The 72,089-nt window shown below is 34.4% G+C and overlaps 1 protein-coding gene across 2 annotated transcripts; it reads right to left on the reverse strand.

Moving 5' to 3' along the window:
• Positions 1 to 10,227: 10,227 nt before the first annotated feature.
• On the reverse strand, positions 10,228 to 58,119 carry LOC144445495 (CYFIP-related Rac1 interactor B-like). Of its 2 annotated transcripts, none has more exons than XM_078135058.1 (10): positions 57,931 to 58,119; positions 19,655 to 19,741; positions 17,312 to 17,433; positions 16,279 to 16,384; positions 14,946 to 15,082; positions 13,785 to 13,859; positions 13,030 to 13,152; positions 11,840 to 11,919; positions 11,194 to 11,320; positions 10,228 to 10,670 (listed from the first exon to the last, which is right to left on the reverse strand). In XM_078135058.1, exons 2-10 carry the CDS (start codon positions 19,725 to 19,727, stop codon positions 10,536 to 10,538), a joined length of 978 nt encoding a protein of 325 aa, XP_077991184.1. In that variant the 5' UTR covers positions 19,728 to 19,741; positions 57,931 to 58,119; the 3' UTR covers positions 10,228 to 10,535. The 2 variants fall into 2 exon arrangements, with proteins under 2 accessions (XP_077991184.1, XP_077991185.1); XM_078135059.1 differs by lacking the exon at positions 57,931 to 58,119 and adding an exon at positions 20,117 to 20,192.
• Positions 58,120 to 72,089: the final 13,970 nt, after the last annotated feature.

The raw sequence follows: 72,089 nt of genomic DNA on the forward strand, positions 1-72,089 counted from the left end.
GTTAGAATCTCTACGAAGTGCTAGCAGGTTACCGTTCTGTTGATTTTTATTGGATCTGATGAAGACAGTGATCGATTATGCCGGAGGCGTGATTTATATATCTACCAGTCTCACTTTACTCCTTGCTAACTCTTGCTTTCTTTGTCTGTTTATATTAACCTGTCTCTGAGAGGGTCTGACTGTCAATCAATTTACACACACACACACACACACACACACAGACAGACACACACACACACACAAACTAACACACACACACACACACACACACACACACACAGTGACACGCCCACACACATCCAATCTCGATCTCGTCTGATTCCCATGATTGGTGTTTGTGTGTTTCCGTCTCTCTCTGCGTTCTCTGTCTGTCTGTCTGTCTGTCTGTCTGTCTGTCTGTCTGTCTGTCTGTCTGTCTGTCTGTCTGTCTGTCTGTCTGTCTGTCTGTCTGTCTGTCTGTCTGTCTCTCTTTCCATGGCAGTAAACACTCAAACAATCACAATTCGTCATAAGTCAAAGTGTACTCATTTATTTGAACCCAAGTCTTCTTAGAAACCATTTACCGTAATAAAATAACCCTCGATATGTTCATTCCTAAATCATGAATACATTAGCATAACCACGGACAGTTGATTTTATAATGCGACGATGTCTGGCGCTTAGTAATGGCTGTATTATCATAAATAAATACATAATATATCTGGTATCTTGTGGCCTAGTTCAAATTAAGGAAACACGCTATTTTCAATACGTATTTATTCTACAAGTAATCTTTCCCGTTACGAAAGCATCTCAAATTATTAAATAAATAATGTTCATGACATAATTAAGCGCAATCATAAAATTTATTTGACTTCCGGGTAATTCTCCCTCGTCGTAATTATCACTTTTACAGAACACCCACACACTGATCTCGACTATTTTTGTGACAATTAATAAGCTTGAAAACCCCTGTTTTTTGTTGTTGTTTTTATTCTGCTGGTTATCTTTGTTTTAAAAGACCATATTTGAAGGGAGATTTAAAATAAGACTTGCTAAAAACCGACAAATGGTGACCATACAATAGGCTATAACGGGTTACAGTTAACCCCTCTAATCGCAGCAATTGTCATGAACGGTGAAAGCAGTCATTGTCAACGGAATTACCGATTTAATTCCAAAATACAATTATTCTTCGAACATTTTGAAGACTTGAAGTGGAATTATTAAGATACTTAGGCAATCAATAGCGTATGTCAATTATGACGGCACAGTGGGCGTTAGGCGACGCTCAATCTTAGAAGCGGTTGTTACATCGGCTTATAATGTAAGTGACGCAGTCGTCCTTGCCAATATAATTCCACCTTCGTTAGGACGCGTGTCGCACAATGGAAAGGCACTTTGCAAAAATTATTGCTAAGAATAGAAATGGGGAGAGGGTTATATTACGAGAGAGAGAGAGAGAGAGAGAGAGAGAGAGAGAGAGAGAGAGAGAGAGAGAGAGAGAGAGAGAGAGAGAGAGAGAGAGAGAGAGAGAGAGAGAGAGAGAGAGAGAGAGAGAGAGAGAGAGAGAGAGAGAGAGAGAGAGAGAGAGAGAGAGTCGGTCAAATAAGGTGGGATTGGGGGCGAATATGAACATAGATTCGATTACATCGTGAGGTCAAATATATATATATAACGTACTTTCATGTGAACTAGATCTTTGGTATTTAAAAAAATTGATGTCCACACATTTACCTTGAAGTAGTAATCTGCGGAGAAGGCTTAACGACAGGTGTTAAAAAATCGAACACCAGCTAATCGTTTCGAATCTTACAATAATCAGTTTAAAATCACTACAGAATGCATCTGTCTATGTGTGTAGTTTCTCAATAATTTGCACGTACTTTCCAAAGTATTTCACCTTTGCTCTGGAAATAAAATAGAATAAAAACGTGGCTAGGGATACAACATAATAGAATGTTTTGGTTTTTTAAAGAAAATAAAACGTGACATCGCAGATGACAGGACGGACGTTATATGCAAATGAATGACACAGACCCTGACATCGACGTCTGATGGTTTTTTTTTCTCGGCCGGATGTTATGACACGGATCACTGAAGCCCCAATGTTCTCCCCTTTTACATTACGATGTTCACTAGACCATCACTCATGCTTTTAGCTACTTTTTATTTTTCAACAGACGTTTGTTTTGGCGCAAAGCAAATTCGCAGTCTGTCCTTAAAATAACAGTTCTGCATTGCCATGGTTTTGTTGATAAACATTGCACAGGGTCCTTTTGTTCTCGACGGACCTTTAAACTACTATGCTTTGAATACGTGGCTTTGTTTTGGATTATTTTGGATTCACTTTTATTTTGACACGAGAAACTGTCACCCATTTCGCATAACATCTGTGAACGAGTAATATAACATTTTCACAAAAAGTGGAAATCAGTTGCATTTGAACCAGCTTTTGGCTGAACGGTTAATTTCAAGTTTTTCGCTGGATGGACAAAATTTGCACAACATTGACAGATGGTACACATTGCAGCTAAGCTTCTCAACCGGATATCAACGGGGTAATTGTTCCCCGCAATTTCCATTCCGAATCAATAGGAAAAATGCGATCAAACGAGCTGGGCTTGGCTCCGCACAAAGCCCGACGAGTATTTAGCTAAACCCGAAACAAAGGCAAGGCTGATTGAAGAAAGACACTTACGCGGGGGACAATTGTTGCACTGTTTCGCAAGACGAGCGATCAATACATCGTATTTGCATACAGGTGCATCAGCGTGGTTCATATCTTAGCCCTATTGTGTACTTGGGGTTGATCACCAGTTTCGTCGCGTGCGGAGAATTATGACACGCGACAGCGTCACGACGTTGCACCCAGGAATTTGAAGATTGCTCCGATAATCACCAAAGCATGATAGGTGAAGTTCATCTCTGCTGACAGAACTAAAAGTTACTCAAAAATTGCCACTGTTAAAATTTTACTGTATTTGTACCAAAACGGATGTGTCCTACTTTCCGTTATAAGAGTTACAACAACCGGAACCGCACACCTCAGTGCATTGTAAATTATTTTATTATAGGGTTGTAGAGTTAGGCAATTTCAAACTTGACCCCGTAGAGGGCGCCATCGCCGAAAAACAGTACGTGGTCTAAAAATCACTCGAAACGAACGGTAGGCTTGAATTTGCCGAACTGTACTTTACGTCAAAGGAATGCCTCATACTAGTATTTTAATATCACATCACAAAAGTGACGCTAAAACAGTTTATTGGTAGAACGCGACTCTATTCCTATAATAATATTTAAATTGTCAACAACGAACGACTTTTACGTTATATTCGTTTTACGAGCCTTTGCTTTCGCACGATACAAAATTTCTAGTTCACAACATTTTGGCATAATTATGGTATCCGACATTCTAGTTTCACCACTTCGAGAATGATTTTTGAAAAACTAGTTTGAAAGCGCCCCCCCCCCCAAAAGACATGTAAGAATTAACAGTACAATGTATTTGAAATGCCTATGTATCCATGGCAACACATGAGAATTAACACAGTGAACTAAAATGGGGAGAAGTGCAATACACTGTTTGTATTTTGTTTCGTTTTTTAAGCTCAAAAACAAAGAGACATGTATCTTCTGAAAAAAATGCTTAAAAACAGAGAGACATGTATCTCCTGTACTTTACAGAAAGACTGAGTCGTGAAGCACTGGGTATAATGTTCATGCAGTAGTTTTATTTTCCTAGCATACCTCCAGTCCAAGTACATATCTCACATTACACTCATACTTAAAGTCCAGAAAACGACTCTTACACCAGTATGTGTACTCCAAAAAGATTCCAATTCATAAGACTGTATCTCATTGGTTTACATTCCCTAAATCTAAAATACAATTGTTTATTAACCAATCACCAGTCTGCTTTTGAAGCCCTGGAGATCTACATTGATGGTATGTACATACCATAGATTTATAGGAAAACACTTTTTTTTAAAATTCTGTAACTTTTGTAAAATGTCATGCATATAGTCACCATTTTTAAAAATAATTCAGGACAGATGATTACATTTTACAAGACTCATGCCCATTGGTTGAATTATCCCTGAATCTGAAGGTAATAGCATCTATCAGCCAATCAGAAATATGAACTGATAACTTAAAGCACAATTGTCATCAGGAGTCCAGTAGTGGGTGAGATAGTAGGGTGGGAGGTGGGGGTGGGGTGGGGGTGAAAATGGAGGGGGGTGAAAATGGAGGGGGAGGGGCATATAAGAGGATTCATCAGCAGGCTCTACACTTGACCACCTGACGACTTACTACTTTACATGTAATACAGTTTACTGCCATTTACTATTTTATGACAAAATGATATTTTTTTTCTAATTTTATAATATATAATTTTATTAAATATTTTCCACTATAACAATTATGGTCTCTTTTTTAAAAAAGAAAAAAAAGAATTCAGAATCTGATTATTAATATTTTCTGAAAAAACTATAACCAAAGCTTCTGACCTTTGACATGATAACAATACACTTTGACCTTTGACACTACCTTGCCAGGAATGCGATACAGAGTGACCGCGAATTTTTGCGAGTTTTTGCAAATTAAGTGAATTGATCAGAACAATACATTTAGGTTTTAATAATTTTCTTGTTCTTGTGTCGAGAGGAAAAAAATGTCAAACTGAAACCATTTTGGAGATATCTATAAAGGCACTAGAAACTATGACTAAATAATTGTTCCTTTTTGTTCAATAAAATCAAAATTTAGTAAAATAAGTCCATTTTTCTGAGAAGAGAAATCTATAAATTGGTTCATCTAAATGGCAGCAAACTAGATTTATCTTGTTTATAAACCTTTTCTGATTGGCTATGCATCTAGCTATCAACCAATTAGCAACACTAGCAGCAAACCTACGTCCAATAAGATTGTGTCTACCATGTACAGCTTATTACTACTGGAAGCCTTCTACAAGAAATTTTCAAAATTTTGGCAAGAAATGAGGAAGATTGAAAGAAGTATTTACAGGTCAATAATTTCATTAATTAATATTAATTAATATCACACAAAAATAAACATTTTACAAAGAGAGAGAGTGTATTTACTTCAGTTTTAAAATATCTTTTCAAAAATTAATTATCTACGAGAACATTAGACTGTTAGATACGTTGTGTTGCGCTACCCTCACTGGCACCGGCCTTCTCTATCCGTGAAAGAGGTTGACCGATGTGAGAGGGCGCCCTGTCATGGCGTACCTAACAGACTAGGAGAACACAAGACTGATTTTATACTTTATACGAATTGAACAGAATTGAACAGTTTCACAAATGAAAAAAAATGGTATTTGGAATTTAAATACTGGCGTTTCATACCAAATGATCAAATACTGTAGTGCGACACCGTACTGGCTACATTTACTGTGTTACATACACACCAACTAATGATAAGATGATTTTTGAAGAGCAAAGTCAAAAAATTCTGCTAACAGTTTTTTTCGACATTCTAAGACAGACACCAACTAAAACCATTTTTAAAAGTGACATGTTGACATTGATCTAACAATGAACATTGATAATTACACTCACAGGGTTGCATCTTTGACGGTTCATCTCATATATTTAAACATGTACGTAGAATTTCTAATTTTGCATGTATATATGCGCCATTACTAATGAATGGTTCATTCTTTCCTAAGATTGTGATGATACATCCAGTGTACATATCTACTGACTTCTATCTCAATTATGTTGTGATTATATAAAATTGTACACAGCAACCTAACATGGTGTAATAACGAATTAGCTGCAAATTTTCCAGTTACTACATAAATCCTGAGGTAAAATATTCAGAACCATTGCTGGCGTCACACCACAGAAAACGAGTGTAAATGTTGTAACATATTCACCGTTGAGGGCGCCCATTTTAGTTCGACTGTCGTGTACCTTGTTTGTACAATACTTTCTAACACTGAATGCCCAGATTGATTTTCAGTGAATTTCAAGGTCAAGTCCAGTTATAACCATGAAAAACTGCACTTAGTTACCCATATGTAAGATTGTAAGTTGCCAAAGTGTTATTTGGCTCCCTTAGGACATGGGAAATACTAGTAAACAAAATAGGGTGATGTGAAGCCATTACAAGGTTGTCACTGATTGGAAAATATACATATACTTTATCACTCATACAGCTAACACATGTCCTTGTTGCCTTTGTGTTCTAACCAATCAGAATGAACTTTATAAAGAGCTTCACATTATCTGAACGAAATTGGCAATATTTCTGCTTCTGTTAGTACACAGCTCCCCCCCCCCCCCCCCCCCGCCTCCATCCCCCACTTTTAGCAAAAACACTGACACTGTTCTGTCAGTGTGACTTTTCACTGTGGTGTCATTAGAAACGGAGCAAAGAAGCCATTTGCATGGTTATGACATCCTTCACAAAAAACCACTTCTAAATCTTTTTACCCTTGAACATCTGATTACTGCTATCAATGACTCTGGCACAACCTTGATGTAAACACAAATATGAATTGTATTTACTGATTCATCTTTGTTGCTGAGTGAAAACAACATGTCACCATTTCAATTGACAGTACAAGTCATGGCCTAGTCTTTAAAAGATAAGATGTGTCCTGTCAACCTATTACCCATCACTCACTGATTTGAGAGGACTGGTCAGGGGCTGAATGACACGACAGTCCAGTCATGGCCATGACAGTTATACATGCATATATACACAAGAAGAACGAATGACAACTTTCATCCTTTTCATTACTAGTCTAATCCTATACACACCATGATCATCGCCACCGTATAGTCAAATGGATTTCTCTAGCACAGAATTCTGTTCTTGCCACCAACAGCGATAGTTTATGCTATTGGAGTGTTGATATAAACATGGCGACATTATCGTGTCCTCACATGACTTACTTTCCAACTGGATGTTGAGTTTGTAGTAAACTGAATGAAGTGACCAATTACAATCACCTGTCAGTGCGTGATAGATTATTACTGACATGCACTGTTCATTCCTTCCCCAGCAGGAGATTTAGCTAGATTTTTGATAGAATTTGTCTATTTGACTATATGTTAGACAGTGATGATAGAAAAGGACTACACATACATGTATAGTAACTCGACTACCTAATGGTGGAACCCAATAGAGATGGGCAACTTGGCTTTTTGGTTGAGTCAGAACTTTTCCCATTTTAGACTTTCTCCTCTTTTTTAAGACAACTTGATGACTGAAACAACAACTTTTATGGTTAAAATATTTTACAATTGAAAGAAAGTTGTTGTACCTAGCTCACCTATCACAAATTAACTGAATTACATATGGAGCCTTGTGAACTTCATAATCCTGAGGGAAAAGTTTAATTTAAACTACTTGAGGGGTACTTGTTAAGCCACAGAATTGATTATGTAAGCACACATTTGTGTGATGTAGAACCACAAAAATGATGATGCAATTGTATATAATGATGAAATAGAATCTCCTATGTATGTAATCCTGTGTTTTTGGTTGAAGTACGGTAACCTGTTTGGAGCAAGTTGCATGGAATGCCCTGTAAATTGTCAAGAAACTTGTACAGATGTATCTTTTTAGTAACTATTGTGTGAGAAATGAAAGCGCAAACAAACAGATAGCACACAAGAAATGAAAGTCCATACAAACATCTTTATATGAGAAAAGAGACAAAAATCTCCAGCGCTTACACAAGAACAGAAAGTGCAAACAAATAAACAATTTTACATGCAAAAAGATAGTGCAGACAAAAAAATCATGAATAATGAAAGTGCAAACAATTTGTTTTCATGGAAAAAAATATAAACAAATATATGCCACAGGTATACTTGGACAATAATCAAAATACTATCAATTAAAAATCTTTATTTTTTTCGAATGAAAAACAAAATAAAACAAAACATGACAAAATTAAATGTCTAATAAATGAACTCACAACCTAAAAAAATGCTTTATTACAAAAAACCAAAATGGCAAACTTATACAAACCTGTCAAGTTCAGAAACTATCAAATAAAATTTACATATTTTGAAACTCTTTATATACAGAGCTAGTTCAAAGAATTAGGGAGCAACTAAAAGCGCTAAGTTCTAGTTACGGGTCTAAATATCTACCAAGGGAAAGTTTAGGAACATCTTATCTGACTTCAAAGTTATCAAGTTGTGTTGAAAGTTTAGAACACAGCACAATGACATACAGAGGGATAAATTCCGGAGTGATATCATTTCGCTATTAAAGATGGGTGTACATACTTGATGACAACATCATCAATTACGGTTATGACATCATCAACCAAACTGATGACATCATCATTCAATGAGATGACATCATAACTTGTTGTGATGAAATCATCAATCAAATGTGATGGTATCATTTTGTGGTGACATCCTAAATCATTGTGATGACATCATCAGTCGATGTGGTGACATTATAAATCACTGTGATGACATCATTACTGAATGTGGTGACATCATAAATCACTGTGATGACATCATTTCTGAATGTGGTAACATCATAAATTAATGTGATGACATCATTTCTGAATGTTGTGACATCATAAATTAATGTGATGACATCATTATTGAATGTGGTGACATCATAAACCAGTGATGACATCATTACTGAATGTGGTGACATAAACCATTGTGATGACATCATTTCTGAATGTTGTGACATGATAAATCATTGTAATGACATCATTTCTGAATGTGGTGACATCATAAATCATCATAATGACATCATTTCTGAATGTGGTGACATCATAAATCATCATAATGACATCATTTCTGAATGTGGTGACATCATAAATCATTGTGATGACATCATTTCTGTGACATCATAAATTAATGTGATGACATCATCACTGAATGTGGTGGCATTTTGAAATAATTTATCATACAATTCTCTGAGCATCTGTGAACACAAATTTTTTTCCTCTGATTTTTACAATCATATATTTCCTGGGTATCCATTTTTGGGTAAAATCAAAACGAACATTTGATTTAAAAATGACATCATTTAATAATCATACAATTATAGAGATAAATGGGCACTCAAATGTAGAATCTTTATGATGAACATTCTGTACTGAAATCAACCAAACATTAAAAATGATTGTAGATTCTTGAATTTGTTCAAAGCTGCTATACAATACACTACACAAATTGTACGTCACTTACCACCCCCTTAATCTCATACCACTAGATCTACAGGAGTATTTACTAAGGAAGGTAGGTGGCAGCCGTTCTACAGAAAAGTCTTGTTTACAGCCACTCTACACTCACATAATCAGACTATTACCGCACTCACTTATACATGATGTTGTACACTTTAAAACGAGAAATATCAACTTAGTTGTTGATCATGATGAATTTGGCACTTTGAAGTGTTCTCAAAATTAGTCTTAGAAGATAAATTTGTCCAGTATCATGGCAAGGTCAGAGGTCAAACAGTGACCTTTGACCAACTAAAATAAAACAGATATGTTAAAAATACAAAACTTTTTGGCTGGATGGCCATTCATTTGATCACGATTCTGAAAAGAATTAGTTTTTTAGTCTCTTTGTATGAGAACTTCCATTATTTGATAAATGCAGATAAATAAAACTTTGAATTGAACGACAAATGATTTCTGTTGGGCTCACTTCGTTTCCCTCCAAAAAAAGATAAATTTTCGAATGATAGTAGCAAATGACAGCATAGTTTGACAAGCTGCATTGTGGGCTTCTCAGTTATCACCATTAAGATTAGCTAAAAATAATGTGTGGACATTAGAGCTATGCAATTAATACGAGCTGCCTTACCCAATCACTTATTCACTGATCTTAAATACTATTTGGAAGAAATAAGACAAAAATCTCTGGAAAATTTTCCCAGAGTTTCTAGTTTGCTGTATCCACTGCCATGCAATCTAACAATATTCAAATTACTCCTTTGAGTTTGATCTGAGAAGAAATACTAAATATCACTTTTAGGTGATGAACTTGTAAAAACAAAATAATTTTCACAACATACATTGAGGGCGCTGTGCATTCTCAACGAAGTCAGTCATTGGTCAAAGAGGTGAATATATAGTGTCGTCATGACAACATTTGAATTTATCTCAATCAGCCTGGATATGTTAGGACATATTTAAAAAAGAATGGAAAATAATGTATACAGTCTGTTTATATCTTGAGCCCTCCCGCTGACCCCCCCCACCCCCACCCCCACAACTGACTGATTTGTCACAACCTTAATTTCAAAGATTTCAAACACATCCCAAACATGATTGATCTCTTTAAAAGTGACGTTAAAACTTCCCAAATCATACAAAAGAATAAAAGACGAACTACCTATGGCAATCGTCGCCTAAAAAATACGGTTATCTACGTACGTTTGAAGAAATTCTCTCTGGTAATATCAGGAAAAGTTGTTGTGACTTTAACATCACAATTGAATCACTATGTACATTAAAAATCTAGTCATGCTACTAGGTACTCTAAAAAGATTGGTTACCATGGTAACATCGGGATCACCTAGAGATGAGGTTTCTATGACAACATGGCCCTTATGTTCTTTGGTGTGCTTTCATCGTTGAAGTGTTTGGATGTGTATCTGAGTGCATTCAGGAGTCCTTCCACTTTGACTGGCGGCTGGTCCTTCAGTACCTTTATACATCCTTTAATCTGGTATGAAAAATGTAAAAAATGGAGCAAATTTTTTTTTTAAATGTTGATTGCTTTAAACATTACACTACAAGACATGAGAATATCAATGAATGATATATCTTGATAATTATTTCATTTACTCAAAACTAACAAAAATGATAAAATTTCTACACAAGATAGTGTAAAGTAACACAATTGTGGCCAACAAGAAAACTAAACTGCCTACATTAAGACTTTTAAACTTATTTCAGTCTTTGGCTTACCACATGGATCAAGACTGAACACTGAGGGCGCACTACATAAAGTGAAACTCCGGCAAAATAATGGAAAACAACATTCATTTAGAGGAGGAGGTTCCGACCTAAACAAACAAACAAACAAACAAACAAACAAAAGTTTGTTTATTGAGCTAGACATTGTGTGACTATCCCCCCCTAGGAGTAATTTCTGCAGAAGAAACTTCTGCACGTATTGAACTAAAAATAAACCAGCACTGAAAAACATACAACTTACGGTACCTTACACATTTGTTCATACTTACATCAATGCTAGATTTTTTATCAAAGGCTCCAAGTGGATGTACATGGTCGTACAGTATGATTACACCAACCATAACTCGCAGACAGAACAGTATTGTGTCGTCATTTTCAAAACGAGAACGATGTACACTGAAAAGAAATAAATTTCAATTAATTTTCTTCATAATATGTTTGATTTCAGATCAATGGTGTCACCATTAAAGGGGCACAAGCTGAGTTTATACATGTTTAGGTGTAGTTTTTACTGCATATTTAAAAGGTACTCATAGTATTGTCCTTACTGAAGTAAACTTAACCAACACTTGCAATTGACTAAATTGAATCTGACCCGATCACATTAACATGAAATTAGAATTTGAAGAGCATTAAACGTCCATCATCTTGTGCCTACTTTACTTTCTTCTGATTACTAAGAACATTATGCATGTATCAATGTGTTTTCTGTGTGCTGGGGTATCCTATTATTTGCCAACATGGGTGTCCCAAACTGTAGATGCAGGGGCATTGACCTACAGTAGACACATGTCCCAAACAGTGCCTATTTGAAGCAAGCACAGCGTGGCAACAATAGAAAACATTTTATGATCAAAATGACGCTTCTAAACAGTAAGATAACGATATGTCAGAAAATATATAACTAATACTTACTCGTGTTCTAACATGGTCTTACATACAGCTGCCATAGTACTCAACAAATCTGTCGTATTCTCTATCGGAAGATTTTTATTCTGAGCGAAAAAAGAGAGAAAAGAGTCATTTCCCGTGTTTTCCACCACAAAAAATAGTCTAGAGACCGTTGGGTGTAGATTCTAAATTCTATTCAGAGAGATCTTCAGATTCAACCCTAATAGTCGATTTCCAATTCCAAGATGTATTGCGCTAGCGGACATCGCTTATGTTGTTACATTTAGTCTTGTTTTGTCTTTATTATGTTTGAAATAGCATTTTTATCAGGAAATGATGCGGCATGTTGACCTCTTTGATTATGAGTGATTTTATAGAACCAGGACTAAATGTCATCAATGATAGCGAGGGATTTTACGGGTGAACCCAGGGTACGGCCAGGTGACATTCCCTGGGTAGAGCATGCAAACCCCTCAGCAGGTACACAATACATGGCACTGTATGGAGAGGCATGCAATGCATCTTGGAACGGGCCACAGGTCTATCTATGGCTAGTCTCTAGACTACACCAATAATACCTTGGTTATCACTTCATTTCTCAGAAAACTTACGCTGAATATTTCAAACTAAACAAAACTATGATAAGAAATATGTTTACTCTCAAATTGCATAAATTGAGATGATACTCAGAAATTGGACAACTGGATTTGATCATGAACTTAGATGAATATTAACACAGCTTTATACGTTGCATTTACTCAACTTATAACACCATTGTAAATGTTTCTTTGATGGTTTTCTTTATCTCAAAGGCAAAACACATGAAAGAGATATCATAACACTCTTAATGCAGCCATCGGTTCACTATAAGTTAGATGCAAACTAAATCTATTCTTCTTCAATGTGGTAGATTACACAAGTGGGTGATAGCAGTTCCTCTGTTGTGTGATTCTAATCACCTGTGATCAAGATAGTGTAAACATTGGAAGTCCCAAAACAGCATTGCAAGTTTATGGAACTCTAGATAAATAATAGCCGCCTCCCTACTACTAGAAACTATAATCATACCAATGTCCATTCAATAGCTTATCACTTGTTTCAACATTTTGCGACAATAGGTTAAGTTTGTGTCTATCTTAGTAAACCTGAAGGCGCAATATTACCAGAGTAAATAACAACAATAAATAACAACAAAAATGTGGTATTTATCTTACCTCTGCAACAAATTTTGTAGTAGCATCACTTAACATTTTTAACATCGGTGTTGCTTGGGCGTAAAAGAGAGACATACGATTGGCCATTTCGTTGTTAACGTCGAATGGATCTGGTTGTAAATCCTAACATAGAAGGAATGACGTAAAATTTACAAATGGGAAGGTTTTCTGTCAGTTTTACCACAGACGCTTGAGGAATAATATTTTATTTATTACATATGTACCACAGATTACTTGCACTGGTGTGCGCGCATGCAGTGGTATTTTCCCCACCGTGCAAGATCGAAAACATTATTGCATACCTGCATGCGGATGATATGCAAATGAGGACACAGTTGTTCACTACACATGAAATGATGTCATCGCGTTTAACGATATCTGCGATTTTTTATGGAACTTTCTCGTTTCAGATAATTGATACACTCATGAATGTACGACTGCAGAAAACACTGCAGGCACTTGTGCAAATACACTGAGTACACCACACTTGCACTCACGTGTTATGGGGTTCTGTCATAATCTTTGACGGTTTTAAATAAATACAATTTCTGTTCATCATAAATGACTTTGAAAACTATTAATAATAACTGAATGACAAGTTTGATGCAAAGATGGGGGTGGGGTGGGATTGACGGGGGAGCGGGTGAATGTTAGTGTCTTGAGTGAGACTGGAAAGAGCACGAGATACTTACATATATAGAGAGACATAGGGAGAATGGGGGGGGGGGAGAGGAGGAAGTTATTTATTTACTAACCTTATTAGCCATTTTCATTCTACTAAGTGTTCGCCTGTAGTAACTAAAGTCGTTCTGTATAGCAGGATTTATCATCTGTCAACACAAGAAAAGTTATCCAAATATTGTCAATTACCTTTATGTACATATTGATATTCTTACCCTGTTATCTGTACTGTACATAACATGTATGTATTTTGGCACTTAAAAAAATTGGTAGAATGCCAATTTAGAAGGTGTCTGGCACACGTTATTTTGGTGGACAATGTAAGGGGAAGGTAGAGACTACTTGTAAATAACTCAATGACATCAGTCCCATTGTATTCAGTGCATTGTTGTTGACATCTTTCACAACGGCTGAATTCAGAAATATGACAACTTGTAAAGTTAAGTGGGACTGATGCAAAAGCTTTTGCACATATTGCACATAAATAAATCCCGCCCCAAAAAACATACGACTGCGAAACTTTATTGCAATCATACAGATATATTTAGTACAGAGACTTTGAGAAGATTATTGCACTGATGATGTGCTTGGCATGTTATCATGGCAATTATAATTAATTAATTAATCAATTAATTAATTAATATAGCACTTGCTTGCTACAAAAGTGAGGTTGAAGATGAATACCATTTTCTACTTGTTTGTTCCTTTTTTTGACCACTTCAGAACCAAGTATATTCCAAGAATCATTTTTTGAGTCGCCTAGTGAATGTCAATTCCTAAATCTATTGATATCTGATGACATTGTTATTATACAAAGGTTTGCGGTTTATTTATTTCACACAATGAAATAAGGAAGTGTACGAACATATTTGATTATTGTACATTTTAATATATTTTCCTGTCAATATGTTTAAACTTTTTTTGTACATCATATTAAGGGCTGATGGCCTAGAATTATACAAAATAAAGACCTCTCTATATATACAAAAGTAGCAGTGTCCAAACATGCTGAACTGTCAATTGGGAAATTCAAAGATTTTTTATCAAAATTTGACTGCTTCAGCACCACTTGAAAAACAATACCTGTTTATTGTTGTAGTCATAGAAAATATGAAACTGAGAGAGAAAAGCTAAGTACTGGAACAAAATTATGGGACATAACTGTAACTGTAATTTACTGCACAATGACTTGGCAATTGGTTGACAGCCTGTAATGTTGTTGTTGTTCAACTTACCTTAAGTTCATCAAATTTCAATGTGAAATGTAAGATTTCTGCAAACTGTTTGGCTAGGGCTTGTTGTGTTTCCAAGTGTTGTGTTGGGGTCATTTGAGGACTACACAGTGCATGGAGTAACTGTGGTACCACTGCCTCTGTAATGAACAACCAATGAACAACAATTGTAGTTTATTATCGCTTGTGCATATATTGAGTTCACTGGGGAAAACCTTTTGGTATACCATTCCCAGGGGTGGTTTATCGCTATTATATTATACCAATATATTGAAAATATCGGAAACAAGATAAGACGCAATGTTTTCTGGTTTCATTTGTGCCCCATCCCTGCACGGACTGCAACGTTCGTAGACGAACAGTGAACATCAAAATTTGGATGCGTGCCAACTGTGCATTATCGCTCATTTTAGACGCGCTAGTTCGATGTCTAGACCAATCAGATCTCTCGATTTGCGCCATCAATATACTGGTATAATATAATTCTAGATTTACAATTGGTTTCCATGGTAACTGGCTGGCATGTCACTCACCCATCATGAAATTTCCATAGTGTAACACTGATTGAATCCATCGATTATATAACATTTCTATCATACACCTGTGAGGGCGCTATCAAAGTACTTCATTCCTTGCTTGATACATAATATATTTTAATTTTTTTGAAACCTATAGAAACAGTTATGACTTTGGTGGTAACAATATGAGTATGATCTTGTGGGGTAAAGGCCAAGATAAGTTTGTATCTACCGTACTTCATAGTTTGGTTTTTTCTCTTTCTATACGTTGAATAAATAGAATTTATTATCGCACACAAAAACAATCAAACCAAATGACAAAATAGTTCATTTGAAATACAACATAATACACATTAGGTGTTTTTCCAGGAGTTTTTGACTCAAAGTTGTTCACATACACAGACAGACACAGACATACACACATACAGACAGACACTTCACTATGCCTATACCACTACTGAACTCATTCAGAAGTGCTATAAACAGTAGATATGAAAAACAGTAAACAAAGCAAAGAGTCCTTTTCCCCATCAAATTACAGACGGATCACATTTCTCTATAAAATAGATTCTAAAATAAAATTCTTCCCAAATCTAAAATTCCCAAATACGGCAAATTCAAAGATCTCCACAGAGCAATACCAAATAACTTACAACGTGAGGAACAGTATACCAAACTTCGTTAAATGGGGACACATTGAAAAACAAAAGAAAATACATTACATGCAATTGAGGGCGCTATTCATAATTCTATGGTACAGCCTAACACAAAGTAGCCACTATATATATATGTATGACAGCATAATAAATAAAACTTACCTAAACTAAACGAATAATCATAATATTTTTTAAGTCTGGCAACTAATGGTCCAACTGCATTCCATGCTATTTGCTGTAGTTCATCGTTACTTGGATTTGATATTGCCTGTGAGAGGAAAGAACAGAAAATAACTATTCAGCTATACACTTGCATTAATCAAAATGGAATCCCCAAAACATGTTACCATGGTTACAAACACAATGAAGCTCACTAAAATGTGAATCCTTCAATATCAACTTTCTAGTTGTAGGTGGAATTTTTCTACTTTGCCCTTTGTATAACACTTGGCAACTGCAAATGTTGGGGAAAATTCTTCCATTTCAACTTTGGTGGCGATTATTTCAGAGTTGCTCTCCAGGGTAATGTAACATGGAAGCTGAGTTCCCTTGCAAGTTGTGAGTACTATTGTAATAACTGACAAGTGTATATGCATGTCAAGCTATCTGTCGTAAAGACGTCAAATTTATCAACAGACATCATTTTATGTCAGTTTTGTTCCTCTTATGTCAAAAGTTCCGCCTACAGGAGATGATGACAAGTCCTTCCTGGCCTAAAAATCAGAGACTGTTGAAATTCTGACGTGGTACTTGCAGAAAAATTCCACTGAGATCTCTGTCACATAGAATGTTTGAATAGTTCAGTTCCTTCACTATATGTAGTTATAGATACATTTATACAGTTTTTAGCAACCAAACGCAAAAACTTTGAAGACTTCAACTTATGTGTTATTTGATTGTTAGTTTGCTGTCTGTCCAATTCAAAATAAATTAACAAACCATCAAAAATTCATTATATGTACACAATTTTGAAAGAAAACGTTTTGGTGGGAACTGTTCATGCACTTTTCTGTCTGTTTGTCTGAAGTAAATTGATAAATCAATCAGTTGTACAAATTTTGTAACTAGAATATTTAGTGGAAACAGTTTACTATCATTCTGTTTACTGCATCCAAAATGAGTTGATAAATCTACAAGAATTTATCAATTTCACAAATTTTTGAAGTGTAAATTTTGGCGGGAAAAGTTGACTCACATCTCGTATTTCTTCCCCTGCTCCAGTATAGTGTTGTAAATCATCTAATATTCTAACAGAGTACACCAAGACACTATTTACAACCTGCCATACTTCAAACTCTGGATGTGTCGGTTGTGCATCTACAAAAAACAAACAAACAAATCAAATATGTTAGGAACATGTAGTAAGAACAATGTGAGGCATCACAAAAACATCATCAAGTTTGACTATCTTCAGCTCGTAAGTAACGCTGCAAATTCTTTAGCTTAGGTAGCTAAACACATCTGTTTTACATTTTAGATAATCTATATTTTATTCACCAACTGAGTGACTTTTTGTAAGGGCACTACAGAAAATAAATGTTCTTCAGAATCCAGTCTAACAGTATTGCACTAAAAGTGTTTCAATTCTACCATTACAATGGGGATCTTGCTTTCATACTTGCTAAGTGGTACTACAAAACAGGATTAGATTTTCTAAATTCTGTTCAGGAATTGTAACAATTATAAGGTACTGAATGTACACCAGTTTCCAATTCTGATAATTGGTCACGACGGTACCCATAGAACTAAAAATACCTACATATAACTCAATTATACAGAGGTCGTGTGTTGCAGAGTTAGTGAAAATTACTTTTCTAGGCTTCCCCCAATCTGTTCTTGGCAAAATTAATGAATGTATACCAATGACACAGACTATATGAGATTGTTACATTTATTTTTCAAGTTCCTGTACTAAATATTAGCACACATTCATAGACAAATTTCAAGTCCCCCTGACATTTCATGTGATGTAAAGACTCCATAATACTGTTCACATCAAACTATGAAATGATATGAAATACAATTCTCTGTACTTCCAACATGCTGTGCTAAGTATTATTAATCCAATTCATTAATTTACTTTCCCTGTTTGTAACAAGTTCTGCTTGTAAATGCCTGCATGTGACTGGTTGTACACTGAATACTATAAACTATATGTTTACTTGACAAACAATACACTTCCTAGATTTCCCTCTGCCATGTAGTTTCCATATTATTTCAAACATACCACTGGAACTAACCAAATGATTACCAAACTACAGTTTCTACTAATCAATCCCTGGGTGAAGTAGAAACTAAAGTTCTCTACGACCTTTGAACTCAACCAATAATGCAATATTAGTTTTGTGATCATGTGACTTTTTATTGGTTGTAAATTCTTCCCAAGTGATCTGACCTCTGATGACCCCTGTCAGTGCCTCTTAAGTAACCCGTCAACAAAGCGTTCATTTTATACCTCACAGGATTTGACGACATGTGTGTTTTACTTGTATTTCTGCAGGGTAAAATAGACAGCCTGTTAGCGGTGTACTAACAAGCTCTTAAGGCATATCACAGTATTGCAGACTTGTCAGGTACCTTTAAGTTTACAGACAGATTTTATAACTTTTGGATGTAAAGTATAAAAACATGACAGATAAAAAATGGGTATGCATATGAATGTTAGAAATGTGACATCAAAGATAAAAACGGTAGACAGGTTAAGTAGAGAGGTTACAGCTATGAGTTGCAACACAGCTCAGAGTTAAAGCTTTTCTAGTACTAATGAGAAAAACATTGTACACTATATATATGCAAAATCTGAAGGTGAAACATCCACAAGCTTCTAACCAGTTTGAAGGGGTGTTTAATGATTAAAACAACTTTACTGTGGTTTTTTCAATCTGAAAAATAGCACCAATGGCATTGTAGCACAACATGTCAATCCACCCTTGTGCAATATACACCATCATTTTAGTGTGCTATGTGTAGTTTCTTCATTCTGGGTGATTTTGTCATCCCCATTTTCATCTTTGCAGTACTCAACATCATTTGACAGTTGCTATGGGCAAGGTCTTGTTGCTAGGCTTATTTGAATACATTTTTTGAATGTTTATTTATTGCTTCCCCATTCCTATTTTTATCTTTGCAATATACACTATCCTTTGGCTGTTGCTATGGACAAGGTCTTGTTGCCAAATAAATTTGCACTTTGTTTGAATGTTTATCCACTTGCCCACCCTTTCCTGTTTTTATCTTTGCAATATATACCATATGACTGTTGCTACTGGCATGGTCTTGTTGCTAGGTGTATTTACAAACACATTTTGTATGTTTAGTTATTTGCCCATCCATCCCTGTTGTTACCTCTGCAATATACACCACATGACTATTGCTATGAGTGTGGCCTTGTTGCTAGGCATATTTGTATACATTTTAAAATGTTTATTCACTTGCCTTCTCATTCCTACTCTTATCTTTGCAATATACATCATCATTTTAGGGGTCAACTTAAATAAAGAAACTACAGAAAATACTTTGAGTAAATGCTGTTACTTACTTTCAAAATCTAAAAATACATCGATTCTGGAAGCACTGTCATCTTTGGAGAGAATCTTTAACAGGTTGCCCATGGCAACAGGCTAGTCTGTAAACAACAACAGAAATATGTATATTACGTTGACATGTCAGTAAAATTACGTCATAAATAACAAACATAAACATACAAACAAATACACATCAACAACAAGCAAAATAAATAAATAAATAAATACAAAAAACAAATACAGAAATAAATAAATAAATAAATAAATACAAACTTGTAGTTGTACATACGACACACAGACAGACACAAACACGAATGAACATACCAATATAGAGAAACAATAACAACTACACAAACAAACAAACATACATGTACACAAACAAACAAACAAACACGCACTGTATTGCTAAATGTTGGATCACAAGAAGTGCAATTGTGGTTTATCTTTCGAGTGATACATAATTAAACCTATCTCACTTAAATACCACAAAACCTCTGGTACTAGTCAGTACGTTTTTACCATCGCATAATACATAGAATTTCACAATACACATCAACTCTTGTGAGAGTCAGTGGACAACAAGGTCTAAATATATACCTACGTCAACTATAATGATGTCATCAAGTCTAATTCGATTTCATGGCCTGAGAATGAGTCATTAGGGTCAACCCCAATTCATTTTTCATATCCTTAGGGACAATGTCGGGAAGGAAACCCCCTAACCTGGTGTTTTGTGATGAGTCATCACATTTTTGAACAATGTCATCTAGGGTCCAATATCTAAAGCCAAGTTGAACACATTCAAACAAGAAATATGGCATTTATACCCTTGTCGTTTTACATCATTTAAAAACGCACATCTATGACATTGGTTCTGTAATTCTGTAGTCAAAAGCATTCAAAATAAACATTTTTGTTTTTCATAGTTTTTTATATAGTAAAGTGTATGCTTGAATCCCAGTAACCTGCTCAGGACTGAAGAACACGCCGTATATGCTAAAACCATGAAATTTTTGCCAAATATTTCGTTTAGCTTATTTCACTGGAAAACAACACTGTAAATATAAATAGTGACTACTATGTCTTAGAACTACATGTAGCTGAAGACTGTGAAATCGCAAAATGCTGTACGAGTGAAAAGATCTACATTAACAGTATTACAGTTAAGCCAAATCAAAGTCTTACTTTGTTTAGGTACGAACGTTTTTATTTACGTCAAAATCTAACATTTGATCATCTAAAACAACTATAAACAAGATATTCTGAAGAGATTTGTATGTTTATTTCCAATTAGGAACCAGTGTGCATGCTGTGCACCGGTACTCCTGTTTTTGAAATCTACCTACACTGAACAAAATTAATGCGTATTTATAAAGCGCATGGTGCATCCGAGTATTTCAAGCCTTGATACTGCAGTACAATCCAAGCCTATCAACTTGCAACATTCTGATTTTATAATCGTGGTAAAATACAAAAATTGTCGGAGTTTTTGGTAAAAGAGGAACTACGACAAAAAGTTGTCATGAAATATTATCACATGAACGTATGTACACATGGTCATGTGACAGTCACTGTTGACAATTCATGACCTAAAAACAATGTACACATACCCTAGGATTTAACCTTTAGTGTTTCCCAATGACTCAGTACACTGTAAACATTTTCCATTTTCTTCACACCCAAGTTCTCTGCTTCCACTTTTCATTTTATATACTGCTTTTTTTCTTACATGGTATAGTAGTAATGTTAGTTTTTATATTGTGTTTTCTCACACTGTGCTCCAAGTTCTGTACAACTATTATCCCCCAGCACAGATCTCAGTGACAGCAAATCTGCTATTTACTCTTCTAAACCAATAATTTCAGTTTTTCAGGTCATACTATTTCAAACCAAGTATTTCATTTTTTGGGTACAACTGCACAATGACACCTTGATGTGTATTTCACATACAAATTGAGTTACATGTATACCCAGCATAATATTACTCGAACTGGAATTACTGCATTCTTAACTCATCTATTTTTGAATACATTGCCTTCAAGGGACGGTTTTTGCTCAGGGCATTTCACAAAGGTTACATTTGTGAAGCAGATGACAAGACCTTGTGTCACGCAAGACAAGAGAATCTATTTACAGGATGCAACATTTCACTAGAGAGTTGTGTAAACACAAGACTTTTAGGTCAGCTGGTAAAACTCACTCCTGGTAATTCCCTGATATCAACTCACGATATTACATCACCAGGAAAGTACACCTAAATCCAGGAAAGACACATGAATCATCACGGATTTTCAGATTTCCTCAAAAAAACTGTTTGCATATCAACAAACTGTGAGGGCGCCCTTCACTTCACTTTTCAGAGGTCAACAAATGTCACCCTGAACAGAGGGAGACTTACAATGTTTCTGATTAGATTTACTTCAAACATGGTCAGCTAATGTAGAAAGCAAATCCATTACACAAAAGGACTGGGTATTTGTCTATCATTCTAAATTCTGTAAAATTAGATATTGAATGAACAGTTGCTACATAATGTACATGGTTACTTGGACTGGATGTAAAATGGCACTCAATCACCAAATAATGATCTCTCTAGTCAGGGTCATTTACATCCTTCAAACAGAAAATAACCAAACCTTTCACTAGCATAATTCAATATACCACTACACACTGTACTACAGGTACTTAAAATATATGAGTGTTGGTGCTAATTTCATTTTTGTGGCAAAATAAATCACTGTGTACCTGTCTGCATATCTTTTACTATATTTAGTTCTATTTTATCCACTTTTATTATTTTTGTGCGATTATTTAGATACTTGAGGGTTTCAATGGAAAAAAATATTTCACTCTGACACTTTAGCATTGTAACATTTATTTGAGCTACTCTGAATAAATATATCTTATTATTTTATTATTATTAAAGTTAAATTTCTTTTACTACAAGTAATAATTACTGGTAATTATAAATTAATCTATTTTCTATGAGGAAAGGCCATTTAATAATAATAACAATATTACAATGCTCAAAATTTGTCACGAAAAATTGCATGATATGACATGCATGTTGGAGCAATTCTTTTTGGAACAAAAAGGTCAGAAATTACAATTTTATCGTCATAATTTTTCAAGGAAACAGTCAAGCAGAGACATGCACTGAGTCATGTGTTTGTTTTCAAACAAAAAAGGCTAAAAATTAATTATGTTTTTATAACTGTCAATAATACAAACAAATCATTTTTCAAGGCAAAAGATCGTGACACGACATGCATGTGTTCATATCTTACTAACTTATATAAGTTTTCAAGGCAAAAAGTAAAAGAACAGACATGCTTTTAGTTCTATTTCCATATCTGTTCAAGGAAAACTGCTAAAAATGTCCTGTTTGGTGTTACATTTTAAGACCATCTCAAGGAAAAGGGCCATCATGCAAACTCAACAGCTCTAAGGTACACATGACCCTGGGGGTGATAGACAAATATAAACATACAATATTGGTTGAACACAAATTGTGAACAACAATGGAGTCCTGCATACAAGGACAATCAAACCGGGTTTTTAATGTGTTCCGTACATGAATCTATCGCTATCCCTTTGTTAAATTTAAGTCCATTACGAGGTCAACAGCTCAGTTTGTGATCACATCTTTATTTCGAGTAAGCTTAGCCCCTTTGGTTATCAACCACTTTCCTCTTGAATAGAAAAATATGACATGCAGAAATTTTCATTTTTCTGTAACTTTTTTGCAAAAATTGGCAAAATTTTAGACCGATGTCAGGAAAATACTATTTATTTGTTTGAGTAAAAATTTTGCTTTAAAAATAAGAAATGTTCACATGGTCATCAACATGAAAAAAAATTTGGTTTAGGAATTATTAAAAAAATGTATCATTTTGAGAAATAGTTATTATTCATTCATGCAAGATATTTCGTTTCAAAATTATCAAACGTGAAAATGATTCTGAAAGAAATAACTGTTATCTAGGAGATAATCTTGATTTGAAATTCTCCACATTTTCTATAATTATCGGCATTTCATCCTGAATTGGCATATTTTTATATGATTAAACATACAATACAGCCTGAGAATCTGGTTCCAACTGACTAGTTCTGCTTGCAGTTGAATAAGTTAAGACTCGATTCTGACACTTCTTTGTGTTCTTTCCCAGGGCAGGACAATGTCTGAATCCTGCCCCAAATTACTCCATCTACAGACAGGAAGGACTAGTGCAGTGTCAACCTGAAGTTTAACATGCTGGTTAAGTGTTAGTGCCAGCCTGGTGTTGGCATTGGGCTAGCCAGGTGATAACATACAATGTAATGATGGAACAGGTATTAACCCTTCTAGTTGCTAACATGATAGTGTGTTAGGTGACAGACGCCTGTTAGCACTAAGCTAGCAAGGTGCAGATGTACTTGTAATGCTGGAACAGATATTAATCCTTCCCTTTGCTAAGATGTGCTGGTGAAGACTGTTAGTGCCAGTCGGGTGTTAGCACTGGGCTATCCAGGTGTAAACATACATCTAGTTGCTTTAACAGGTACATGTATTGACCCTTCCAGTTGTTAATGCTTGCTGGTGAAGTGCAAACTGTTAGTACCGGCCTCATTTCAACACTGGGCTATCCAGGCGTTAACATACATGTAATGCTGGAACAGGTATTAACCCTTCCTGATGCTAACATGTGCTGGTGAAGTGATAGTTCCAGCCCAGTGGTTACTTAACTGAGTCACATGTGGCCAAACTCTAGTCTGATACCAGCCATGATCCTGATGCTAAACTGTAAATTGTATTGTAAACATTTTTTCAAACTATTTAATACCGTCTTTCAACATCATGTAAACTGTGTTCAGACAACGCTAACAATAGTAACATGCATGCACAGTTTTCTATTAAACTTATCAATGGTGATGTCATTTCACTCACGGCAGGTCAGACAAACAGTTGTACCAATTCATCGCTGCGTGAGGCACTGTTAGGTCAATCCATCATATATAAATCTCAGCTTTTGTCCAACCAGCCACAAGTCTGGCATTTGTAAGTCTCCTCCACTGTATTCTAAGTTACTCTGTTATGTGTTACTTCTTCAACCGTGTTATCATAAAGAGTCCCCAAGTTTTTGCCAGGTTGCCGTTCGCGATCAAAACTTAACAGTTAAGGTCTGAAATTCTAAGCAAGTATTATCAGATTCCATCATTCCACCCTATAGGCTTGAGCTGTACATAGAGGACAACAGGCTTACAAGACATATGAAAATACAATGTACATACAAAGTACAAAGTACATATATATATCAATATTATATTTATTGTGTATGATATTTGAAGAGATTTCTGTCTTGACTAACAGTGACATGTTCAATATTTTAAGATTCCACTGTGCTGCATACTGTGTATATTTATATACAGCATATAATTTTTAAAACCAAAAACCATTGCCTCCATCTTTATTCCTGATATTTGAAGAGATTCTCATCTTTCCTTGAATGAAATGTTTAGTTTTTTTTGTAATTTCGAACTGTATTATTCCATACAATATTGCACCCCATTATAACGTATTATTACCAATCATGCGACAATTTTCATTCATTAAATTATGTCAAACTTTAATGAGAAACACAGTAAATTTCAATTCATCTTGATATTTGAATCATAATTAATAATTTATACCTCAATAAATCTATATTACCAGACTATGACGGACTCTGTCATTAAGCCATTAGTTGCATAGTGTGGCTTGGCATTATCTTATTACTGTTATACAGAGGATAAAATATGGCAGAACGTTTGATATCGATTTCGCTTATATTTCACAAGTTCTGACTCTGGTCGTGTGTTTACATGGTGTTCATTTCACTGTTTGGTTTGTACTGCGATGAGAGATATGTCGAACTGGATGGGTGTACATTTACTAGATTTTATTTTACTGCTCAGGATAAATGTGTTGTAGGAAAAAGAAGATATGCTCAAGAATTCTTTAAGATTTGCTGGCCCAGTGTCAGACTTGAGTTAATATAGGCCTGAAGGTAATACTAGGCTAATATTACCACTGGACTGGTGTATATATCAATTTTTCATTTGCTAATGCATGCTGGTGAGGTATTACTGTGTATGCCTGCAGTGTTTAATAGCACTGAGCTCGGCTGATGCTACTAGTTTGATGTTAGCATTGGGCTAGTGCCGACATTTATATAAATTTGCGTTGCTGACACATGCTGGTACTTAGGTACCAGACCAGTGTTAGTGCTGAGCTAGCCAGATAGATGTCAACATAATAGGGCCAGTGCAAGCATTAACTTGCCAGCTGTATATTCCGGCATGTACTGGTGAAGTATTAGTGTCAGACCAGTGTTAGCACTGAGCTAGTCTGATCTTAGCCAAATGCTAGTCCAATATTAGTCTGACACTAGTCAGATGATGCTAGCCTGATAAAGCCCAATGCTAGTCAAATACTAGCCAAATATTAGCACAATGCTAATCTGATACTGGTCTAATGCTAGTCCAATAGTAGTCAAATTGTAGCAAGATGCTAGTCCAATGTTAGCATGATGGTAGCCTGATACTAACACACAATACTACCCAATGCTAGCACAATACTAGCCCAATGCTAGCACAATACTACCCAATGCTAGCACAATACTAGCCCAATGCTAGCACAATACTACCCAATGCTTGTCCAATACTAGCCAAATGTTAGCACAATGTTCGTCTGATACTAGCCCAATGCTAGCACAATACTAGCCCAATACTAGCCTGATGCCAGTCCGATACTAGCCCAGTCAGAAAGCCATTCATGAGCTATAATAAATTAGGTGTAAATCACCTTATTTACATTAATCCAGGTCTAGTCTTTGTGTTTTCAGTTCCATTTTCTGGTGACCATTTCCACTATGAATGTGATCACCAGAACTGAACACAAGGAATTAAGAGACTGGAAATGAAATAGTTCAGTGAAGTGAAATAAGCCCTTCAATACATGATTTTAATCAGATTGTTCAGTTGATATGCTGTTTTAGTCAAATCTCTTGACCTGATGAAGTTCATCAAAGCAAAAAGCTACTACGAGTTTCTATATAAATTGTGTACATCATTACACTTTGAGACCATCCATTTTTTTGACCTGATGAAGTTCATCAAAGCAAAAAGCTAGTACAAGTTTCTATCTAAATTTTGTACAGCATTACACTTTGAGACCATCCATTTTTTGTGTGTATTTCTAGTGAAACTCTGACTCAGTAATTTGTTATCGTGTGTCTGATATTGTAAACTCTGGACTTAAAACATTACATATTCGTCAGGTCAACAAACAACTTCAAAATGAACACAACTAAAACTAGAAAAATTTAGGCCCACGGTAGTTTTGACAGGAGAAAATGTCTGACGTCACTCACTCACCCACACACACATTGGGTTTTTTGAAAGGTAGCTGTGATTTCAAATTGACATATTTTCTCCTAATTAAGTCACCTTTCTCATTTTCACTACAAACCTAATAAATGGTTCCATTCAAAATTAGATTTAGAAAATTCCCTTTTCCTGCATGCTTTGAACCGGATATTCCTCTGATGTTGTCCCCGAGGAAATGGTGTGATTTGGTTGCCATGGAAATTCTAGGCTTTATTCTCAAATATGCATACAGAAGATTACTGCATATAGGACAATTTCACTTCTAGAAAGAACCTGCATGTTTAGCTTATTTTCAATTTTATATACCACAAAGTAACCAATTAATAAGCTCGATTTTGACGTCAGGATTGTACTGTATACACTCCCAGAGTTAATGATGTTAAAGGTCAACTTCAGGTCAACTGCAGGTCATCCTCAGGTAATCAAACTTTGGCCATACAAATATATTCTTTTGTTTCACATATTTCTCACAAGATTGTCAAAGTGGACATCAAAGCTGTAACACCATGTTTTGCCAAAATACGGGATCACCTTGAAAAATGTAAACTCATACTTTTATGTATCACTGGTTTTGATTTTCAATTCTTGTAATAAAAATTGAATAAATCAATAAAATAACCGATTAAATTGTATCAACTGTTGTCTAAAATAATTCACTTTAAATTTTGTAGTGTGAAACAAATGATAAAATCTGTCTGGCCTTACATATTCACTTTTTATGGTAAATGAACACCATGTCTGCCCAATTTGATCACATGTTGTAGGTATATGTAAATTAGTTTATTATTAGATTATGAGATAGGATAGGGTATATGTACATGTAGATGTCATTATGAACACTAAAGCTGTTGGTATTGAAAGAATTAAGATAAGGTTAGTGTGTGTGTGTGTGTGTGTGTGTGTGTGTGTGTGTGTGTGTGTGTGTGTGTGTGTGTGTGTGTGTGTATGGTACATTGTATGTATGTATCGTGTACATGTATGTATATATGTATGTGTGAAAGTATGTATGTGTGTGTGAGAAAGTATGTATGTATGTATGTATGTATGTATGTATGTATGTATGTATGTATGTATGTATGTGTGTGTGTGTGTATGTATGTATGTATGTATGTATGTATGTATGTATGTATGTTTGCATGTATGTATGTATGTATGTATGGATGGATGGATGGATGGATATGTGCGTGTGTGTATGTGTATGTATGTACAATGTATGTATCATGTATATTCATGTATATATGCCTGCCTGTATATAAACACACATGTACAATATAGCCATCTCTAATTCTCATCTACTGTCAATATACATTCAAATCTTCACCAAACCATGATATGTACAATATATCTTCCACAAATGTCATGTTATTGTCATGTCGTACTCTCATAATGAATATCTCACATACAAATACCATATTTCTTGATGCAATTGGTCAATACACAATACCAACTCATGATCCTATAAACATACATATTTTTAGAAGAATATTTTTGCCATTTTAGAATTGTCCATAGTATCCATTACAACTAGATATTTTTTATGAATTGTAAGGCCTTATGTATTGTGTTATATACAAGTGGATATTACAATGTACTTATTTTTGTAATTTTTTTGTAGTGAAACGAACAAAAAGTAGTCACTCTTGAATATTCTACATTTCCAGCATAATGCTAGTTTTTCAATTACAACTCTGTATAAAAGGCATGACTCGCAATTTGAGTGTTTACTTTGGTCAAATGGAATGCACTTTATCAATTATTTTATGACAGTCTCAGCCGATTTATGAATCATGATGTAACATATGTATCTAATGAGATTTTAATGTCCATTAATCAATATTATGAATGAGTAGATTATCTGAGTATGGCGCCCTCATGGTGAACAGTTTGACAGTCCAAGTCCCATGATGCTTTGTGGTATCAAGAGGATATACTCTCCTAATTACAGTTGTGGTCTCAAAATTGACAACAGTCACGAAATGGTGATTTTTTCCCCGGCATGCTACCCTCCCTGTAAATGACACACAACCCAAAGTTTATGAATATTCAATTAGATTTTCCAATATTACAATAAAATGGTGAGTGTGCAGTTAATTTTAAAATCCCATAATGCATCAGGGCATCCATAGCTACCGGTACTTGTGGTAGTTCAGTTATGGCATAAAGTTGGCTATCACGAACAATATCAATGCCTGACTTACAAAGAGAACTGTGGAGCAAACAGCATATATTTACACCTGTTCATCTGACAAAAATACAGCAGAAACAAAATCTGATGTCTGTTTATCCAACCAACCAATCACATCTTCAGAAACAAGAAACACAGTTTGACACCTGTTTATCTGACCAATCATGGCAGCTGAAACAAGCAACAAAATTCCAATTACGTACACTGAAATAATAAATGGAGATTTTTTTTTTGACCAAACACTTCTTGCTCATGATTTGTAAAATATTTCAAGCTCTTAGTGCAATGTATATTATTCTTAGATTTTATTTGTGAGTTACAAACAATAGTAACTAATTTGTTGATTTTCATACTTACAGTAAATCAGAAACTTGCCTAGCAATAACGAATTCACAAAACTTTGTCTTTTAGTTCATTTTGGCGGGAAGCTGTGCGATACGACCAAAATTATTCTGAAAATTAGAAATTTGTCTTAATCTTTTGAAGTTACTATAAATTCTGAAAAATTTACACAATATATTCGGTACTAAAACCCGAATGGTTGACAAGCTTATATCTTTTTAACCATTTTTAGAGATTTTTTTGCAACATTTCTGTTTGAGGGTATCGACCTGTGTTAGAACAAATCTGTGTCAACTCAAGATCATTATGAAGTGCGAGAAGTTGAAGTACCAGCAAAATGGCCGAACGACAGTTACAACCCTTGTGACAAGACTTTCCCATTAGGTGGAAACAGCGACGTCAAATCGTATTAGTGTGTTGTCAAGATACCTGACTACCTACATGCACTTTTCAATTTACTACGAACATGAAGGAACATGTTAGCTGTTTTCCTACTTTTTTTTCACCGACTCGAGGGAATTTTCAGTATCTCCGATTTCAAATGTTAGAGACAACCAATTACATATGCACTTCACTTTCATCTAAGCGTTGAACATCAATACACCAAATACAAGATGAAATGTGATTGGTTAATCTTGTTTCAAATGTAGTATTTTGTTGGTTCTTAACCAATCAGGAAGTGTTTTAGTACAAGTTGATAGATTGGAAGGATGTAGGAGTTGAAATGATCACTAAACTATATTAAGTGTGTGTGATAGTGTATGGTTTTACAATTCATTACTAAATGCCATTATTACGTTCTATCAAGTCATATTTCTACATACTGCTGCGGTTTTGCTGCAAGCTCTATTTTCTTAGCCTAGGGACTACGCTATTCGACTCGACATACTGGCTCAAATGATAATGAATGACACTTTCAAGCCCTTACAGTCTCCAGGCTTCACTTTCCGGGAATGTCCAATATTTCCTTCGGCTTATTTTTCCATTTTCGTTTAATGGTAACACACAATTTATGCATAAATTAACAAAAACTTGAGCTGTGCATAGTACTCAAGAACCTTAATACTCTGGATATTACTAGCTTTGGTTGCAATGCATGTATGTTATATGTATACGTGGGTGTACATGTTTTTATTTCAAATAATTTTTTTTCATTTCAAGGATAGCTTTTGTGTACAAATTCTGTAAAATCATAATTGATTAACTGTTAATATAACAAAACAGATTGCCTGAGGAAACTAACGTTCTTCAATAGAGTCAAACTGAATGACACTTTTCTATCTTTACAGTGTGGCAAAATTAATCAGATTGGTGCTCGAACTCCAATCACAGTGGTAAGAGACAGGTGGTGTAAGAACTGGGCCATCGACAACAACCTATGAAATATATTTTTGTACAATGTATCTGTTCCAAGTATTCATCGTAAGACAAGACCCTAATCATGCCACAGCCATTATCCTGTACAAGAACTTGACCTGAAGAGGGACAGTCTATCATAGCAATATAGTATATACAGCAGTGTGCACTGCTCTGCAATCTTTATCTTTCTCACACATACATACATTTTTATAACGAGAGAACTCCCTACATTCACTAAACCACTAATCCTTCAAGTGCGAATGGAACATTAGGGCACTTTTGTTCTACTGATAATCTTAAAAATTTATTGTTTTATTTGCTCTTAATGGATTATAGTTGTTAAAGACACTTATCATTCATGATTTAATAAATGTGTTTTATGACTAAAACTTGACATGTTTGTTCCTGAATGTTATAATGTACACAAATATAGCTGTGAATGAAACTACCAGTATATGTTCTCACACATGATAACAGTTTCTGTATAACTAGTCTCGTTCCTATACGTATATGTTACAATTACTATGATCATCCACTCACGTGTAGTCAAAGTCGTTACTCTAGCACAGAAATCTGTGCTCACTCAACAGCGTTCATATAAACGTGTTGACGTTATCGCGTCCCCACATGATTTAGTTTCAGGCTGGAGGTGAGTTCAGTCGTATATATTATTACAATTAGCCATTGTCTGAATGAAGTAACCAACAACAACTGCCTGTCAGTTTGTGATGGATAACTTCTGACATGTGCTGTTTAACCTTGGCCCAGCAGGCGGTTTAGCCACATAATAGCAGTTTTTTTTTAGCAACTTTGACTATACGTGAGTGGAGATGATCGTAGTAACATAACATGTCTATATAGGACTAGACTAGACTACAGTATATACAGTATAACTGAGTTTGAATACTAAATCTGTGAAATGACTGCTTCTATGACAAGTACTATTGCCCTGTGTTTAACCTCAGTATATGGTGCATTAGTTCACTATATCATGTATCGGGTGGTTGTAAAAATATGTATGTCCTCACCTGTCTGTCCGGATCGAAACTATTAAATTTCAAACAACATGGCACGAGCACAAGAGCAAAGCAAAATCACAGATTGCAATCTAAATAGGCTATTGACAACCAAAATTGTGGTGACACAGAATGACCAAGGTATAAATTCCATATTTTTTGTTCAAATTTGTACAACTTGGCTTGTGCATAGTATAATTATCTGAATGCACATCAGTAGTTTAAAAACTAAAATAGAATTACAACTTGATAATTTTTATATATTTTACTGGTAAATTATATGTAATTCACATGTTTATATCAAAATGTATGACAGGAAAAATTTAAATATTTTTAAAAATCTTGAGATGTGTAATAGATACAATACGAAGTGAAAGGTTATAACAAACAACAATATAAATCAATAACAGTAAAGTGATTTTTGACATACTTTGGGCAAAACTGACAACATGGTCCATAAAAGTAGAACAAGATAATTACTCCGTCTCTAGATGTGACTGAAATTTCCACATATGTACTCTAAAAGTCCGCATAAATTCATGTCCTACAAAAGGACACCACTGGTTACTATTTGTAAAAAATGTTTCTGACACAAAAAGGAAGCTGGTAGAACAAGATATAAAAATCTCTCAGTTTTACAAGTTGCAAGTTACTGATAAATAACCAGGGTTCAAAGGTCATGGCAATTACCCTACTTCCTTTCTCTCTCTCCATGTATTGTATTACAATTGCATAATTCATCCATCTCTAGATCTAACTGACATAGTTGCCATGGTAACCATGGTAAAGTTAGCCACTTTAACTCCTCAGGAACATTCCGTGTTTGAATGATATTATATAATATAGATCAATCTCCTTGACTACTAACACAGTTGTACATTATTAGTATAGTCACATGTCAAGTACATCAGGTAATGACAATATGACATTTAGACAGATTCATTTTCATAGAAAATTGTAAATAATAGCATTTGCATATATATATATCTATATATCTATATACATATTACATATATATGTGTGTGTATATATATATATATATATATATATATATATATATATATATATATATATATAAATTATAGTATAAAAGACAAGAAAATTGCATTATCTAAACATACATATTGCAATATTAGATATATGTCTGTCTGTCTGTCAGTCTGTCTGTCTGTCTGTCTGTCTGTCTGTCTGTCTGTCTGTCTGTCTGTCTGTCTGTCTGTCTGCCTGTTTCCTTGTCTGTTTAGCACACCTTTATCGAGCTGATCAATTACTACATATATATACATTTGGGCTTGAATTGAACTTATGTTATTGGCAGCTTGTTAGTCAAAGTTGGCTAATAATCTGATGCAAAGTGTTTCAGCTATAATTTTAATTTCAATTGATATTAAAGACTACCACTTCATAGATTTGGTAGTCAAGATATGATGTACGTAATGTATCAGGATTAATGCAAATTTCAAGAAGACACCCTGTTAACACTGCATCATAAGGGCAGCAAAGTGTGACATCAGAAATCAGTGGACGTATTCCAAAGTTATCTTTAATAAATCTCTTATTGTTTTATTAGCACAAGTCATCGTGTTCAATTTACATATACATTCTAAGATTTGGCTATGTTGTCATAATTGAACTGTTTGTTTTATAAATCGTTAAAACTTTACGCTAATTGAAGTGTACAGATCTGAGGACTGTTTTCAGAAAAGAATGACATCTTTTCAAATAATCGATATCTTCTTTTATAGTTTTGCATGCAGACTTTGAGTTTGTTCAGCAGTAGCATGCAGCCTCAGGGGTTAGACTGTAAGATATGTCGTGTCGAGGGGTTGATCGATGTGTGATGGTGCCCCGTCATGGCATACCTTAATACAGACTACCTCAGGGGGCTGTGTAACTGAAATCAGGCATACAACTCTCAATATGTAAAGGTACATATTTTGGACTATCACATCATGATAACCACCAATCAGAAAGGTCTTTTCATACTGGCAACTTTGGCAAATTTATAGCTTCACATACCAAAGGATGCAGCCATGTAACAAGCCTCTGTATTGGTCAATATTGTTATTTGCCACCAATCAGATTATGCAATACATTGTCATTTTCCACCAATCAGATAGGTCATGTGAGGGTGTGCTACATATAGGAAAAACTGGCAATATCTTCAAGGGTTTATAAGCATGGATCTTATGAATATTCAACATTTGGACATGTACATGTACAAATGTGTACAAATTGTCTGCCACGGTACAGAAAACCATTTCATTGCCTTCCTTATCATATTACCCACATTGCTGGCAAAGTATATCTTACTTCTTAGAGACCGAATAACTTGTCTACAGTCTGTTGAACCGGTAGTCTTAAATTAGGTATAACTATTTTCTGATGCATCTCAGCGTGGAGTAAACTAAGTCTGTAATCCACTCACAGCGGCGGGATGTCAAAAGCTAAATATACACTTTATACTTATTACATTAACTGAACTATACTATAGTCTTAATTGAATTAAACTCAAGAATGTGAAAGAAATCATTTTGGTACATACCTTTTATGTATTCATAATGTCGACTTTTACCCATTTTTCATAAAACATGGTACTAGCTACGTTTAATACTGTATAGTAGTTTAGTGTGTTATATATATTTAATGTTTTTTGTGAATTCGTTTCTGTATGTAGACTCTCAATGATGCATTTTTACATTATTTCATGTCAAATATACTATTACTACACTACACTACACTGCACTACACTACACTACACTACACTACACTACACTACACTACACTACACTACACTGCACTACACAACACAACACTACACTACACTACACTGCACTACACTACACTACACAACACTACACTACACTACACTACACTACACTACACTACACTACACTACGCTACACTACACTACACTACACAACACTACACTACACTACACTACACTACACTACACCAGTACTATACTGGTACTATACTATATACTATACCATATACTATACTATACTATACTATACTATACTATACTATACTATACTATACTATACTATACTATACTACACTACACTACACTACACTACACTACACTACACTGCACTGCACTGCACTGCACTGCACTACACTAGACTAGACTAGACTAGACTACACTACACTACACTAGACTACACTACACTACACTCATAATTACATGTATGTTCATGTGTCCAAAATATTTATAACATAAACAGTTTTAATTACAAACATGTATATCATCCCTCAACTTTATAGTAAATATTTTACAAGAACACGAACTTGGATTTTTCAAACACATAACATGTATGTATATGTACATGCATAATATAACACCAACAACTTTCATTACAAAACTATACATGTACATGTCCAATGTACAATGTATGTCTTCCCTTCAACTTGGTTTCAAAAAACTATTCAAATATTTTATGAGAAAATGAAATTAAAACTTTTATGGGTATGAGGCAATCAAATATAAAAATTTGATATAACTGATGGAATTAAAAACACTTACTTAGATGTAAAATAAATTGATATTACCTTTCGTCATTTTAACTTTTAAAAATGAAAGATGTCAAACACATTTAAAATTTGATATAAAAGATGATTTGTTGCAATTTAATATTTAAACATTAATTAGTATTCATTATAGCTATAAATACTGCCTATCAAATATGTAAGGTTGATGTGAGAGGTTCCATGTGTGCACTGGCTATTAAAATGAAATATTGGTCTCAAGCGACACATTTCCTGCAAATTTGTGATATAGAGTGCCAAAGAAGGTCAATTGAAAACAGGCATTTCAAGATTACTGAAGAAAGGTTGCTCAGAGAGCCAAGTTCTACACAAGATGATCACACACATTACTATTATCTGATTATACAGTTAATCATACTATAGATGGTTACAAAACATATGCAAATGGTAATTAAGTATGCAAAGTCCTGCAAAGTAGTCACTACATTGTACATGTTGAGATCATTACTAGTTATGAACACCGCGTTCTACACAAAGATGATGATGCACTTTACTTTACTATGATTATAGTTAATCATAGATGTTACAAAACATATGCAGATAGGGTAATTAATTATGCAAAGCCTTGTAAATTGGTAACTACAAATGTAACTACATGTATAGTGTACTTGTCAAGGACACTGCTATACATGTAGTTATGAGAGTTCTACATATAATAAAGATGATGATAGACATGACTCTAGTTATAGTTATTATTTATGCAGATATGCAAAAAGGGTTATTAAATATGCAAACCACCATGTCTGGCTTCAAAGAAGCCTGCTGTACACTAGGGTGAGGCACTCTGGGAAACAATATCCTGAACATTGTTTGAGCAAGTGCTAAGGAGATGTGAAGCTCTGAACTTGAGTTTATTTTCCAGAACACCTCACTCCAGCATACAGCAGGCTTCTTCTAAGCAATGTATATGTACCAATTTTTACAACTGTATTGTAGATTAGTCACACACAGTAAAATTTGTGCAAAGTACTTCTCTAGGTCCCCTAAGTGTTAAGAAATGCAGCTATGATAAACTCAGTCTCACCTTTCTAAGTCAAATCAACTGTAAAGATAAGTCAGCTGAAATTCAACAGAAGTGATGCACTGTTGACACACTGCATAGGAGAACAGAATATGCAAATTAGGTAATTAAATATGGACAACTTAGAACTAATCTTTATACATGAATCTGTTTTGAATTTTATGAATGAACAGGAAAACAAATGTTCGGGTGTTGGTCACAATATGAAATACTTCTTATTAAACACTATAAATCATGAAAAATATGAGATTATTGATGTTTTATTGTATGTATCTCTCCTTCTTTGCCTTCTTTTTATTCTAGAAAATCATTCATGTACAGGTCGCTTTTTGCCATATCTTTGACCAGGGTCTGTCATCTCACACTTCCAAAGAAACTGTATTACTTTAGTACATATTTTACAACTTTTTAAAACAACAAATTGCATTATAACTTCTAATTTAATCTCTGATCTCAGTATACATGTAGATATGCAAGTAAGTTGAAAAATACTCAAATCCACATTCAGAAGAAAATGTATGCATGTAATAATAATCATTTAGCCCAGACTTGTCTTGGTATAGAGGGCTACTTGAGATAGTACAGCCATTGCCAGGCTCTAGGCAATAAAGGGTACGCAATATGAAACCAGATATTCCAAAGTGTTTTTATTAAAATTAAGGGTGGTCAATAGGTAAAATCTGAGCTCTTCTGCTGTTCTACCAGGATTGCCTACAAAAATTGAGACACCAGCTACATAAATCTATGCAAATTTAACCTAATTGTACCCTTTTTGTTTAACACCAGGCTTCCTAAACCTTAGCACAAACGCATATCAAATTACAAATTTTTGTCAAGGTACAATGTAGTGTAGGGCAAAGACTGTTGGAATGCTGTGAAGAAGAGACATTCCCCTGGTTGAAGACAGGCCTGTCAATTCATCAGCAGTTCTGTCAATGCATCTGTCAAGGGACCTATAAATTTTAAGCGTCTGACACAAACTTTATTAATACCATGCAACCATTCTATTCACCTGGGATGTCCTATTTTGTATTTCCATCCAAGACTGAATATTTTTGCAGCTTTTCTTTCACTTTATTTTCTCCTTTCACATCAGGGAAGACAATCCGATCTATCAATGCAAACCCTATTTCATATTTACCCGATTTGTTCACTAATAAAAAGCCATCCATCAATAAAAGCTTGTCTAAATAAATTTGATTTTATAGATTAGAAAGCTGTTCATACCATTTACTATATGATCATTGTAATTTTCTTCAAACACATGTAAAGTAGCGTCTTTAGTTTAAAAGTGCAGTATCTCGCAAGCGAATTGTTTTTGTCTACCGAGGTAAATCACATGACCTTTGAGGATTTTTTTTGTGTGAATTGGTGCCGATTTTTCAATGATTGTAAAATTGTGATGGTGCCTACATGTATGATAAAATTATGACATTTTTCACTCTAAATTTACCAAAATTTCCAAGCAGAAGCATTTGATGGAAATTCATAAATTAACTTTTTTAAATTAGGAATTCCTAATTGTGATACATTACTAGGAGAACTTTTACTAAAATTTTAACCAATACGCACAACATACTTGTGATAAGCTGAAGGCTTTCGAATACAACCTGGCAATCTTGTCCTGTCAGTCAACTGTTACATTACTATCGGCACTAAATGGATATGAAAATGGCTGGCCTTTTCAACTTGTTTCACACCTCAAAGGGCTGAACTATCAGCAGTACATGAATACAAAAACACCTTGATTTTTGGACACATTTCACACCTCAGCAGACTTTTTGAAATTCCATTACTACGTCATTATTAATTCAAAGCTGCCAATTTTCAGAGAAGAAAATTTGTCAAAATTGATCATCGCTACGAATTCTCCATAAAGTGAACACATTTTAGAATCAAATCAACGAGTAATAAAAATGTATGTGAAAGTAGGTCAAAGCAATTATAAATTTCCAGGCAAATGCTACTACAAAACATCCTTTGTGTTAGATATTTTAATGCACAAAAGATAGTCAATTTTCCGAGGCTTGACCTTAAAAGTAATATCAGTGACGACAATTCTTTTGTGTGACATCAAAAAGCACTGATAAATCAATACCGAATTTTGCACAGTATTGTGTGTATCACTGATACAAAATGATTATTAATAACGGCAATAATCCATTGTTCACAGCAAAGTTGAATATTCAACAGCCGTGCACATGGAGAAGAATGCATCGTAAATTAGAGTATCACAAAAGCTTTCAAAACATACCCAATAGGCATTCATAGAATCGAACAAAGAATGTTAATCTGCAATGCCAGATTAAACTCTACTGTTCCCTTTGGTTCTCTACTGGTGACAAGAACTTACAGACTGCCAAAATCAATAACATTACTATGTGGTATGTACATGTCAAAATAAATTTATTAGAACTCAACATATTCTTCCTAAAATTTGTGAATTTTTTTTTTGTAATTCTGGGAAAATGTGGAAATCTGGAAAATTTACAATTTTTTTACACGTATATATATTTCAATATTTTGAATAGAAAATAACCCTAGTAAATTGACTAGAAAACATGGTATACATGTATGTATTTGTATGCTTGCCACCTTTATTTAATAATAACATTATTTTTGACACATTTTCCAGATTTGCCTTCAGCAATCTACTAATGTTATAGCACAAATCACTTAAAATTCTGTGACAGGCTTAAGTATGCCATTATATAATACATGACATTTTTGCCATGAGATTTTCCAAATACTTGTCAATTAACACTCCCTGTGTAGGAATATTCACTGAATGTCAAGTTGATAATACTGCAACAGTAGTTTTGATTTTTCTGTTCACTTCTTACTTTTTACGTCACAATTCGTGCATCTATAGTACTAGTATATACATGCACAAATACCAGTATTAAAGATGGCCATAAGATAGCCACAAAATACATAGTCTTGATTACCCAGCCTTTTGCTGCTGGGGCTCTGCCTACGAGACCACTCCATATGAGAATCTGGGTAAACGAGATTTCAAATCGCTCACGCAGGAAGTAAAGATCAGAGTAGTGCATGCTGGGGAATACTTCACATCCAACATTATAGGCTAACCGATTTAAGTACTTTCGCGACAAGTTATCATTTCCCAAGTGAGTGATACATCTAAATTACAACAAATAGGCCTCGTAAGCCCACTTTTTATGACTTGGAAGAAATGTACTGTGTGACCCTGGCGTGTGGTAGTTCCAGACTCTCATCTGGGTGGTGTTGTAGAAGAGCCCAGAGCAGTAAGAGTCTGGGTAACCCAGACTAATAAATATTACACTTCTTGCATAACCACAATGAATATGTCATATCCTGTTTGAAAGTGAGGCGGCTGACCTTGTCATATTTAACTGTTAAGGGTTCCTGATAGCAGAAATGGGCAAATTAGATAAAACTGGGCTTAATTTGCCATATATTAAATCAACCATACTTTAGTTTGTGAGCCATGGTAAGATGGTCTGTATCTTTCAGCCCCCTTTTTTAAATTCTGTTCTGTGTATTTATGATTTGTTTTGCTACATGTCTAGACAAGCTCTGTTTAAAGTTTGTAAGCCTTCCACAAATAATATGAGAATGTGACTATAATTTGAGATTATACATATAATTTGTATTTGTACATGTACCAATGCACCGACGAACTGATGTATGCAAATCTTGTTATGTTGTATTAAACATGGTTAACTATGGACAACTAAAACAGGACTTTGTTTGAGTGAATTAACTTACATTGTCATTATTTGTATTATTGAACATGAGGTCATTGTCTGTTGGTGTGTGAAAACATGTGCATATGTATATCTGTCTGTCTGTCTGTCTGTCTGTCTGTCTGTCTGTCTGTCTGTCTGTCTCTCTGTCTGTCTCTCTGTGTGTCTCAGTTCCCTGTATAGGTGTGGTGCATGTACATTGTAAGTACTTCATCTAGGTCTCATTCAGCTGTATCTGTCTTTGAAATTAGGTTATTTGTAAGTACTGCAGAGTTATAAAGAGCGCAAGTTCTAATTATGGCCTCACTTTATGGTGATATTTTGCACAAAGGAACAGGAAATACATGTCCTACAACTGGCACGGATATCTGTGACAGCAAAAAATGAACAACAATAATATAAAATTTAAATCTAATACCCTAACGCCGTCTGTCAGTGTAGCATATCCAATTTTTATACTTGAGTACTTGTGATATGTCACTTCTAATACTACAATGGATATGGTATAGTCTGGATGAGAAACTTGAGTATCATGTTGTCTTTTATGACATGATGTTAGGCCCTTTGAGGTTCTCTTTGCAACAATGGCAGCCACAGCCTCTTGACTGCTGGATGTAAATGTATAATGAACTGCCTTATCAACGTTGAGGAAAGTCTTGCCCTATATTTCATTCCTAATGGAGTACCAACAAGATAGCAATGATTAAGGAAATGTTAGCTAAGACATGGCTGAGATGTCAATACCAAGTACATGTACTTAGGGCATGTGTATGGCAACATATCTCACCAGCATCATGTATATGTCACTATACATCTCACCGAGTGCACTGGATATTTCCTATGATATTGCCTGTGGTTGCATCAAAGTGCTTATCTCATGAAGTTGACAGGATATCTCATAGTATGACGTTCTTAATGGTTTCCCAATGTTAGTTACAAAATGTACCTCACCTAGTTAAGATGATATTTCACCATATGACACAGCATGGCTGTTATCACACCATGTGGACAGGATACATGTTTTTGTATGTCATACTGTGATATATTCCCCATCGTTTCTTCAAAGCAGATGTACTTATTTGACCAATGCAAGTTGCACATGGCATGATATTTTGAGCATTTCTACATGTATATTTCCTTTGAAGCTGCCTATGGTTTCAGCTTGGTTGTTATTCAACATTGTTGTTATCTCACTAAGTTGACAGGATATTTCATGCTATGACGCTGTCTATAGTTGTTAGTCAGCATCGTTGTTATTTCACTATTAAAGTTGACAGGAGATTTGTGCTACATGTATGACTTTGCCTTAAATGGTTTCACTATGGCAATTATCTAATCAAGTGGGCAGGATATGTCATATTTTTATGTTGCCTATGATTTCACCAACATACATTGTACTTAATTCACCACATGGACACAGTATTTCACAATATGTACAATGTTGCCCATGGTTTCACCAAGGTGCAAAATGTACAATGTAGAATTCCACCATGCTGACATGATATTTCATATCACTATGATGTATGACATTGCCTATGGTTTCACCAAGTCATCTGACCACATGGACAGGAAATTTCATATTAGGATACTGTCTATACTTTAACCAAGATTGCTATCACATGTTTATCAGCTGAAAATCATAACTAAATGCTCAATCTATTGGGTTATAAATAAGCCAACCAAAATCAGTAAACATATTTTAAACATTTGCACAGACTTTTCTTATCTATTGTGCTAATTTTTATATTGATTTTTATATTGATATTGATATGACATTAGCATACACACACACATACACACATACATACACAGACACACAGACACACACACACATACTTATACACATACATGTACAAGGGCACAACACAATTTCATTTCTTGTACTAGCACCAAAGTTATCAGTGTAAATAAACGGATTGCCAAGGAAAATTATCCTTTTAGTATTTGTACAGATAGTAGAAAAACAAACATTGTCAATTTTTGACATATCTATTTTCACCACTAATGGAATATAGAGGAAAGAGGCTTTCAACTGGTATTTGATTTAATGTGTTCTGAAATGCTTCTTTTATACTATAGTACTACTACAGAAACACATTATTTGAAAACTATATATATGTACGTACCAATGAAGTGTTACCTTTCTCTACGATATTTTTGAACATTATGTACAAAGCCATTTTTCACATGGGTATGACTGTCTATCCAAATTTGTGGTAGAAGATATTTATTATCAAATTCATAAATTTGGCCTGGTGCTTTCCTGTTGTCAATATCAAATGTGGTAATTTTTTGTAACTATGTATGTGTGTAACTGTATGTACGTACATATGTGCATGTGTTTATGGAAAACATTGAGGTTCTCTACCTTACTACAACATTTTCAAATTCCTTGAGAAACTGGTAATACTTCTCTTGAAATAAATATTGAAAAACCTACAACCTGACAACAGTGGGTTTGATAAAATAGCCAACCAGATGGTTTGTCATCATTGTTGAATTAGTCACACTTGAACAGCCTCATACACTATCAACTATTATTAAACCATCAGCCTATTATTTCCTCACTAATGTGGAAAATATTGACTGCTGCAAGGAAAGAACAGACACATGTCCAGGTCTACTAGCAAATGATGGGAATTTATGACTGTAATCTGTATTCTACATTGATATCTGATTATGATCAAAAACAAATATAACATGGAATCAGGAGTCACACATGGTAAATAATCAATTCCTTATTTTACCATTATCCTGGAAAATATTGATTGTTACGAGCAAAGAACAGACATGTGACCGGATCTACCAACAATTTATGGCTACAAACTGAAATCCAAACCAAACATCTCCTGAAGGATAAGCTTTGAAAGTACAACAAAATCAGTATTAACATGTATAAAATACCATCATTATTTCCAACTAATGTGAGGAAAGATCTTTGCCGGTAGAAAACAGACACATGTCCAGGTATAGCAACAATTTATACAAATTTATGGTTGCAATCTGATAATGAACATCAATATCTGACCGAATAAATATTTAATACTATAATAGCCAGGCTATTACTGTTATTTCCCACTTATACATGTACATTGATGTGAGGACTGACTATTGCCCACAGAGACCACATGTCCAGGCCTACCAATAATTACATGTATACAAAGTCCTGTTTACGATCTGAAAATTACACCAACCAGCTGAAAAAGGATAAACCGAAATAATATAACGAAACCAGAAATAACACTCATCTGTAAGTATAACTACTATTTCCACTAATATAAAATGGAATGATGCTTGCCAGCAGAAAACAGACACATGTCGAGGTTAGTAGTAATTTATGCAAATTTGTGGTTATAATCTGAAATCTCCATCAACATCTGACAACAGGGGTAATAAACGTAAAATGAAACAATTCAGGCAAATTGTGCCAGTAATAGCACCTGCCAAGCTATTATTAAGAGAAGGATTGACTTTTGCCAGCACAGACACATGTCCAGGTCGAACAGCAAATTATGCAAAATTAGTATAGTTTAATCTGACTTCTTAATCAAAGTCTGGTCGTATCTACACAACTAATCTTTTGCCATCACAGAACAGACACATGTCCAGGTCGAACAGCAAATTATGCAAATTAGTATAGTTTAATCTGACTTCTTAACCAAAGTCTGGTCATATCTACACAAACAACTATTTTAATCTTTTAATCTTTTGCCATCACAGAACAGACACATGTCCAGGTCTAGCAGCAAATTATGCAAATTAGTTTACTATAATCTGACATATAATCTGATTTGATATTCCATTACAGGTTATAACAGAAGAGTGGGTACCATCGAATGATTAATTTTAAAACAAAAGTACTAATTTGCTTAACAAAGTAATCTTTTGTTTATTTTATTTTACACTCTACCATTATATTAATTACTGGGATAAAACTTTACAAGTCTCACTAATATCCAGGTGTTATTACATTACTTTTACCATATACATGATAATAATACTTGCATGCATGCATGCATGTAGATGGATTTTTCTGGTATCATAATAAAACTGTATCATATTCTATTATCTGTATAAATTTGGTAAGTACAGTAATCAAACAGATTAAATTATCTTGATGCCCTGTTTTTATAATGAATGGGAAGCTATGTGTACAAAATGTACATGTATGTATGCCTCTATGAACAACTAGTCATAAAACCTTGCCAACAATTCTGAACATACACGAAACATAAATTTTACCCATTTCCTTCTTCTTCACGTCAAAGGTCATGATACCTTAACACTAGTCTAGTTCCTATACGACGTGTTATGATTACTATGATCATCTCCACTCAAGTCTAGGGAAAGCTGTTATTCTAGCACACAAATCTGTGCTACCCCAGACTGTGTTCATATAAATGTGATAACTTTATCACGTCCCCACATGATTTTAGTTTCAAGAGGTGAAATCCGGTTAAAGAGCAATTGTCTACAGGAACTAACCAATTGCAACAGCCTGTCAATTTGTGATGGATTACTACTGACGCGTGTCGTTTACCCTTCGCCCAGCAGAGGGTAGCACAGATTTTTGTGCTAGAATAACGATTTTCCTTATATGTGAGTGGAGATGATCGTAGTAATGATATCGTAACACGTCGCATAGAAACTAGACTACCTCAACACAGACACTGCCTGTGTGATTCTTATTCTCCATGTACTTTCTCTGTTACATGTCTGTAAAGCTAAATAAAGACACTGGTATGATGTAGAAACACTTCGACAACATACATGTACATACATGTACAAGTAGGGTACCTGTAAAAAACCATTCTGATGGCACAAAACATTAACAATAGTACGGCACAGTCCATGTCATTATTCACCATATGAACAGGTGATGAGTGGAAGTGACAGTCTTCTACATCCATTGACAGCCACACCTTATCAATTTCCTCACCTTGTCATCTAATTCATCATTTTGCGTCTTTACAGGAAACTGAAATTGTGTCGAAAACCATTACGTGATTTTATTAGCCATGTTATCGAAACATTCTTTTTCAACCACAAGTTTATTGACAATTATCAACAAAAGTAGTTACTATTTTATTACCAGAACTTAAAAATAAGAGTTGTTGTCATGACAACCATTACATTTTGACCCCATCACTTAAATAGCAATACTCATGATTTTAGTTACATCTTCATTTGAATGGCTTCAGTACATTTATGATATCATAAAAAGTTGGTGAATATGAGATTTATAGCTGCGTTTTTAAAGTTTAAATTCTAATCATATGTAGAATGCACACATTCATAATTAACAGCTATTATGTGGCACACTGTCTGGGGGAAACACAAGTCTCATGCATATGATTTAATAGATGAATGGAAGGCAGTGTTTATTGCTGTATTCAATCTTGCCGGGAGCTGGAATAATTCCTGCAAGATAGGCTCAACTGGAATCCCAGGTGTACATACTTTAGAAGTCAATCTGTTCAAATAAATATGTTACTATATGTATAGGCAATAAAAACTGTCTCTTTTGATCATTACGTGTACCTGTGCAGTGATGAAATACTGTTTAATTACAGAGAGGCTTACTTTATTGGAGGTGTTATTATATTCAAGTTGTGCATGGTTTTGAAAATAGCATTTTGCATAGCCCGAAGTAAAGTAATATAATGTCCAGATTGGGTACAGTGTAGGAATATGGGTTGCAGGCATTTCAAGGCCCCAAGGTTTGTAAAGCAATTGATCAATGCATAATGCAGGTCGAAGTGTTGTACAGTGCTACGAATATACCTACATTTGTATATGCAAATATGTACATTTTGGAGAGCGCAAAGAGTATATATATGGATATGCATGATTGATCAAATGGTTCATGTGGACTGTTCACTGAACACAGACTTCACTAAACATGACTGTCCACTAACACAATGTTCTATGATGTACTACACAAAACTGTCCACTAATCATGACTGTCCACTAAACATGACTGTCTAAGATGTACTAAACACACTAAACCTCTTCATCGTAAATTCAGTTGCAATAAACATTCTGTTATAACTAACACTCTGCCATGTCCCTCCATACTTCAGTTACCAATAGAGTAAATGCATCACTACAATGAACATTTCATTATAACAAAGCTTTCGTGTATTCCAACAAGTTCATTATACAGAAGTTAGTGGTACAGTGCACTTCGAAAAACGTTTTCAGTTTTAAACCAACGGCACAAGTATTATCATTGTCTACATCACATGTAAATTTTAATTCAACTTTTTAGGAATCACACGATGGAACATATCAATTTTCTCCCTATGAGATAATAAGTACGGAAAATTTGTATAAAGCAGAAAAGTGTTGCAATTTAAAATATGTTGCAATTGAATACAATAACAGCTGGAACATCTTCATTGTTAAACACTTTTAGCAGACATTTTTAATGGCAGTACAGTAATGCTTCCTAAATTAGCATTGCCCATTTTTTAAAAAAAGGTCAAATCTACATGTATTACTCTGAAATACTCCTATGATTATCCTCTATAAACTAATTATTATATGATGAAAAATTATCATTTTAGCTGATCACTCCAGACATTTTAGTAGTTAAAACTCTCAATGTGAAACTCAGTCATGCAAGTATTGACCCACTTTTCATTCATATCATGTTTCACTTTCAGATAGCCCATAGATCTTTCTTTGACTGCAAAGGTACAATGCAGATATCGAGATATGCAAATTAGCAGACTTACAAAATAGGTAAATGGCTATGCAAATGAATGTATAAACTATGCAAATTAGATATACATATGCAAATTTATGCCAACTACATAAAGACAGTCTTCAATATTTGACAATATGCAACTTTTTTGAGCTAAATTATTAAGATATTTGTGAAACAAAAGAGAGCATTGTAATGCTAATGAATTCATTTTGTATGCAACACAGCTTCCAAGTTTCATGGATAGAACCCCACTACTACATGTATACATTACCACACACACACACACACAACCCTGTTTTGGCCCAGTGTCTTCAATGGAGTGGACAAACTGTTATTTCAGTAAGTCTTTGCCTGTCTCTTTTATCATTCTAATTACAGCAGGTAAAACCCTTGATGTGAAATCACCCATTCAAGGAGCTCATCTAACCTGCTTTCTATTGTATCAAGTTTCAGATGGCATATCTTTCACTAGAAAAGTGAAACTTAAGAAGAGACTTAGGGGTTATAACTGGAACACCCTTAAAACTGATGAATTCTTAAATGACCATATGGACGAGGATTGGGTATTTATTTTGGATTTTTAATTTATAAGACAATTTTATCACAACTTCCTACTAGAAAAATCAAATGTGAAACAACATATGCCAAGTATGTGTTTATAACTGAATACATTGCAAAAAAGCTAAAACAATGTCTAAAAAGTTCAACTGAACAATTCACAATAGAACTATGATGTGAACAATAATAATATAATATTGTAAATTATTAATAAACATTTTATCATATAAATTGTAATATTTTGAGATTGGGTATATTTGAATAAGTTACGTGCATACATGAATATAAACATATTGATAATTTCTGGGATATAATTTTGCAGAAAGGCCTAATAATGTGAATTCTTATTTGTTGAATTATGTATTTTATAAACATAACTATATAAATTGTAATATTTTGAGATGGGCTTTTACAATTGTTTGTTGATGTAATTCATAAACATTGAGTAATATTAATTTTGATATTTGTTAGGTCTTAAGTTTGCGAAAAGGCCTTTTGTTTTGAAATAGGCACATGTTCAGCATGGGTTGATACAAGAACAATTCTCCACATTAGTGTATTGTATTATCTCTATTCTTACCTTGACAATACTAAATTTCATTTGTATAGACATTTAGTACTGAATGCACTTATCATAATTACCTTCCTATAATAGGGGAAATTATCAAATTATATCTACAATTCATTTCTGTACTCGCATGACGAATTTTACTATTCATCTACGGATTGCATCGGGAATAATCAAATTACCATTCCAGTTCCTTAGATAACAAGAAAATGGCATTTTGAACATCTGCAAGGACATCTCTGCATGTAAATGACGGTTTCATTTGGGAAATGGGTCAGCGAACTTTAGTCGTTTTCATAAATATTTGAAATAAAATAAAATATTAATATTTGTTTCTTTAAGTTGAGTTATGCAAGCCTGAGTGCAGAGTCCATTAGAGTATAGACAGTGGAGGGGAAAGTTTGACCAAATATGCATAATTAGTTCACAACAACCTGATTACCACTTAGTAGGACAGTTTGGCCAAATATGCAAATTAATTGCTAATCACCTGATTATCCTAATAAGGAAAATTTCACCAAATATGGATCAATCAGTAATAAATCACCTGATTGTTCCTAATAAGGAAAGTTACACAAAATGTACATTAATTACCATTCACCTGATAGTTCGTATAAGGAAGTTATACCAAATATGGAAATAAAGACAAAAGGCCTAGATAACCCCCAAATATGGATGCATTTGTCCCTAATAAGGAAGTGATTGTGTAAACATGGAAATGACAATTCTAAATATAAGCCAAGGACACTGGGTCTTAACAATGAAATGTAGTCATACGATGGTCATGATATTCTAACTCCAAATTAAAATATTTTTTTTTACCTTTTATACCATGAAATATTAATCTTTTTGAAAACAAATATTAATTCATATCAATGAAATATCAAACTTGAGACATTTTAATCTTTATTTGAATTTTCATACATGAAATTACAAATTTGATGTAAGAAATATTAAAACTTTATTTAAGAATTTGTAATCTTCTTTGCATGAAATATTAATTTTAATAAAAGGACATGATGTTTATGGAAGAATTTACCACCAAGTTTAATAGAAATAATAGTTATTTTCAAAACTGAAATTTTAACTAGAATTTTATGACATTTTCGGGGAAGGGAAGGGAGGGGGAGGAGAGGGGGTGAATTTCATTTTTGAAATCAACTTTACACTAAGCTTTCCGCCTAGACATTACATGTTTTATGTCAGTTTGTACCAACTTGAACTAGTTGCAGTAAAGAGATTGCCAGGTCAATAACAGCTACAATTAGTAGATAATTTCAATAGCTAGTATGGAGGTGCCACCAATTAGTGGCCTTGATAATGGTGTACTTAGCATGGTAATTATAGTTAATGTATTTGCCCTAGTTTTTGCTGGTATAATAATATCACACTCCGTACATATATTACATCTATAAGACAAGTAATTACATTCTGTATGTATACGCCAATGGAAGTCTTTAACTGAAAAATTTGTCTAAAAATTACGATAAAAATCATTTGATCCATAACATAATTTCAACATTAACAATGTCAGTGTAATTTTATTCATTAATTTTTCACAAAATTTCTGGTCAATTTATAATTCTACTTCCTTTGTCATGAAATTAGTCAGCCATTTATCGTTATCTCAATTCTTTATAAAGACTTCAATTTCTACGTTTTTCTCATTAACCAAATAATTAGCTTCACCAACTGCATCTGTCTTTTTGCTTGTGAGATAAAATACATATCTAAACTATTATTACCCTAACATCTTTTTGAGTCACTTTTAAAATATTTGTACAATGTACATTCATTTTCGTTTCGAATATATTTTAAACATTTCACAACGTATGAAAGGAATACCAAATACATACATAACTGACAGAAATATTTGAACATATTACCAGCCAAAAAAAAATACATCTAACATATCTGAAATTGTGAAGAAAATAAATGGATGAATGTATTTATTTATTCAGACTTTTTAGTATGTGTTTGAACTGCTGTGTGACCCCTTGTTGCAATATTTGGTTGTCCGTATACACTTCATAGTATTTTGAAGTCATACTTTAATGCAAAACCTGGTGGGACATTTACAGTATTTTTAGTACTCATTTCATTCTAGTAAACAAATATATTCATAGTAATGAAAATTTCTATTCACAGAGCCAAAAAATTCTCGGAAATGAATCCCAAATTTCTGCTGATGTCTCGTCAACATTGTCAGGGGTGTACTACACCCCTGACACCCCTGACCCTGATGTCTCGTCGGTATCTTCAGGGATGTAGTACACCCCTGACGATACTGACGCGATGTCAGCAGAAATTTGGGTTCACTTCCAAGAATCTTTTGACTCTTGTGAGTGAAATTTTCATTACTAAGTATGAACCCAGAGTCCATGAACATTCATTCTCGCAAAAAATATTCAATTTTAACGTAACATAACACTGACAATACAGTATTACATGTATTGTTGGTAGTGTTTTCCTTGGCTGTGATATATTTGTGAATTGTGGCTGAAGAAAGAGAAGAATTGTACTAATTGTGTACACTACATACATTCCAGGTTTGGATTTTCTATCATACTTAAAACAATTTGCCTATCTTGAGTTCTAAATCCCTAAAGACACATAAAAGTGTTTGCCTATTTGCATCTCACACGTCTTTCAGTTACTTAGATGAAGTAGGCCAGTCTTGGCTGTTTATAAATGTGTAATCAGAATGCTGTATGAGTGTCGCAAGATTGTCACTATTACATTCTGGTATTTCCATTATTGATGTCTGCAGCTTGTAAGCTATCAGGCCTGTACTTACTCGCAATCAAAAAACTGATGAATTTTCTCCAACATGTCTCTTCTCCGGAAGGTGATTTTGTCAGAAGAGTGTTATTATTCATCTTGAATGTAACTACAGTGAACTGAACATATTAATTTTAATGAGAAACCAAATTGAGATAATTCATATAACCGCTGTATCTGCGTCACTAAAACTTTGCATTTAGATTACCCAAATGAAAGCCTTTGCTCTGACCTTTAACCTTACTTGTGACCAGCGATAATGTGCAATTGACATAGCGATACTGTCTATAATGACTGTTGTCAGGGAGCTGTCACATGATACAAACACTCTGATAAACACACCAAGGGAATGTCACTGGTGAGCAAACAAATGAGAATTTGTTAATTTTTCAATAACCACTTGGAGACGACTTCATTTTAATATTGAGCTGCACAAACTAGACAGAAATTCACTGCCAAGACTTCAATATAGGTCTTGACCTTCAATTGAACTTGGACTTAAATGCCACAAGCTAATTTTCAAAAACATGAACGAGCTGAAAATGAATGCAACTTTGAAAGCAACGAAGCCAGAGACTTCGGCTTCTGACTTGATAATGTCGTTCAAGCCAGTATGTTGAGCCAGACAGCCACATCTCTGGACTATGAACAACACAGCATCATGTACAGTCAAATAGCAAACACACATTTCTCAATATTGATTGATTATGCTAACTGCTCTAGATGGCACATATAGAATTGATCACCATTGTCAAACTGCGCCATTATATTACTTTCTAACACCTGTGATGTTTCATTCATGGAATGGGGGTACATTTAATCTAAACAAACACATTTTATTTCCCAAAGCTTAATATAACTATCTAATATATACATGTACTTACTATATAGTCCCTAAGTGACCTTAGTCTTACCAGGATAAAGCAAGCCATCCTAAGCCAATAAAACTCTTGTTGTACCATGCTTCAATATTACCCCTGAATTAATTTTATCACACAATATGCTGGCAAAATCTATATCTCCTGGATATCTGCAGTCCTCATTATTCCCCCCCCCCCCCCAACCATGCATCTGCAGACCTCATTAAGTCCCATCCCACCCAATATGAAGGTCAAATTTACAGGAAAACAATTTGGAAATTTTTACAGCATTTCCTTCCTCGGTTAAAAGGGTGAATATCTTACAATGGTTAAGTGTTTCGGAAACAAATTTGATGCATTTTTACAATCACTAGAATGATGAGTTCACATCAACATCATAGATAGATTGAGTGTAAAGGAAACTGCAATAATTTGACCAGGTAAATCTCTTCAGTTCAACATTACCACCACTGGAACAAATGATCTTAAAATGATCTTATTAACATTTCGCAAAGTCTCGAAACAAAACAGGGTGCTACTGTACCATAATTTGTCTACAACATGGATAAATCCAAACTAGAACACAGACTGTGCACTCAATTTACCAAATATTGTCTGCCGTTCAAATTAGAATGCAAAGCTATACTTGGAGCTCACTCCAGTGTCACAGAAACAATGACTCATCTGCAAATGAAGGACCTTTGACCTTTGACCTCAGTACCAGCTTGTCAACGAGGAAGTGGGGAAAAAGAAATCAAGGTACTTACTTCCTGATGTAAATGAGTCACGATTGTCGCAGTTTTAATCAAAAGAAACACAACATTGGGTAAATACACAGCGATTTAGACCACTATAGAAATGTCGAACGACATGTCTATCTGATATTTTGTCTAATGTAGTCCGTCCTGCCCAATATGATTCACTAATGAAAGGGCTGTGGACCACTAATCTGACAAAAAATTTGACACCATAATTTTTGTTTCATTTTTACATTTTACATAACATTGGCAGCCTGTCTAAACTGCATATTAGCAAATTGGTATTGTCTAACTATCCTAGATCAAATAAAAATTATTTCAGTATATTCATACCTTTTCCATGTAAAACAAAAGCTTCATCTTAGAAATTGAAATACTTCATTTTTGAAAACTTAAAATAATTTTTCATAAATTTTCAAATTACTTGTCTGCTGAATGTTTTCTCCATTAGTGGAAAATACTAAAACTTTTTTAATTTCATTTAATAGTCAAACGGTACACATGCCCCATGTATCATATTTTGAAATTTGATGTTATTAAATTTTTATCACAGCATTGTCTGGACCACTGGTTTAATTTCGTGTGATCACCGTACATGTTTAAATGTATTAGTTTACAGATAACTTAGTCAATCGCTGAATTATAAATTATGGTATTCTAGCTAAAACTGATTTGAATCAGTAAAATGCATTTCAGTTCAATATGGAATGGCCTAGAGGCAGTGGTAAGTAATCTAGATATATGCGCTAGAAGCTAAAAGTGAAATTCAAGCTGGGTGTTGGGGTCCGTGTGCTTTGAGTCAGTGTGCCTATGGCATTTTTCACACAGTAAATTAATTTTGTATTGAAAGTACAAAATTACAAGGTGTACGACACAGACTTAATGTCTCTCTGTATTAATTTTGCTTCAAATGAAGAATTTTTTGTATTTTTCTAGTTAAATATAGCTGATGTGTAATGTACGTGTTATGACAAATGTATTAATTTCTCTACAATCCTGTATGTCTCCCAATTTCTTGGTCTTCCCAATAATTGTATCATGGAATATTACTCATATTGTTTACCTAATTGTCTCTCAGGTTTACAAGAAATGATTACACATTTTTTAAGCAATAAACACAAACATTTTTTTTTATACGAAACAAAAATATCAGAAAAATGCTTTGATTTAGAATGTAGTGTACCTTAGCCCAGAGACTTGGCTATCTAACGCGATATATTTGGCTTGATATTTTGTTCCGGTGAACATCATTTTCAAGCCAGATAGCTAAGTCTTGGTGCTAGATGTTCCTCTAAGGCCTAAAGTTTATGTGCCACTTTAAAGTACATATTTACATTTTAATTTAAGATAAGTTGCTATCTGGGTTTCAGTGAAGGGTGGTAATTTTCTGTTTCATTTCAATTATAAAACAAAAATACTGATTATGATGCCTACACATTTTATCAGAGTTTCCCATCAAAATAATAATTATTTGTACTGGCTGGAGAGATTTGTTGCAGCTCAGTGCTCTATCACATCGAGATTTGTTGGTGTTTATGAAGTGCAAAAGAAAACAATACTGTCAATAGCTACACCAATGCCAGTGGTTGGCTAATCAATTAACGGCTGCTTGGAGGAATGAATCTCCAAAAACGCTTCCATAAAACAAGCTTCAGAGGTTGTATTTGACATAAATTGTATATTACTTGAAAGGGAAAAACCCTTCCTCCTTTAGGTGTGGCTGTATGAAACCTAAGGAAATGCTCTCACTATTTGGATAACAACAGGGGCTTTTTCTTATCAGTGGTCTGCCAAACAAGGAAGTAAACTTTATTTTGCCATTGTTTGTAGTTACCAATGTTTACAATGTGATATACTATGTACACTAATATCTTATCTACAACGACGTCACATGAGAAACTTGAAAATACCTTTCTTGTACTTTATGTGTACCCACAGACATTCAGTAGAAAAGGGGAAACTTGGGGAAACACCAACATCTTGTATACTTGTAAAACTAACATCATTACTAGTATGTTAGAGTGTGTTATGAATATCTTAGTAGTAAATTACTATAACAATGGATGGTGAGTATTAGACTTTCTAGTTAATGTACATGTATGCTTGTGTGTGTGTGTGTGTGTGTGTGTGTGTGTGTGTGTGTGTGAGTATGTGCATATGTATGTATGTATGTATGTATGTATGTATGTATGTATGTATGTATGTATGTGTGTGTGTGTGTGTGTATGTATGTATGTATGTATGTATGTATGTATGTATGTACGTATGTACGTACGTACGTACGTATGTATGTACGTACGTATGTATGTATGTATGTATGTATGCATGTGCATTCTGATATGATATGCCACTCACTGACATACCTGCTTGTTATTCAGTGTTCACATAAAATGGTATTCTCCCATCCCATACTATGTGGCAACTCACAAAAAATACAAACCTGTTTTTTTTATCATTTCGACAAATTCTGTCTTTCAATCGAGAGCAAACTGGTATATATACATACATGTACATTTATATATATAGAAACCACTGCAGTCGTATATTTGTAACATTACCCCTATTACACAGTATAAAACTGTCCTTTTTTGACCTCTGTAATCTTTGAAGCGAGCATCATTTCCGCTGAGCTTTCATTGAAGAGTAGATGAATTTCAGAGAAGACACCCTAAGCTATAAACAGTAATCCATTATTCAGAATCAGAGTAAGCATCCTATGTGTGTATTTTGGTTAGCAATCCCTGCCATAAATCTAGTCTTATCAATGTACTACTTCTACTAGTAAACAGTAAGAGATATTCCAGTACTCAACAGTGTAAAACAATGATGCGAATCCCAAAATTTTTGCCAACATTTTCAGAGGTATATGTACTTCAATTGCCCATTGTAGTACACCACTGGAGATGCTGACAAGATGTCGGCAAAAATATGAGATTTGCTCTCAAGAAATTTGTTTAACACTGTAAGTAGAAATTTTCATTAGTAAAATGAATCCAGAGTCTATAGACATTCATTTTTGCATTATGGGATAATTATTGACGGGTAATATGTACAATCTATTATGAAATAAATGCATAAACGACTTCTAAGTTATATTTTTGCCAGTTTGGTGGATAAGTTGCATATATCATTGAGTTCTAAGTCAAGTAGTGTTATAAGAACTCCAGTCAGCTACATGTATGTAAATGTTGGGCGACCATCCTCCCTGTAACACTACCCCTACTCTGCACTAAACTATAGTTGTACCTGTTCCGAAGCACTGACAAGTTATGCTTCAGCGCTTAACATATACCTTTAGTCACGATACTTGCATGTGATTCTTCATGTACTAAATACCTCGTACTCTGGGACTTACTGGATAGTCACATTTCAGACTTTTCCTCAAGCATTGTTACATTTAAATCAGGGAATGCTCTGCAGATAATAAGTATGATAGTATCCTGTTTTTGCTCGTTTGTAGATCTTGTGTACAAATACCCCCCCCCCCCCTCTCACAACACTCCATCCCCATCCCCACTAGAAAGAGGATTTTCATAATGAGTACATGATAATGATAAATCATCAGTGGAGACCTGCATGCACACTGGATCATTTGAAGTAACACTTATATTTCATTGCTTGCCCAAAGCAAGGCAACAGGAGTTTTGAGCCTCATTGTAATGCTTGAGTATACCCACAATAAAATGAAAACTTTGTCTTAGCAAGTAAGTTATTGTCAAATTGATTTCAAGTTATATCACTACTAAAGCTCCCAAACATCATAGGGCCCCATGAGTATCGAGGGGGGGGGGGGGGGGAACAACTCCATTTTTAGCCTTAAATCAGTTACTTCTATACTCATTTTAAGATTAGGAAGTGTCCTCCCTCTGCCATTACTCTTTATATCTCCCCTCCCCCCATACCTATCAATAATACTACAGAATTAATGACAACACATTGTTACTACCCTAACCACAATGACAAACTAACCCTAAAGCTAAATGTTACTATAGAGTGAGTTTTTGTCATGACCTCTTCATTTTCCCAGTACAATATTGATGTGTAATGGAAATTACACCCAAGGGGGACAAAAAAGGGAACTTTTACCAAAATAATTGTTGTTATCTATGAGTCCATTACCTCTTTAAACAGTTTTGTAGGGAAAGCTGATAGTCATGGTGTGGTTGTTAGCCACAAATGGGTTCCAGAAGTTAGCATACACAACATATAAACACTTCATGACTGGTAAATGGGTTTATGTAGATACTAAACCATACTGCAAATACAATTTAGGTAGTAGTAAACTTCCATGCTACAAGTCGATGTTATTTCTCAACTTAGCAACTTGAACTGAGTTTCCAGTCTTCATTTTCACCTTCACTGTCGACTTCATAGAATAAGATATCACATTCGTTGTATGATTTTGGGGAATGTGCGTGGCATGAGGAGTCATGTTCAATGGCATTTGGGTCAATTTGGCATGGAATTTGTTGGGTCAAGAACACAGAAACAGTAGGAGTATCATTATACCAAGTGTATTATAAATAAACACATATTTTTTCACATGTGGGGTACACAGTTTGATTTTGATATTACTTAAATCCCACATAATTCTTGGGAATCATACTTTTATCTTATATGAACAGACCACTGTAGAAGTACTCAACAGTGATTACAACGGAACATACAATATGATCAGTTTTGGAACAAGATTAAATATCACTTTTGAGGTCAACTACACGATGCGATAACGAGGAATTGTTTCAGGAAACCACAAAGCAAACATGTTGTTTGTTTTACAGATATCAAAATAAAGAGGTGCTAACAATGTCACTAATGAGGGTCGAAATAACTGTTTCGTTATCTGACGGTATGTTGCAGAGGCGGATATCGACATTGTCTTTTTTGGCCTGACCGTGAACACTGTGCCTGAGTGGACAAAACACAAATGGGGATCTATTTCCCAACACTTCCGTCGTCTAAATTATTCTTAGAACAACAGTTTTTAAGTACAACAAACTATGAAAATGTTGCCCCATGTCCGGTAACGTTGACTGTATGATAAATATCATTATATTATGTCGTTTTTCGATACCAATGATCTGATCACAATAATTACCAAGGTGTGTGTTGACGGGACAAGGGCTAGCTTTTTTTTGACAACCACTTCGGTCGCCATTTTGTGCACGTGACAAAACATAAAAGGGATACCTCCTTCGGAAGTACAAAAAAGCAGGACGGCTGCGTTCTCTCTACGTACACCACTCATACCATCCGATGTTTTATGTTCTAGCCGATCGGGTAACGAGTTAAGCTAAATACGATCATCTAAGGCTGTGTTCCGCCCCGATGCTTGCGCCATGACTTATCACTTGTAAATACAAATGACAAGTTTGCAACGTTCTTATTTCACTGCGATCGAGTACGAACCAAACACAGCCTTACATGGTCCATGTAAACTTACCTAAAATGAAGGCAAAGTTGTAGAGCCTGGTCCCGCGATAATGATTACCTGTTACCTCCGAACCAGTAGTGTTGCTAGCCAGGATTATTCGTCAAGTCCGAAGGAAAACTCCAGTGCTTGTTATCAGTGAATGTATTTCCGGGTTGTACTAGCGATGTACGGTCTCGTTGCTCTATCACAAGTTTCCGTCTTGCTCATGCCACTGTAGCCCATAATATTCGATACATTGTGACTAAAATGTACATTCCAAATGACCTCAGATAACAGCGCCACTATCGCTGGCCCGCCATATACTTTCGTTTCTCCACGTTCCTCTGTTTGCTTCATTCGCAATGTTTCAAGACATTCTTTAACAGGTACTATGTAAACTGGTCGTTGCAAAGACGTGAATGACAATCAAAAAAGATTTGTTCATATATTACATACATCACCGTAGAAAGAAACATAGATTTTACGTATCATATGACCTTTGACCCACTCATGCAAATATATATTTTCGTCATCATTTCTTATCGATATGTTGCATTGATAGAGTTTCTGTTTATCTTTGATATTAGAATAATTTATAATTCAATAAAACAAAATTTAAACGCGCCTAATTCCATTTGATATATTTTACATATTTTATCAGAGTTTATGATAAATCTGTGCCCTCACTCACCTTTGACCCCCAACGTCAAACGGATATCGATTCACAAATTGTCGTCTGCTCAATCACAAAAGCCTGTAATGAAGAAACACGGCCTTACAGACACCCCAAACAGTGTGAATTCTTACTTGACAAGTAAACTCTTCTGCTTAGATACATCAATGTTGACACTTTGAGGTTTATCGTCATTTTCAGGTAAGGATTACAGTTTTATTTTGTGCATTAACAACTTGCAAGCTGTTTGATCATCTACAAGTGTTGCAAGTTCCCATGCATGACTAATTAGCAGCCCTGGATGTTTCGTACCTTTAAATGTTGTTACTGTCCTTGATCCTGCATTTAAATAAATATATCATTGTAATCACCCTAGATGATATTTTGATTTTTGTCAAGGTTTGAATTGGCATATTTCAGTACTGTCTTGTGTCCATGTTTGCAATGTTTGCGTGACATTAATTTGTCAACTTCACGACCATATTATCATGTCTATGTAATATGTCCCCTAATACTATTCAAAAAGAAAGACGCACATTAAAACGAATTCCACTTCATTGGTGAAAATACATCAAAACACCATGAATAATTTTAAGATATTTCAAATCACCTCTAAACACATAAAAACACACCATAAAAACATAAAGAATAATTAGACATTAAAAGAAGGAAAAAGGGGCAGAGAAGTATCAGTTAAATTATCTCAATTTTTGTAGCATTTTGTACTGCACATTTTCAACAGGTATCAATGTATTTAAAATTTGTTGGACAACTGGATATTTCCAGTTTTTCAAAATACCTTCAGCTGTATTTATTTCACCTCTTGAGTTTGAATTATATGAAACTTGCTTTTAACAATATTACAACATTTTAGACTAAGACACAAAAGCAAACATAATGTGGTATGATCAGATTATTATATTACAACATCTAACTTTCTTAAACTCTTTACTCACAGTGCATTTTTTAAATATTCTTATAACTTATCTTTTCCCCTGTTGAAAAACAATGATGGAAAACAAAATACATATCAAACAATTTATTTATTTATTTATTTATTTATTTATTTATTTATTTATTTATTTATTTATTTATTTATTTATTTTACCTTAGTTGTTTTTGGGAAATCCAGATCACATATCTTATCTGCCTTGACTAATATCTGTCATAATCTGATTCACATGGCATAGTGAATTGTTCATAGTTTTTTAAAGAGAAAACAGAATGCTGAATGGTCTCAACAAAATTCAAGAGGTTTCTAAACATTCTGTCTAGCTTTGAATTTGATCAACCCGTTCATATTTAGCATTGACAGGCTGGCAATTTTGTTTTCACTCAAATAGGCACGGAAGTGACACACAATTCTTTGTGTTAAATATTGGATATATGGAAAATCAACTGAATCAATTTTAGAGAAAAAGAAAGTTGCAACACCCTCAGTGAATAATTAAAATTGTGTGTCACTGAAATTTTATGTGGTTAATATTCTTACTTCTACCAGAAAGAGTACATGTTGTGAATAACATAATGTCAGCAGAATCAGACCAACAAGTTCCACATCATGGATACAATGACAAATCAAGAACTTCAGCAGATCACAAAGGTAATATTAATAATATGTACTGATAAGATAAATTATGACAAAGAATACATTACAAAATCTGATAGAGGAGCTTTCCAATTAAATTGAATTATTTAAAATTCAATCAATTCAAGTCACATGTATAGTGTAGCTGCTTTCTTTCTTTGATATTACTGAGTTGACTGAAGGTCACATTGCACCAAAGGTGCACATCGAGGGCTGTGCACCAGAGGTTCTTTCATCCTTGGCTTTTTGTTCAGCAGCCTTCAGAGCATACCAGGTCTTCCTACAACTTAGTACAAGACTATTCAAGTTATATATCACCAGTTTCCAGTTCCACACAAACTTCAGAGGTACTGTACAGTTAGAAGGCTGTCGAGAATAGTTAGGTATTTCAATTGTAAATGCATTCACTTACATGTAGTTTTTTGCCATAATTCCAATGGTAGTTTATACTATAGGTGAGGTTTCTGTTATAAGATACCAATTACGTGTTTCCCAAGGTACAATTCTCAGTCAGGCATGTAGAATGCACCAATAGGGGCAGAAATATTGACAGCTAAAACAAACATGATTTCTCTTCTTATTTTAGGAAAGACATGTTGTACAATGATGCAAAAAAAAAAAAATTCTGAGGTTTTAAAACCTCCTATTAAAATTTGCATTATGATAGTTACAGCCACACCTTCCTGTCTTTTACAGAACCTTATCTATATGGTGATAAAGATAGACACCTACCCTCACAATGGCAATCAGGGAGTGCAGAATGTACTAGTGCTAGGACATCCCAAGAATCTCAAATTCTTACAACAGACTGTGGAATTGAAGTGTCGTCTGTCTTGCAGTCTGAGTCAATTCAACTCACAGACTCTCCACAAAAGACTGATCAGATTGGTAGCAAAGAGGGAAAAGATAACCTTGACTCAGAGGTTAGTATTTGTAAGGGGTCCCGAGGAGACACGTTTCGATGGACATTTCTTGGCACACTTGAGCTCAATTTAGACCATTTTATGTCATTTTATTGAAATTGATACTTTTGTTGAATTTGTAATTATTCATAATTAAAATTCATTTTCCCTCACCATCTGACCGACCAAAAGTTGACTATTTACTTAAGACTGACACCAGTCCCTTGGGAGATTTTTTTTGGCCTCATAATCTTCAAATGTTTTGGTTATTCATGTCAAATTTTGTGAAGGAAAATATGGTCAACATTTATTCATATTATTGTTGAATCTTTGTAGTTTTCATGGCATTATTTGCAAAACATGCTTTTGATTTGCTTGTGTACCAATTCTTATATGTTCAAACAGTAGTTTCTAACTCTGACTTGATGCAATTTGGCTATATGAAGGAATAACTAAACAAAGATACAAACATAGTAAATATAAGTAATTATCAATTAATTAATTATTATAAATGTACTGATAAATTGGAAGTGTCATTTAGGGGTGAGATCAATAGTTCAATGTAGGATAAAAAAACCTAATTCTTATACTTAGGCCTCAGAGCCCCATCCCCCACTCCCCCCCCTTCTAACTAAATTGGCCAAAATTGAATTTTTTTGCAGACAGCACAATCAATTTCAAATCAGTATTTAGTAGTATGTAGTGCTATGAATATAAAGCCAGTATGTAGTGAGTAAAAAATAGTTAATTTGTTTACTCTTTATTTTATCTTAGTGCCATACATTTACTACAGTGAAAATTCTTCCATTTATCAATTTGACATATTTAAAGAAATATTTGTATATAGGGGCTACAAAACATCCATTAAAAGCCAAATCGATTTAGTAGGATTAGAACTAAAATGGCTAAACCCCACCCCCAAAGTAAAAGAATTCAGTTTTTTTTCCTTCACTGAACTATTGATCTGGCCCCATATGAGATTTAAAATATATATGCAAGAAGTATACAGTCAGTAGTTGTTCTCTGAAACTATAGTGGTATAGTGATATAGACATTTAATACCAGCAATTCTTTGCAGCACTGACTTGTCAGACTCTGAGGGAAATTTTTTATCATTGTGGAATACACTTTAGCAGAAATATTTTGACATTTCTCTTGGATAGAATATGGATTCAGATTTCTGTTGTAAGCAAAATTCATTTTAATACTAGAATAATTTTGCTGATCTTAACAAAGTGTAATTGAATGTTTTGTTATTGTTTGAAGGGTGATGATAGAGTACACCCTGTACCTGGTGATCTAAGTGTTGTGGAAATAGAATCTGTTGTGGTTGAAGTTGCTCAGGAGATTGAGAGTGATGGCAGTGGTGGCTATTATCAAAGGTCAAGTCCAGAAGAATATACTGGAAATCCTAATGGTATAGAAATAGAACAATTGTTATTAATTGATTGATTACTTGATTGATTGATTGATTGATTGATTGATTGATTGATTGATTGATTGATTGATTGATTGATTCATGCATTCATTGATATATTCATTCATCTGTTCATTCATTCATTCATTCATTCATTCATTCATTCATTTGTTCATTCATTCATTCATTCATTCATTCATTTGTTCATTAATTAATTAATTAATTCATGTTGTTTAACAACAAATTTCCATAAAAAATGACATTATGCAATCCTGAGCTTTCATGCAGAACGAACGATTACATCTCATTTGCATATCGTTTGCATGCAGGTATGCAATAATGTGTTTGGTATTGCACTGCAGTGCAAATGCCTCTAGTATGCGTGCACACCGGTGTAAGTAATCTCTGGTATACATGTAAACAAACATATTATTAGTAGGTCTTGAGGTATAATACTTTGAACCTCAAGATAAAAAATGAAATTTTATAGGTTATTCAACTCACAAATTTAAGTTACCACTTACATTCGTCAACATATTATTTCATATATATATGTGCAGTGAGGCTATTTTAGCGGCTGTATCCACTTTCTTAATTGTGTGACATAGCTTTGTTTTGATTCCACAGATATGAGATTTCAAGATGTGCCAAGATTGGAGGATCTTGCTCAAAGAGTTTGTCAACAGAGAAATGCTGATACTCTAGATACGATATTTAATACAGAACCGTGTAATGCTGGAAGAAAGGTTGAGGAGCAAGACATACAGGTTGATGATCCAGACATCAAAAGTTGTATGAAGAAAATAAAACAGGATGCCATTGTTCCAGCTGATAGCAATGTCTTTGTTGATTCTCCACATGTACATTTCTGTTCACCACTAGCTGAAATCCAGGAGTATACGCAGAGTCAGTCAACGCTAGATGACACAGAAGAACTTCTGAGTCAAGAGTTGTGTGGTTACACAGAAGATTCTATGTATGATGATGAATATGGTGAGAGTTTTGCAGGTTTCCCTAGAATTGGGGAACAGAGGATGGAACTGTCTTTTCCTTTTGAACTTATTAATCATCCTAGAATGGGTGAGGAGCAGATGGAAACATCTTGTCAACATCAGATTAGTGTCATTGGAGCTGGAGTGCCAGTGCCTGTGTTTATTGAAGCCAGAGATGATGAAGTAAGATACAGTGATGAAGCATGTGATGCAGAGAGTTGTCTTAGTGGCGTTAAACTGATAAATGTCTTAACAGATGCCATACAGTCATCACTGCACCAGGAAGTGAATAGGAGTGGTTTGGATGAAAAGGAAAATGATGAGGTTTATCCTTTTGAGAAGACTTTGTGTGACAGTAACATTGAAGAGGAAGGTGATTATTCAGATGATGAAGATGACATCAACTGTACTGTCACAAATGTTCTAGATACTCTCCTTACAGCAGTAGTTCATAATGTTAGTGGTGAAAGTTTTAGTAGTTGTGATGTACAAGCAAGTACAAGTATCAATGAACATAAAGAGGGAATGGTATTTGATGATCTTTCCAAGACAAAACCCGCTGCAGTTGAAGAAACCATTTCTCACATCACAACCAACATATTTCAGCAAGTTAGCACTCACGATCAGCATCAGTTTCAGTTTGACAAAAGTGTGAAATTCTCCATGGAGAATCTGTTTTTTAAAAGTTCAATGCTGTCATCACCTTCACCTGTGGAGAAGAAAGAGGGGAAAATGACACCAAAGTTGTCAGAAGAGACACAGAGTTCCACAATGGATGAGCTACAAACAAGAAATACTAGCATGCCAAAACAAGATAAAGATATGGAAGTCCCTTGCACAGACAGTGAAGGTTTGTTTCAGGCCAAGAAGCTTTCTGATTTGAAGTCCTGTATCAAAAATCAGATATTGAAGGCATCATCTGAGTTTGTGCTACACCTATTTGAAGAAGTGTCACTATCATCAGAGAAAGACACAAAAAGAAAAGTGCAGGTTCAAGAAATTCAAGAAGTGCAGCAACTATCTTTCAAGGACCTTGATGTTGATCAGAATGTCTTGATACAGAATAAGCAAATAGAACGTATAAAAAGCTTGGATGAGATTGCAGAGACCTTATTCCCAGCTAAAAAAAAGTTTGTTGAACATGAAATTTCAGAACCTGAACAAGTATACCCAGTATTGCCAATGAGTGAGAATACAGAGAAGTTGGCAGAAAGTATAAGCTCTGCAAAGTCGTATGAAACCTGCCAAACTGTGATTATAGAAACTATGGAAAGCCAAACTAAAGTTGCTGACAGCGTTAATAACCAGGATGACATCAGTGACGAAGAAGATGCTGAAGATGACAGAAAAAACTTGGCAGATGTTTGTATGGAAGCAGTGGCTGATAAGACTGAAATCTTGGGTATTGGAAAAACTGAAAGTCATCATTTGATGATCACCATGGATAAGGAAGACGTGACTGTCAGCCAACGGATTAGTGACATCAAAGGAGAAGAGAAAGCAAGAAATGATAGCTTCCTGGATGAAACCTCAGGTTGCAGTTCAGAAAATGCTAATTTTCAAGGTGGTAAAGATGATATGGAAATGGATAACGGTATGGATAAAAACAGTTCAAACAAGGTGTTACCAAGCAGAGATGAAAGCACTTCTAGCAAGACTCCTGCTAACACTGAAATAGTGGGGGTGAACAAACAGAAGCACCTACTAAAACAACATGATGACCAAGAGACAGTAACTCCATGTAAAAAAACTAAAATAAACGATGACAGATGTCAAGTCACAGCAAATACCAATGTACCAGGATGTGTTACTACTGAAGACAAGGTCAGTCAAGGAGATTACGACATCCCAAACCCAACAGTTTCATGTCGTGCTCAGGAAATACTGGACCAGGAAGTTCCTGATGTACACAAGGAAGAAAGTGGTCTAGCTGGAGGCTCCTTTTATGAAGATTTTCAGAAAGGTTGGTGATTGTGTAATTTTTTTCTATAATGAAGTCATTTCCCATTCCATTAAGTCCTATCTTCCTGATTCCTAGTTTCCTTTAAATTATTTTCAGAATTTTGACTTTCATTGTAATTGTTCATGTCAATATTGTCATCAATTATATATCTGTTAAGTAGTTGATAGCATTTTATCCTTATAGTTATTTCCTTGTACATAGTTTACTTTCAATCTGATTGAAATCCGATGTAGATGTCGGCTAATCATGCATTGCTATCTTACCATCGTTATTTTGCCTGAATTGACCTTCGTAGTACATGTTTACGTTTTTAGCCTGATTGCCTCCTCTTCATCTGAAGTGGCGGCCATGCAAATGTTTTGTGTTGCCATGTCTTGTTTTGATTTGTCACTTTTCCCTGTTTAATTAATACCATTATGTTATGAAGCAGTTATAACATTTTTCAAAGCAAAATTTTGTTAATTTTTAACTTGGCCAACTTTGAACTGTCTGTCTTTACAAGAAAAAGTTGTAGAAAAAGTGCAGGAGGGTGAAGATGTCAGTTTGAAAGAAATCACCAGATCAGATGCATCAACTCAAAGTGAAAGTGAAGTAGTGACTAAGAAGTCTGAACACTCAGAAGAAGAAGATTCTGAAGAGGAAGAAGAGGGTAGAGACAGTAAAGGTATGAGGAAAATGAAAATGTAAATTTCAATTCCAGAAATCACAGCAACAAGATAAATAAAATGTTTAACATCAGACACATTGCTGTGGGTCTCTGTGACCAAAATCCACCACTTAGGAGGACGCCCTCTAGTGGCAGATTCTGAATTGGTCACTTCACCGCACCAACCAAGGTCTTTCTTTTGCTATTTGTAAAGATGTTTAAGATTTGATGTGTGATTTGTAATATTTGGTTCCAGAAATGAAAGATCGTCAGCAGATGTTTGATAACTTACCAGGCAGTGCTTTCCCATGGAGAACTGGTCAGTATAGTCTTTGGCAGAACATGATAGGATCGTCACAACAACAATGTATCAACCCCTTTACTATGCCCACAGGTAAGGCTTTCATTTCCACCTCTAGCTTGTAAATTTTACCAAATGCAGTGTGTTGGTTTTCACTCAAAAAATGTAGAAACTGGTAAGAGTTCAATTAAACAAAGCAGAATAAACAAACAAAGAAACTAACAGACAGACAGACAGACAGACAAACAAACAAACAAACAAACAAAACTAATTTTAAAAAAATCTAGAAATATATGCATTCGGTAGTTGAAAGGAATGCTCAGAATCTCAAATATGCTTAGCAGGTGAAATTGTTTCATTCATTTCCAAAATGAAAGTTTACTATAAATGACATCATTCGAACGCACAACAGACATGTTTTCACTTTTAGTAGAAGTTTGATAAGTTTCTAAATCACTATAAAACTGGTTAGAATCACACAATTTCTGACATTCACTGGCAATAGTATTTGTTCAAGTTGGCGTGATCCTTATGTACACATTTTTCTAGAGTGCAAAATACAAAGATCACATATTGTAATGAGATAAATTTTCCCTGCCTTCCCTTTTAGACTATTTCCTCAGTGAAAGAATACATTCTGTTGTATACATGTACAACATTCTCAGACAGTTCTATGCATTTGAATTAGATCAGAAAACCAGAAAATAAAATTCAAAAACACTTTAAATTATATTTATTCTACATATTTCTCATTACCTTACTAAGGAAGTAAAATGAAGTGAAGTAATACCCTTTCCTGCTGTTAGTCACTGCTAGGCTTCCTTCTCAGATGTGCAGCCACGACAAAAGAGCGCCCTCTAGCATTCAGTATTTAAAAAATCATAACTCCCAACTTCTACAGAACAATGTCCCCTCAGTTAGGTTTTGTTTATTTCTTGCAAATGACACCAAAGCTCACAAGATAATTACATATGATTTTAACGCTACACTTCAATAATTCTCATTTATGTTCCACTTTTCAAATTTTCTTGTTTTTCAGCTCCTCCACAAAGAGTGCGACCTATGCCAAATCTTTGTGCACAGAAAAGGGTTGGCTTATCAAGAAAACAAAGAGTCAAATCTCTTCACCCTTACATCCAGAAGAAATGTTGAGACGTTTTCACCAACCTGTATAAAAATGTCACTAACTGAACATATCTACAAGTTAACTTTTTCAAATCTCTCCATTTTACATAAAACTGGGAATTAAGTGAATAGAAAGAACATTGACTGTTTTATGTTTTCTTGACACCTTAATACTGTGTTTACATACATGTAAACATACATGTAAGTGAAAATTTTACAACCTGATACACCTAAACCTCAGGCTGTAGTCTGGCTGTCAGACCTTCAGGCAATTCTGCTAACTTTAAAAAGCGACCATAGGTCATATAGTGTTAAAGGCAAAGTCGAAGGATTTCTGTGCACCAGAGTAAGTCATTCTCAACTTTTGTTGAACATATCTACAAAACATATAAAATCATACCTGTATGATATTACTAATCTGATAAATATGAAGTGATAGGTTTATGTGATCATTTGTCAGGTCTATGAGTCTTCTAGACCTGTAGATGGAAGGTTGCCAAACAAAAGTTGAGGATGACTGACTCTGGTGCACAGAAATCCTTCGACTTTGCCTTTAGCACTATATGACCTATGGTCGCTTTTTAAAGTTAGCAGAATTGCCTGAAGGTCTGACAGCCAGACTACAGCCTGAGGTTTAGGTGTATCAGGTTGTAAAAATTTCACTTACACGTATGTTTACATGTATGTAAACACAGTATTAAGGTGTCAAGAAAACATAAAACAGTCAATGTTCTATTCACTTAATTCCCAGTTTTATGTGAAATGGAGAGATTTGAAAAAGTTAACTTAAAACTGATGAAAAACTTGAAAAAACCATTAAGTAATCTATTTTTAAAAAACGTGTACATATATGTATTTCTTTTTATAAGTTAAAGCAAAGTGTCAACAAAGCATAAAATGTCGGTGTTCTATTCATTTAATTCCCGTTTTATGTGAGAGAGATCTTTAAAGAAATAACTTAAAACTAGTGAAAAATTGAAAAAAAAACTATTGAAAACTTTTTATTTATTGTATTTATTTCTTTTTAAACATGTTCAATAGTGTAATAGAATGAAAATTTTCAATATCTGAGATTATCATATTTAATATTTATTGTCAAAAAAATTTACAAAAGTAAATTCAAACATATATTTAGTTATTTCCAGTAATCATTTATTCAAAAACAATCTTGTTGTAAAATCTAATTCTAGATTAAAAACTTTTAAAAGTGTTCATTGTAAAAATGAGTAAACTATACAACTTTAGTATTTATACCATCCTTTCCTGCATCAAAAATAGAACGATGTCTTGTTTTCATTTTCACTAGTAGCATTAGTTTGTCTTTTTAACCCTGTTAAGACTGTGTATGAGTGGTAGTCACAAAAACTTGAGAGTTAGTGAATCATTAGAGCTGCACTCGCTGCAACTTGAATATTTTTTAGATTACTTTGTTAGATATAATGTCTTACTCATAATATTGTACACCATGAGGTGTATTGGATAATCTGTTTGCAAACATATTGGTGTGGCCAAACATATAATATTATGGTAAAAGAAATCCAACAAAGTTGACTTTTGGGTCTGCATAAAAAAAATCAGTGCCCCAATAGGGAACTTGCAAATCCGCCATGTTGAATGTTGCATCATGGGAAATGTAATAATAAATACTAACCAATTCGTATTGCAAACAATGTTGATACATTGTTTGTAACCACAAATAATCAATTCATAGTTACCCTGACAATTGTGGGAGGTTATTGGATAATTGTAGCTCCAGATTAGGTATTACGATAACCACAGATAATCCCATAGTCCTTTGCATCTGAGCATGCTCAGTCTGGATTGCAAGTTCCCTATTTGATCATGATTTCAACCTATTGCTATACATTGTACTACTTCTGGATACAATCAACCCCTAATTAACATGTGCAATGTCCAATTATACACTAGGTACTTTAACAATTCTCAGTGACTATATTGTTGGTTGTCAGATTGAAAAAACAATGCTTCAGTTACAACAATGCTTCAGGTAGTGCAGCTTTATATTGTGAATTCACTTAGTATACTAGAATATCATTTTATTGTTATTTGTTCATTGTTAATACCTCTTCATCATTTATTCATTGTTTACCATTTTAGTTGCTAGTTATTGTTTTCTTCATCAAGACTCCTTAGTTAGTTTATTTTTTCTTGTACCCACAAATACAATAATGACCAAATAAAGTTTTATTGGTTTTATGTTGCTCAATAATGTTGTGTTGTCTTGATTTGCAGAATGTATTTAATTATATGTATGAGAGAGATAGAAGAGAGAGAGAGAGAGAGAGAGAGAGAGAGAGAGAGAGAGAGAGAGAGAGAGAGAGAGAGAGAGAGAGAGAGAGTGAGAAGAGAGAGAGGGGGGGGGTGGAAGGACTGTGTTGTTGACGTTTGTTGCATTAATAAATTAATATTTACCTGCTCTTAGAAGGGTAGTTCACCTTGTAATCCCTGTGTAACAAGGAGAAGAATGACATATGAAATTAACTTTCGCCAGATAAATTTAATTCTAGACTGGAGTGACATAGATTCTCAGTCTCTGAAAGTTAAGTAAAATACCACTGGTTTACGTAATCTAGAAAAAACAGTAATTGAAAGCTAAGCAGAAAATCTGAAGTTTCGTTAAAATCTCGTAAGTAAGGGAGGAGTGATTGAATATAACACAAAGTTGACAAGTCCAGGCAAAAACTAAGGTGAAGTCTTCTAATATATCGTGCGGCTGTCCCTGAGTTATGACCATCCATAAATACAAACCCCACCACCACCTTGTATAACAAAGTTATTGAAATAGTAAGTCTTTTACCCTCTGAGAGGTGACTAATATCAAACATCCTTATTTTAGAATAACAAAACCTAACTTGTAGATTTCCAAGTCCTCATAAACATTTCATTTGCACTGTTTCGCTTTCACGTCAAATTGATCAATTATTTACAAGCAAACAGTGGTCTTTCTCTTTAATAATAGAAAAGCCATTATTAGTTTACATCGTACGCATAGTGTCAAACGTGTTCTAATTTCCCATTCAAAAATTAACATTCATCATTTCAAAATTCGATTCATCTCTCTAAAACCTCTTAAACTCATAGCAGATAAACTGAAAAAATAAGCAACCTTCAAACACTTTCCAAAAAAGTCGTTCTCTTTCCTAACTGATTTACAGACCACAGAACAGCTTCAACAAGACCTATTATTTTCGATTGATTATTTTATTGTTAAAGTGTTTGCAAGATGTCTGGTTCTCCTCTTGACCATACAATATTGAATCACCCGACCGAATTTATGATTTCTCCCTTTAATAATCTGTACTCTAAACGTGAAACCTTTGATATATACAGTATTTTGAATTAGATATCACTTGAGAATACCAAAAGAGCGCACGTAAGGGTATAGGGTTTTTGTATCTCTTAGGTGAATATGTAAGTACAAGTGTATTAATGTTTTGCTTACAGCCAGATAATAGCGCCAAATGAAACAAAACTGTCGCAAAATGTGCTATTAATTAACTACCGTTACTTAATGAATTGGATGCACTTAGAAAGGACGTTATTGTGCTTAAAATTTTCACAGGAACAATACAATCTACATTGAAACGAAGCAAATTAGTCGGGGACCAGCAATCAAAGTTTTTTGTCTGTGAAAAAATATCCGTGTAGGTTCAAACATTGAATAAAATCACACGGCGAACCAAGATCCTGTTCTATTATAGTGACCATACTTCAATGTACATGGCCTCCCTATGTATAGCGTGTATAATACTTGAACTGATCTCTAGATCTGTTAAATCAAAAAAGTCATAAAAAATATCTATCAAAATATCTATTTCGAACGGTTTAGTTATCCTGCAGCATTGAATCTATCCTTGAAATTGGCGATTTCTATGACAAGAAGATGGTGATTTAATTCTATGTAGGTTAAACTGTGTGGTATTAGCCATTTCTTGTGAAGTTTAAACTTTTCAATTTCCAACACAACCAACTCTTGGAAAACTGTACCTGAAGATTTTGTCCGCTCACTAAGGACTTCATCAGCAGACTGAAGTAATTAACATGAACTTGGAAATTGAAAAGTTTAAACTTCACAAGATAGTGACTTGTATATTAATCAGTTCTCAACAAATAGTTCCTAGTTTCTCACTCTGTAACAATTATAATCCTTACTTTTCACAACTCTTCTGCGTCATGTAATTATCTTGTAATACCAAAGCGGGGGTTTTTTGATCGATTTTCTGTACGGATTTACGTACATGTATTTCTATAGAATCTGAAAAGGAGACAACCAAATCAAAGGACCTGGATACAAAGGCCTTTTCAAAGTACTACATATTTAACAGCGGCTCTACAAATAATTTATTTTGTACCTTAACGAAATGAAAGAAAGAAAACCAAGGATTTTTGTTTCTTTTTATTTTATGTACTATCTATAAAAGATCTTCTATAATTTATCATTTTAAAAGAGCGATGTTCACAAAACGCGATTCTTCTCTATTTTGCCTGGAGAACAGTAATTTTATTGTATCGAGAGAACAAAAAAAGAAAGATGATTTTTGACCCGATAGCCATTTTCTAT

The sequence above is a fragment of the Glandiceps talaboti genome, chromosome 14 (genome assembly GCF_964340395.1).
Source record: "Glandiceps talaboti chromosome 14, keGlaTala1.1, whole genome shotgun sequence".
Taxonomy (NCBI): domain Eukaryota; kingdom Metazoa; phylum Hemichordata; class Enteropneusta; family Spengelidae; genus Glandiceps; species Glandiceps talaboti.

Excerpts from the sequence above, each read along its gene's own strand:
- LOC144445495 (XM_078135058.1), bottom strand. The coding sequence starts at position 19,727 with ATGGGCAACCTGTTAAAGATTCTCTCCAAAGATGACAGTGCTTCCAGA. Across the intron at positions 13,153-13,784 it reads GAATGAAAATGGCTAATAAG|GATTTACAACCAGATCCATT; the intron begins GTTAGTAAATAA and ends CTTCTATGTTAG. Across the intron at positions 11,920-13,029 it reads CTACAAAATTTGTTGCAGAG|AATAAAAATCTTCCGATAGA; the intron begins GTAAGATAAATA and ends TTTTTCGCTCAG.